General features: G+C 41.5%; 1 protein-coding gene across 1 annotated transcript; it reads left to right on the forward strand.

The window, feature by feature from the left end:
- The first annotated feature begins 30,438 nt into the window (after positions 1-30,438).
- On the forward strand, positions 30,439-59,709 carry LOC106546870 (semaphorin-3D). Its single transcript, XM_087709221.1, has 17 exons — positions 30,439-30,652; positions 34,400-34,560; positions 38,058-38,120; positions 39,008-39,127; positions 40,664-40,766; positions 42,801-42,929; positions 44,781-44,926; positions 46,182-46,296; positions 46,418-46,487; positions 47,167-47,311; positions 48,138-48,360; positions 51,681-51,769; positions 53,497-53,538; positions 53,983-54,140; positions 55,220-55,284; positions 57,393-57,526; positions 57,758-59,709. Exons 1-17 carry the CDS (start codon positions 30,517-30,519, stop codon positions 58,190-58,192), a joined length of 2,334 nt encoding a protein of 777 aa, XP_087565347.1. The 5' UTR covers positions 30,439-30,516; the 3' UTR covers positions 58,193-59,709.
- Positions 59,710-61,761: the final 2,052 nt, after the last annotated feature.

Consider the following 61,761-nt stretch of genomic DNA (forward strand, 5'->3'; position numbering starts at 1 on the left):
ATATTTTCTTTTGTGTAATGAAGCAACATGTTCTGTCTATGCATATGCATTTCTGCTCTCCCCTTGTGTTGCATCTTTGTATATTTCTGTAAATTGCAAATTCATGCATTTTGGATCACTTGACTAGAAAACAAGGCTTAAAAAGGAACCATCGCAACTACAACTCAGTTACCTCTCCTTCAGGGATGTGATTGATTTTTTTCTGAAAGAAGTATATTTCCTGGTTTGATCCAAGCAGTTTTATATCCTGATTTTTCTTTTATTGGTTTCTTCGTATGTCTTTCTTTCTTTCTTTCCTCTCTTTCTCTCTCTCTCTTTCTTCCTTGTCTTTATTATTTTTTTAGAAAACGTTTTTTATTGTTTTAATTGAACAAAAGTTTAAAAAAGAATCATCTTTCATTGCATCTTGTAGAAAGCATGTTGATTGCTTACAAATAGTTTTTGTGCATTTCTACCACAATCATTACATATACTTCCTTCATATATACTTGTACAATTTACATCTGAAAATCTTCATATATTTTACTACTATCAATGTAGCACAATTCTCATTCAACTAAAGTTATTTAAACGTGCTTTTTATCTGAGACCCTTTGTATTTAAAAAACATTTTATAATATGAACTTTATTGTTGTTTTTTTAATTGCTCAAGGCACAAACATATTCCAGAAAGGCCCAACAGAGACTCCACTTCCTCAGGGTCTTGCAAAAAAATAAAATGGAACAACAACTGATGACCTCCTTTTACACAATAGAAAGTGTCCTCACTCATTGCATTTCGGTGTGGTATGCTGGTTTGACAGTCTCAGATAGAAGAACATTACAGAGAGTGGTAAGCACAGCACAAAACATTGTGGGCTGTCCCCTGACACCACTAGATGACATTGCTAGGGCTCGCTGCTTTAGGAGAGTGAGGAAAATACTCAGGGACGACTCACACCCTGGTCAGCTCTTCTTTATTCTCCTCCCATCTGGAAGAAGATATAGAAGCATAGGCAGCCGCACAAACAGGCTGATGAATAGTTTTTATCCGTGCGCTGTTAGACTCCTGAATGAAAAATAACCTTACAACAACATAGTACGATTGACATGCGGGGCCAGCACAACATGCAATAAGTTCACATGGTGCAATAGGACTGGGTGTTTGTTAGTAGGATTCACTGGGCTAGGGATTTTTTGTTTTTCACTGTGAGTTGTATTGTGTTGGGAGAGGGGGTGCACGAAGGGAGGCTCAGCCAATCTCATTGTACACATGTTGTACTCTGACAATAAAGGTTTGAATTGAATTGAATTTGAATTGAGTACAAGATACCTCCCTCCTCCTATTTTCCCCACAACAACTGTGAGGAGAGAGGGAGAGAGGGAGGGAGGGAGGGAGAGGGGGGGGGGCTCTGGCCCAAGGTTACCTGGCTGGCTTTCATGAATAGGGAATGGCCGGGGAACTCACGGTTTTCTGCTTTCTAGCCTTTGGCACAGTAGTGTTCTATTTTCAGAGTTATCTTCTCGGAACCCTGAGCTAATAATAATATATTTAAGGTGCACTTCAGTTTATTTGTCAGTAGATGAACACATGCAAATCACACTATTCATTTTGCACCAGTGTTCTAAAAGCATCATTTTCAAAGCACTGTTGGGCTATCTGGAATCCCAGTGTTACGCAATTCAGTTTTGGCTTAACATATATGAACATTTAAGGTTTATTCAACAATCCACAGTTAAATCATAATATATCAAATTTATTCCACACTTAGGAAACATAATTAAGATCTCTGATTTCCCATCAGTAAAATGAAATAGCCCAGATGTCAAAGTCCCTTAAATGCCACTAGGGCATTTTCTCAATTTAGCTGAAAAGCTGGTCATCTTTCCAAAGCCATGTAGCAAAGGACAGCTGAAGTAGGCGCTGTCTGGTCTTGAACCATATGCAGACAACCATCAGATTTATTTAATGTTCAGAATTAGTTCTTGGATTTGTTTGTTTGTTCCTCCACCTGATTTCCTTTTGGGTCATGTCTTTTAAGTGGCAGACTGGAGATAGGAACTTCTTTTTTTCATTGATTATATGTAAGTAGCTTAGATGGCATATTTTTAATTATTCATCATGAACTACATTATGTATAATTGATTATCATGAGCAAAGGTCCAAGTTTTCTTTTCTTTTCTCTCTGGAAAAGTTGGAGTAACAGACAGTTCACCACAAGAGGGCCTCATATCTCACTCCTCTTTATATTATCGAAGAAGAGGGCTGACCCTGAGACAGATGATTTGCAAACTAGCAGCTTCTACTCCTTTTTATGAATGGATGCTGTCTCAAATGACATCATAGCCTCTCCACTCCACCCCCCACTTTGGAGTCTCTGCAGTTCACAGGTGTTTGGGTACTCTTACAGTAAACGCCGCTGGTTTGAGACAGAATAGCGGGTATTGTGAAGACAGCCACACATTCTTGAACAGCAAGCACTGAATATAGGAATCATCAGGACAGGTGAGTTCTGCTGCATTTCTTTGAATGGGATTCTATTAGAAAGAATGCTGGATTAGTTCTCTGTGTTAAGCATTTCTCTTTATCACTATATGAACTGGTTTGAGGAAATGATAGATTTGTTTAGACACTATATCAATGTATATGGACATTCACTACTGGAATGCATAATCTTTCCATTTCAAGGAGATTGAGGTGCACTTTTACACTTCATGGCAACACTTTCTTACCCTAAAGAGAGCAAGCAGTGTAAAACAATTATAGAAGTATGGAAGATCGTGGACTCCCTGTTAGAATTTGAAAGTATTTCGTGTCAGGAAGCATTTTTTAAACTAGCAATTGGGTTAAAATGTGTTTTACGCTTCTCAAATTAGTATTCATAGAACTGGGAGATGAGTAATGCAATCTTATGCAGGTTAATTCACATGAAAACGCTTAGTGAGATTTTGTAGCCAATGCATTTAGGAAGAGAGCTTAAAACTTCAGTCCCATGCGGGTTTGCTCAGAGGAAAGTTCTGCTGTGATGTGTGTAAGAATTCACTAACAGTCACAAATTATCACTTTTGTCTTAGTTATCAGAGGTCAAGCATTCTGTCCTTCAAATTCCAAAAATTCAATCTTTCAACCTAGCTACACCTAATCTCAGCATGGAAGCTGAATAGCAAATAACAAATGCTTTGATATGATACAGTATTAAACAGAAATGTGGGACATGCACATAACCTGCTCATAATTAACAGACAGATTGCATATTAAATAGGCATATTTAAAGGAAATGTAACATTAATTATTGTATCCAAATTTGCCTTAAGCATGCCACTAAGAAATATTCTGATTCTGTGGCAGTTAACATTTAATATCTCTTTCCCACACATACAACACATCACACAACAGGGCAAACATAATCACTTACAGACTGACTACTTAAGATAGCCCAGGTATCGACAAATATTGTAAGTCAGCAGATATATAAAAAGGAATGACTTAGAAATTCAGTGGTTCTTTGTTTTTATTTTTTTGTAATTCTTATTAAATTTGCTCTGTTTATCTTTGCCTTTTAATAAATATTTTAATAGACATTTTCCTTTTAATAGGTATTGTACACACACACACACATACACAATATTTTCTCTCTTTTCTATTCTCAATAGTCTAAGATATTTAAATAATATAATTTTAGTGTTTTCGAAGATGTGTTATAAACATCAATGTATGGAAACCAGACAATGTACTAAGATTTATAACAACTAATTAAGGGGAAAAAAATGTAATCGTTCTTTTTTCCCTGCCCAAGTTACAAGCCCCTTGGTGGTATGCATCTATGTTTACATAGCTAAGCTGTATAATTAGGAAAAGGGAGGTGTGGGCATCTCCAAAGCAGTCAAGGGCCCAGACCACTTTGGCTCTATTGGAGTTCTCCAATTGCACTCTTGAACAGAGAGAGACATGGGTGTGGAAGCTAGAAACATTCACTATTTGCAGTTTCCAAATTTAGCCTTGGAAGCACTCGCTAATAGACATAGGACAAATACACAGCAGCTCTCAGTAAGAGAAAGTGACACATTTCCACGGATGTTCACACATCGACCTAATCGTGGCTTATTTTAATTGTGCTTTGTAGAATAAACCACAGTGGGAAGATTGAAGCCATGAATTGTGACTTATAAATCATACTGACTTGATAACACATATTATGCAAAACAAAAACTAACCAAACAGCACCATATCTTAGTGTAATGGGTGAACGCAACCAGGAATTCTTTTTTTCTATATAAAGTTTTTTTATTATTTTTTCATTTCATAACGTATAATCACATGTATACTATTATGTAGCCAACATTGTATTGTATTATTAAATGTTTACATCAATTCATCTTACCATCAACTCCCAAAAACAATTATTGGCTCTTCTGCTCTCCATACACCATATTTGTACCTTATCCATCATTTTCTTCTCCCTCTCTCCTCCCCCTCCCTCCCTCCTTTCCCCCCCCCCCCGTCATCCTTCTCTTCTCTACCTCCCCTTCCGCTCTCCTTCTCCTCTCTCCCCTTTCTATTCCTCCTTTCTCTCCTCCTCTTCCCCCTCTCTCCTATCCCACTCTTCTTCCCTCATCTCTCCCCTCTACTTCTCACTCTTCATCTCATTTACTTACTGTATTTCAGCTTCTGAGCGAGCTCCACATTATGTTGATTGTATTTATAATTCCTTTTCAGTATACTGTACATATTTAATTTTAACATATATCTTCCTCCTCCTTTAAAAAAAAATAGAACAAAAAATATACATATATAGTCATTGTGCTTTTAAATCCCACCCCCCAGCCTAATTTTGGCCGAGATGTAGACCTGGCTACAATTCCCAACTATTCTCATCATTATATTTATATAATTATACAACCAGGGGTTCTAAGTGTAAAACTGGCCTGTGTGGCTCAGTATTAACAGAAGCAAGAAAGATCAGGAGTGCAGGGGACAGCACTAAGTGAATGCGAGAAAGTAATGTTAGGAAGCAGTGAAAAGGCTGGTGCAGTCCTGAACTGCATTAACAAAATAGCAATAGCAATAGCAGTTAGACTTATATACCGCTTCATAGGGCTTTCAGCCCTCTCTAAGCGGTTTACAGAGTCAGCATATCGCCCCCACAGTCTGGGTCCTCATTTCACCCACCTCGGAAGGATGGAAGGCTGAGTCAACCTTGAGCCGGTGAGATTAGAACCGCTGAACTGCAGATAACAGTCAGCTGAAGTGGCCTGCAGTACTGCACCCTAACCACTGCGCCACCTCGGCTCTTGAAGAGAGCCAACAAAAGCATTACAGGTAGTCCTTGAGTTACGACTAGTCACTTAGTGACTATGCAAAGTTACAACAGACACTCCGAAAAGGAGCTTATGGCCCCCAGATTATCTGACCCCCCCAGATAAACATGGATTTATGTCTGTTTGCAGCATTCCACAGCCACGTGACCACAATTTACAACATTTTTGCCAGAAGCTGGAGTTGACTTCTGGTTTACAGCAAAACACACCCCATAGAGCACAATGGGTTCACTTAACTATAGTGTTATGCTTAATGACTATGGCATTTGCTTTATGACTGCTGTGTTTGCCATAGCAAACAAGGTTGTGAAAACGGGCATGGTCACATGGCGGCCCGTTTTGCAACCGTCACAATTGAAATTGCAGGTTTGATTATGGTCGTAAGTCAAAGATTAACTGTACTTCCAAGGAAGTGTTTCCTTTATATTCTGCAATGGTACTAAGGCTTCATTAAAGGACTCCGTCCAGTTTAGGGCACACACTTCAAACAGGACACAGAAAAGCTGGAGCAGGTTCAGAAGAGTTACCATGGAAATAAGAGATCCGGAAGCTAAGTACTATGCAGAATCGTTAAGGAAAGGGACATGTTTTTACTCGCAAAAGAGAAGACAAAGCAGAGATATGGCAGGAGTCTGCAAATATCTAAAAAGCTTTCACATGAAAGGGGAAGGAAGCCTGTTCTCTGTTTCAAAATGAAAGCAAACCCTATGCGGTTATGTCTGACAATTAGGAAGACTTTTCTCTTCTTTAGCGGTGCTTAGAACCATGGTAGCCCCCTCTTTATTAAAGGTTTTCCAAGGGATTTAGATGGTCGTGTTGGGAATGATTAATTGGGGGTTGGAGTAGATGACTAATGAGATCCACTCCCACCCCAGGCATTCTATGACACCTCCTGTATATTTGGAAATAGTTTGTACCTTTCTCTACCCAATTTGACTGTCTCCCAAAGTCCTTGTGAAACAAAAGATTATTTTTAGCTTAAGAAACTGTACTTATTTTCATTTAGAAGAAGGAAAAAAAAATACAAAGTCAAAACACTAAACCCACCTCCTTCTGCAGCCAGTTTCTTCCAAGACATTCTAATAAAAGAAGAAGCCAAAATTACGATATACTCTCTGATCAGTTTGTCATATGATACAATGGGAAATGCCTGGCTAAGTCTATTTTTATTGCTGTCCCCACTAATGCCTTTCTTTAGAGTCCTGCTTTTAATGATGAGGTTAAGAATGTCTATAAAGAGGCTTAGGAATCCTGTCACTCATACCAATCCCAATTTTATTAATAAGTAAAGTAATTTTTGTCAGAGTGCATAACTTTTTTTAAAATGTTTTGGTTATTCCGCTGGCTAAAGACTGTTCCTTCTGACATCAAAAAATAAGTTAATTGATAAGCAATGTCTCATCAACATTTATTAAGTTCCTTTTGGATTAAGTAGATTGCAGTAAAGATTTAAACAGCAAAGCAAACCTGCTCATTTATACAATGAAGCCCTGCAGGTTTGGGTTCTGGCCAGCTTTACTGCCAATTCGCTGCCTGCTCATGCACCATTCAATTAAAATTGTTCTGTGCATGCGCAGAATTCAAAAACAAGATGGTGGTGACCAGGGAACCGGTTCAAGGGCATGGTAGACCTGGGTCGCTGCCAGTTCCAGAGACTCAGGCCACCATACCACTACTGGTTCGGCCAAACCGGGCCGAACCGGCAGGAACCCACCTCTAAAGCCGTGCTGCTATCAGTGCAATTATCTGTGCTATAGCCTGCCACATCATGCCCCGAGTTTGGAAATCTGAATAGAGGAAACACCTATCATTTCACTAAATGGCTGGGTTTACACATTGCACTAAAGCATACCTATACTTTGTGGAATAAGCCAAAACTGACTGAGTTCACATGAAACTGTAACCCGGGGGTGTCAAACTGGCGGCCCACAGGCTGGATGCATCATGCGCTGGCCACGCCCACCCCAGGTTTAGCGAAGAGGGAAAGTCTCGATACATCACATGACAACAACGTGACACCGCAAGTTTTAGTCAAATTAGTCAAATCAGCACCAGGGGTGTTCTCTAAATTAGGCAATAACAGGTTCTAGCTACAATTTATTATCTTTCCCCTTTAGCGTGTATTAATTGGTTGTGTTGCCCTTTCAGAAAGTATTAATGTATTATTTCAACCCTTCAGAGCCATTAATAATCCAGATGTAATAAAGTGTTTTTTTTTTGTTTTTTTTTAAAGCTGCATTTTAATGAAGGTAAAAATCGGGGATACAATGGGTCAGCAATTAAATCAGGCACGATGGCTCAGCAATTAAAGACACTGAGCTTGTCAGCTGGAAAGCTGCCAGCCCGGGTTTGAGACCCGAGCACCACACAAAGGGGTGATCTCCCATTTCTGTCTCAGCTCCTACCCACTTAGCAGTTCAAAAGCATGCAAATGCTACTAGATGGTAATCATTTTGGTGGGAAAGCTATAGCATTCTGTGCACCTTTGGCATATAGCCATGCTGGCCACATGACCACGGAAAATAACAATAACATTTAGACTTATATACGCCGCTTCACAGTGCTTTACAGCTTTCTCTAAGCGGTTTACAAAGTCAGCATATTGCCCTAGACAATCTGGGTCCTCATTTTACTGGCTTCAGAAGGATGGAAAGCTGAGTCAACCTTCATCCAGTGAGAACTGCTGGCAGCCAGCAGTCAGCAGAGTTAGCGTGCAATACTGCATTGTAACCACTGTGCCACCACGGCTCTTCAAACAATGCTGACTCCCTTGGCCAAGAAGTGGAGATGAGCACAGTGTCCTAGATTTGGACATGACTGGACAGGGAAACCTTTCCCCACAAGTAGTATTCAGCCAGTTCTCTCCAGTTCAGGCAAACCGGTAGCAGCAGCTACAGGAGGCTCCACCCACCCGCCCCGACATAATGTGCGACCTTCTGCACATGTGCACACTCACATTTGCGAACCAGTAGGGAAGGTAAGTGAATCCCACCGCTGTCTTTCCCTTTCCCTTTCTAAAAATCCAACACCAAGAAAACCAGGATTCTCAAACTTTGCATTGTCATAATGACTCTCTAAGCTTTCCATTAGGACTGGCCTTTCTCATCACCCTGATAGCACAAATCCCAGAACCTGCTCGAGATTATTCAGTTGAGATTAAGTTAGACAGAAACCCGTGAGAAATGCAAGAGTTTGGGAATGTAGGAGACATAAAAATATCCCCACCACCACCTAAAGAAATCCCCTTAAATTGGATAGCACTTCCTGATAATAAAAGGTTAGAAAATTTGATCCTGGTTGTCATCTGGAGACCTCAAGAGAAATATCCTGATACCCCTTTTGAGTTGGAATAGTGAGAACTCTGTTCTCTGCTACTTCTTATTGTAGACAGGCATCTTTCGGGCTTTTGAAAGAAGAGGTGCTGTTGATTTTAAAAGTGTATTAACTTTAATGATTGGGTCCCTTTCAGAAGCAGCATCTGTTTTTTCAGGCTCACTCAAATTACTGATGCTGTAGGACCGTGATGGTGAACCTATAACATGCGTGCTGAAAGTAGCACGCAAAGCCATGTCATCCCGCATGCACGGCCTTGCCTGTTTGTCTTCCAAGCTTCTGGTGTGCATGCGCATGCAACAATCAGTTGTCCTTCGCACGTGTGGCAGTGCCAAAAACTGGTGTGCACATGTGCACCAGCCAGCTGATTGTCGGGTGCACATGTGCGCCAGAACCTGGACATTTGGCTTTTCCAGAGCATGATCCCTTTGTGCGCACAGCAGTGCTTGAAAACCAGCCTGCACATGTGCGCTGGCCAGCTGATCATCGGGCACGTGTGCATGCTAGAACCCGTAGCGTGGCTGTGATGAGCACACACAATGTTTCTGTGTGACCTTATTGGCACTCGGTGCCAAAATTGTTCGCCATCACTGCCGTAGGATCTGAAATATGCCTCTTTTTTCACTGACATTGGACTTAGTTCTTTAAGGAGTAAGCATTACAGAAGGAAATTGGCCTTGGGACAAATTGTACTGATACTCAGGTAAGTGGAGCTCCATTTGAATTCAATCACAGATGAAGGGCTTGGTCTGAAAGCAAGTTTTGTCTCCTTCCGTTCTCTGGGTCAAATTCTTTGCCCACTGACCACATAGTAACCGTTTCAGCATTGCTGCCTAGGAACTCTAGTTGCACAGAAAGGCAGCATAATCTGTAGCTCCGTAGTATTTCTCTGGTTTGCCAAGTACTTGCAGAAGCCTGGCCTTTTGGGGGGAATCCTGTGACCAGAAATCTTGTGGCCATCATTAATTCTACACAACACAATCCTACATATCTACCAAATTTTGATCAAAAGATAATATGTGTTCATTTATCCTAACCACAATTCAAGTGTTCAGCAGACAATAGAATCCTCTCTTAATGTTTTCCCCCAAGCACCTGGCTTTCTCTCTCCCCCCCCCCTCCTGATGACATCATCTTGGTGATGTTTTACAGAAAAAGGAGAATTTATTGATAAACTTGGCACCTGGATTCTCTCTGCTGTCTCTTTCTTTCTAAATACAGACCTCTGGGGGATTATAGGGAGGAGGAACCTTTGAGGTAAGCAGTCTGTGGGAAAGGGAAGGGAAGGAAAGGTGTCAGGCACATCTTTAAATCTCAATGGACTTCTGGAGGTAGAATGGCAATGGAAAAAACTCAGATATATAAAATAGGCATATAAAAAACACAAGAGCAGTGCAAAGTGATACCTGTACACAAGCTGTATTCACAAGATGCGGTAGTTTAAAATGAAGCTTGTGGCTTACTCTATTGTGAGAACAGAGCCAGTAAGTTTACAGGTTGTGCACACTTAGAAAATTGAGTTCATTAACAGAATCCAGGTTAGAGCCATACTGTAAATAAAAATGTTGCATGAACACAGAGCGCTATGTTAACTGGGGACTTCCCAGAATAAATTAATTCTATCTTAATTTTTGTTCTTGATATAGTTATTTCTGATTTTTTCCCCCTTTTTATTATTAAAGAATATAAAGAATGTTTTACTAACTGCCAAAAAAAGGAATCTATTCAACGAACAGCAAGGCTGAGTTGGTGCTCTGTAGAGAGTGAATATTTCAGAAAATAAGCATCAAGGGTCAACGGGAGCTTGTACAAAGCAGCCTCCCTGACCCAGTTCCACATTTCCACCTTTTGTTTCAGAAGTCAAGGAAGCAAACAAAATTTCAGCTGGCACTTCGGGGCTTTGTAAGCGCTCGAGACTGGTAGAAGAATTTAGCTACCAGGTTTGCAGGTCTCAGATCCATTTTGGGCCTTGACCTTTTTCTTGAGAAGTCTTTGTGCATCAAATGATGCTCAGTTACAATTTGTTCAATAAATCATTTTTAGTAGTCTGAATTCATAGCACACTCAAAGCCCAAGGCCTGATGTCTTTTTCTATCTCTGTCCATTATTTCATTCTCAACAAAGTGTCTGATGCATTAATATCAAACCAAAAGAGTTTGATGTTGCTCTGGGCCTTCTTCTTACATTGATTTTTTCCACAATCTGGCTTCATGGGAAGCCTTGAGATCCCATAGTTTTAATCTTGTTTTGCGGCATAGGAGATAGCTGATTGTCCCACATATTATGTTGTTGGGGGAAATGTCCTTCTGGGTTCGGCTCCAAGTGGGGAAAAAGACACTGTAGACATGGAGGCTGTTTGGAAAGATGGCTTAATGATGGACAGAACCACATGGCTTGAGTCCTGAACAGAAAAGGGGGAATCACATGCTTCCAGATGTTGGGTGGAGAAGAAGAGGGTGGGCTGAAGGTTCCTACCTATATACTCTCTGTTCGGCCCCACCTCTCTGTTTCCTGTTCCTGTTTAAGAAATGTATTCTGATTGGTTGTCAGACTCCCATGGGGCCATGCAGGGGCAACTCTCTGGGCTTTGTTTTGAACCCAGGTTTGAGTTTCCAGATGCCATGTGGTGAGATGGGTAAAAATAATACTATCATGCCTTAATCCCATCACTCTGGAGCTGAAGGGGAGAACTCTTTATTATGTAGAATAGACTGGCTTGGGCATTTTAACGGCCTATTAAGGAAAGTGGAGGCTATTAAGAATGAGTCTGTTTCCTGTCTAAAAACATGTTTCTCCATTTCTGATCCAGGGAAATACAATATTCTGCCTTTTCAATATTTCCCAGGATATTTCATTTTTCTAGCAGATGGGTGGGTATTAACTTCCTACAATGTTGAGCCATAAAATTTCATTCATAAACAACAATGGCCAGTCAGAACTAAAAAAAAAAACCCAACATATTTTCTCAGTTTACCATAACTTACAAATGGCAGTGGCTACACTGGAGCCAAACAACCAACTAAGCTAAGTCTTAGCTTCTGTTGTGTATCTAGCATTCACAGTAAAACATAAGGTTTTCTTTGACTTAGCATGCTGTGAGAATGTCATTAGTTAACCAACCACAATTTAGTTAACCTCTTGTGCAAAGATAGCCATTATGGATTTCAGGAATATGTGAACCAATTACAGTATTTACTGAAAGGAAACAAAAAGTGGTGGACGACCCATGAAAATTTATTGACTCCTAGTAGGGCCCTCTAACTTTCTAATAAACATAATATAACATAACATTCTAACATAAGGAAGAATAGAAACCTGCACTCAACCCTCGGTCAAATTTTGCATGAAAGTGTTTTTATTTTTTACCTGGCCTTAAGATGGCAAGAACCGAGTGGCTATTGATGCTCCTCCCAAAGATAGTCCAGCTATTCCATCTCTCAGCCTGGGGGGTGAAATTATATGCCCCTCAGAGAGGGCCCACAATTTGGGAGTCCTCCTGGATCCGCAGCTGACTTTAGAACACCATCTGTCGGCTGTGACCAGGGGGACCTTTGCCCAGGTTCGCCTGGTGCACCAATTGTGGCCCTACCTGGACCGGGAGGCACTTCAGATAGTCACTCATGCCCTCATCACCTCAAGACTGGACTACTGTAACGCTCTCTACATGGGGCTGCCCTTGAAGAGTGTTCGAAGACTTCCGCTTGTCCAGAACGCAGCCGCGCGAGCGATTGTGGGTGCACCTCGGTACACCCACGTTACACCTATCCTCCGCGAGCTGCACTGGCTGCCCATTGGTCTCCGGACACGCTTCAAGGTGCTAGTCGTTACTTTTAAAGCCCTATATGGTATCGGACCTGGGTACTTGAGAGACCGTCTCCTGCCAGTCACCTCCCAAAGACCTATTAGATCCCACAGACTAGGCCTCCTCCGAATTCCATCTGCCGGCCAATGTTGGCTGGCAACTCCTCGGGAGAGGGCCTTCTCTGTGGCTGCTCCGGCCCTCTGGAACGATCTCCCCGTGGAGATCCGGATCCTTACTACCCTTCCGGCCTTCCGCAAAGCAGTTAAGACCTGGCTGTTCCGGCAGGCCTGGGGCTGTTGAACTATCCAGCCCCATTCAAGGTTACGGCTGTTGTAGAATTTTAAATTGTTGTTTTTTATTTTATTCTTTGTATCCCCTCCCTTTTTATTGTTAGCCGCCCTGAGTCTCTTGGGAATAGGGCGGCATACAAACTTAATAAAATGATAAAATGAATGATAATGAACTCCTGAATCAAAAGCAAGCAATGGGAATTCAGCTCTTGCACTACCAGTGAGCTCTGGTCCAATTAAGGAGTTTGTAACAACTGAGAAAATGCCTCTTGTACAGCAAGAAGTTGCAAAACACTCTTGCACAATGGCTAGACTCAAACAAGGTTTTCTCCGTGATGTGGACAAGAGTCTATCCCAGGGGGCTTTCTGACATCTGACTTCAGCCAGCTTTCCTCCCACGGTCTCCACAGGAGGCAAGTCTAAGAACCTTATCCCCAAAATGTAACTCAAAACTTTGACCACAGATTTTGAGATCTTTCAGAGACAGTCAAGAGGGGCACTGAGGTATGATGCCTCCCTGGGGAGGGCAAAGGGCAGACAGGAGAAGCCTAGGCCCAGTAACAGGACACTGCTTCTAAGAGTATGGAGCAGAGCAGACTGGCTCAGAAAGGGCACCTCCAAACCCAGGCCATTGTTTAGAGCAGTTCCAGATGAAAATATTTGACAAGAAACAGATAACAGAAAGATACCCTCCCTTCCTCCCTCCATCGCTCATTAAAATGCTTTCCCTAGACCTTGACAAGCCCTCCCACACCCACTTCTGCTATGCCAATTACTAGCCCAGCAGGAAGAAAGGGGGAGAACAGATAAGGGGAGGTCTTCTGATTAAAAGAAAATAAAGTCCAGCTTTCATGTTTCCAACCCTGGAATGAGTGGGCTCAGAACGGGTCGGAAAAGAAATGGCAATGCCTCTGCAGATTGGCCACTTGGATCAAAGACACTAATCATCTCCATACCATAAAAGGCTGGGGATTAGATCTCCCCAGACGTTACCTTATGTTTGTTTGATTTTCAGAGTTCCTCCAAAATGCCTTTGGAGGGTACTGGCTCTGTCTCCACTCAGGATTAACTAAGCCAGTGGCAGGATTCCTAAAAGAAAGGCAGGAGTGCAAGGAGCTTTCCCTTCCCCACCACCTGCTCCATTTTTTCTCTCTCTCAGCTTCTTTTGTCCCAGACAGGCATCTCTCACAGCGGACATGATCTCCAGACCACCTCAGCCTCTGTAGCCAAATGGGGGAGAGGGCGGATGGTGGATGGTGACCTGGCTTTCCTAGACAGGAGGCTGAGACCACCCAGGTTCTCTACAAAGGGCATTGTGCAGCCAGCAGACACCATCATGAGTTGACCTGATCCAGCTTTGAACAGATGACCCAGAGGTGGGGAAAGCTGCTGCATTTAAAAGCTGTGCTCTCTACTGCCTGCCCTTTCGATGAATAGATCACCCGTGACAGTGATGAGCAGATAATCTGATTTGGAAGCAGACTCACCTTCTTTCCATGGCCACACACAGCGTCATTGATTTGCTGAGCTTGTAATTCTTCCAATCTTGACCAAAATTATATTTTTCTTAAACCTCAAACAGTTATCACGTCCACTATTAACAGGGTGATTGTTCTATTAATATGAATTTTTGGCTTCTGTCACAGGCTCGCTTCCTTAAAATAAAAAGCTACATGCTGTGATATTTGAAACTCGCTATATTTAATGTGCACTCTAATCCCGAATTCACCTCTGTTGAAAAGCCAGCAAAACTCATTGAATTAGAAATGACAATGCAGCAAGAGAAAAGTATCCCTTTACCCTACCATTTTCAGCTTTTGGAAGAAAGCAATATTTTCTATTTACCACATACAGCCATAAAGGGAATGGTTGACAAATAGTAAAAGATAGTCAGAAACACAACCCAGCAAAGCCAATAATAGGTTTAGGTTCAGGTTTACATTATTCTTTTGTTTCAACCCTAATTCTTCAAATCTGGCCCTCATATTACTTCCATCCACTAAATCAACAACAACCAGAGGCCTGGCACACAACTCTTTCTGTCCCTGTGAGGCTGTAAGATTTGGACAACTGAGCCATTTTACTACTGGCTCAGTTTTAAAGCTTTCTCTGCAGTATTTCCTCTGGAGTTGAAGAGTAGGCAGTTTGTGTTATTCCCCAGCTCCTGGGTTTTATTCTCTGCCTGCTGAAGGTACCCCTCAAACCTAGCCATCTTTTATTTCTTTAGGTGAGTGGCTTTTTCACTCCTCTGGCACAATTAGCAAAGATCGTGGGAGGTATTGCCCATTTTTCTGTTCTTCCGTTGACCAGTAAAATGGCCTTTGTATTCTTCCACTTCCTGATTCTCCCAGGTCCGGGGGATGGCAAAGAGGACACTTTTGCAGCTGCACAAAACTACTGCAAAGGGCCAAATTGATGACCTCAGTGGTTGTGTGAGAGTGCCCAGAGGCACCTCGGAGCAAGATCTGCACTGATGTCAATGTCACTTGTTGCGGAGTAGTTGCGCCTAAGACTGCACTGCAGAACTGACAATGCAAACAGCAATCGGACACATCAGATGCCATGAGGAATTTGAATTGTTTGACTAAATGTCAAGCCATGTGTTAGACAGGTGATAGGTGTCAGTTTCATCCTACATGATGACATCCCTATGTAAAAGGGCAGAAGAATGTAGACCTCTCAAGGATTATGTTACTTTTGATATCCTACTCAATTTTAGATGTACATATTTGCCTTTTATACATTCCCTATAGTATTATTGATGCATGTATTAATAATTTAACTCTCTTAGTGCTATTTTCAGCTGAGTCAGTACATACACACATACACACACAGACACAAACACACACACACATATGCGCCACTGCTTTTTAGGCAAGACTACAAGCTGTTTATTACCAAAGGGAACTGTCAAGACTATGATGTCTTTAAGAAATTCATCTAGTCTTGTGCGATGCCAATTTAACTTTTTGGGTTGCGTCATTCTCAAGATGTTCCAACACTGATAGTTTCTAATCCACTATGGGACGCTGCTATTAATATAATTGGAGAGACTCTGTCTGTTGCCATTTTGGCAGGCTACAGCTGCCGTTCTTTGAACAACAATGGACTAAATTTGTAAGTGCAAGGTGTATTGATAGGGCATGGAGGAATGCCAATGAAAAAAGTTGTTATGATCCGGCTTGCCATTGCACCTTCCCTTCCAGCCCACTTGCTTCCTATTCACTAACATTTCCTTTTATGTCTGTTATTTTATAAAAATAGATGATCTTCCTTAATAATAGTATTGTTACTTGGGTATAGTGAGATTTCCCTAGATATAATAGCTACTTCCTACTATGGCATTGGCTTGGAAGTGTGGTTACTTAAATATTCTGCTGCCTTTGATATAAATCAGCATGCATACATTTCAGGATAGTGGGCTTCTTATATCCAAGTATTGTCTGATGGTTATCGTTTACCATTAATGAACTGTACCATTATACATGCCAACTTTCAACAGCAGGTGTTGTTCAGCAGCAGTTGTAGCCGCAAACATGCTTACTCCCATTAAATTAATGAAATGAAGATGATGCTAACAAGTCCCTGGCACACTAGGAAAAGCAATTCGCTTCCGAGGAAGTGAATAAGTCAAGGAAAATGGACTACAGCAGGAGGGGTGTCAAACTCACGTCGTCACATCAGCATCATGTGATGTATTGGCACTCCCTCCCTTCACTAAATGGGTGTGGGTGTGGCCAGCACATGACACATCTGGTCCATAGACCGGGAGTTTGACAGGTCTACAGAAAGAAGGAATTAATTTCCTTCCAACAACCCAGTTCAAATGGGGAAAGAGGCAGTTGGTACATTCTGATAATGAAGACTGAAGTATCCTCCTTTATGTGAGGGGTGTGGTCAAGGGAGAACTGTAAACTCAGCTTTTTGTCCAATTGTTAGATGACTCGGCAGTAAAGATTGCTGTGCCTTCCAGAGCATCACTTTAAGAAGGAAATTATATGAAAACAGCTGTTCATTTGTCAATTCTGTCAATGGATCTATTTTGTCAATTGGATCATCCATTGAAGTGATAGGATAGGATATGACTGTGGTCACACATTTAACTATGGTTATTATCACCGTGGTTTATTCAAAGAGTGGGTTTGCATAACGTTAGGAAGATCAGATGCATGGAAGGTTATGCTAAAATGGGGCTGGCTAATTTATGGTTTGGAATCTCATGCAATTGTTGAAATGCACTCTGCAGATAACCATATAATCCAAAGACAACTGTTCTGGGTGACTGAGAAGCAGAAATTCCCAAACAAATAGGGCAGTGTTTCTCAACCTTAGCAACTTGAAGATGTCCGGACTTCAACTCCCAGAATTCCCCAGCCAGCATTCGCTGGCTGGGGAATTCTGGGAGTTGAAGTCCAGACATCTTCAAGTTGCTAAGGTTGAGAAACACTAAAATAGGGATAGGACTGTTGCAGGGGTGGGTTTCTGCCAGTTCTAACCTCTTCTATAGAAGAGGTTCCACAAATCTACAGTGCCGTTTAGAACCGGTTCCAGCTCCCTCCCACCCTGTCCGTCCTCACTTCATCAAGATGAAGAGCGAGAGGAGGAATTCTGGGAGTTGGAGTCCACAAGTCTTAAAGCTGTCAAGTTTGAACACCCCTGGGCTTTTTCCCTAAAGGGTTAGGGGTACAAGGGTCTTGTAACTTGACAGGTTTAAGACTTGCGTGCTTCAAATGCCAGAGTTTCTGAGCCAACTTTTTGGTTACTAAGCAAGAGCATTATTAAGTGAGTTTCACCACATTTTACAAGTTGGCCATGCCCACCCAGTCACATGGCCAGCAAGCCACTCCCACAAAGCATCTACAGAAGAGTGTTCTGGCCCCCCTCCGTCCGGTAATGAACGCAGACACAAGCTTAGCTGTTTGCCACTCATTATTCACAGCAATTATAATCCTGCTGGCTGAAAGCCCAGACACGACTCACTGGCAAGATGTTGGCAGCAACCCAGACTCCAGCAGACATGGGAACACAAGGCAGACCAGACAAGGAGTTCTCCAGATTACTACGAACGGTTGTGTCCTGCAAAAGAACTCCTACTAAAGTCTCATATACTCTCTTGGGAGGGGCCAAGCCACAACCACCTGGGCTTGATTATCTTGTATGATTCTGTCTCCGTAACTGCTGCCTCCGTTTCTCCACCCTCCATTTGTCCCTGGTGTCAGGGACAAACTCCCTTTGATCTTCCCCACTGCGCCATGCCTCAGGCGCCACCTGGTGTCCAACCAGCCTCTCTGTTCCCTGCTCTGAATCTGAACCCAGGGTCCCCCACATCTTCCATAGCAGACTCATAGGGGTTCTCGCTATTGGAGTCCATCGGCAGCTCCAATGGCTCCTGCTGGGCCACAACAGAAGAGGTTCTAAAAAAATTGAAACCCACCACTGGACTGTTGTCACTCAGACAAGTGTCAGTTCTTCAGTTTTGTGTTTCCTTTCGGTTAAGCTCTTTTGCATCTCACATATATCAATGACTTACTAATGCAACTGTTGCTAGACATATTCTGTCTCCTGTAGGGTTTGATTTTGACAAACAGTAGTTTGCTGTGAGGCTAATCATATGGGAGACTCCATTGTAGTTTCTAGAATTTTAAGATAAGAAATCAGTGGTTAAACAGGAATCCAGGGAATGATGAACAGTGGTGACAATTCTGAAATAGGGGCAATATCAGCTGCAGCACTCTTGGAAGAAATTTGTTGTACGTCTTGCCAAAAGCAACACATTGCCTGACTCAATGCAAGGGAGCACAACAGAGCCACCAGTTTCTTCTCATTAGAGCAAGCCCAGGCATCAGTAAGTTAATCCCTATTGAAAAATAAGGCTAATATTAAGTTGTTTACTGTAGAACAGGTAGAAGTGAGATACTGTTATTTGAAAAGCTCAATGTTGGCAACTTTTCCATGTTTGTCAATTCTGTTTTCATTTCTAGAAGGCTACAGTAGAAAGTACTTTACCTTATCCTGAGGAGCCGAGGTGGCGCAGTGGTTAGGGTGCAGTATTGCAGGCCACTTCAGCTGACTGTTATCTGCAGTTCAGCGGTTCTAATCTCACCGGCTCAAGGTTGACTCAGCCTTCCATCCTTCCGAGGTGGGTAAAATGAGGACCCAGACTGTGGGGGCGATATGCTGACTCTGTAAACCGCTTAGAGAGGATTGAAAGCCCTATGAAGCGGTATATAAGTCTAACTGCTATTGCTATCCTTCTGAAAAGTTCCTCAAGGAATAGGATTGTATTTGTTGATCCATCTTATATTTTCTTGTATGTGCGCTGTCTGGGCTTCAGATCTCTCCACAATTGAAAGTCCTAGCTTTGATCGGGACACGGTGGCTCAGTGGCTAAGACACTGAGCTTGTCAATTAGAAAGGTCAGCAGTTTGGCGGTTCAAATCCCTAGTGTCGCGTAACGGAGTGAGCTCCCGTTACTTGTCCCAGCTTCTGCCAACCGAAAGCATATAAAAATGCAAATAGAAAAATAGGAACCGCCTTTTGTGGGAAGGTAACAGCATTCTGTGAGCTTTTGGTTTTTAATCATGCCAGCCACATGACCACGGAGACGTCTTCGGAAAGCACTAGCTCTTCGGCTTTCAAACAGAGATGAGCACTGCCCCCTAGAATCAGGAACAACTAGCACATATGTGCGAGGGGAACCTTTACCTTTACCTTAGATTTGATAGAGAAATATGCTGTTAATATGTTTTTTATGATCATACTTTACTGAATAGCTTTTGAAAAAAGAGTCTTTCCATAGGTTCTACATCTGTATGTATGTACAAAGAGTGCATGTGTGTGTGTGTGTGTGTGTGTGTGTGTGTGTGTGTGAGAGAGAGAGAGAGAGAGAGAGAGAGAGAGAGAGAGAGAGAGAGGCAGAGAGAGAGGCAGAGAGAGAGGCAGAGACAGAGACAGATGCAAGTATACATGCATATATTAGTCTTTGCTATTTCCATCGGCTCTTTCCTGAACTACAGTCTGGAGTTATTGATATAATGTTTGAATTTCAGAACATGGTGTTATTCCTACAAGCTTGCAAACATTTAGGAAAGAATCAAGAAGTTTAAAGGATGCTTTGAACACAGACAAAATTCCACTAGGAGCACATGTTCTTTCCCTTAACTGTAAGTTTTTCATCTGCAGTAAACTGAACAATGTGGTTTAAATGCCTGAATATTACAGGCATTAGTCTAGGCAGTGTATAAAGTCAAAATACAAGTCAGGATTAAAAACTGCAAACATTGACAAATGCTACTGTAATGGCACAGATTTTCCGCTTGTTGCTTAATCACAAAAGGCATTTCCCTCCCCCCCCCAAAAAAATAGTTTTTAATTATTTTTCAAAAGGCCATAAGAATGGGGCCATTGATCCCTCCGGGTACAGGCTGTTCCAAAGGACCGGAGCTGCCACTAAGAACTTTTACTCCATGGCTCCTCTTATTGTACCCTGACCCTTTGGCAGGCCAGGTAAGAAAATGTACTTGGTGCTAGACAATGTATTCTTGAGTTAGCATCATATATGAACAGTACTTTGACCCCAAAGCTGGGGGCTAATGATGAGAATCTGTGGGATATTGTGCTTGCCTGGAATGAAAAGCTAAATGAAATCTGTCTCCTAGGAGCATTTATATCTCTGTTTTATTGATATTACTATGAAAATGCCAGTTTGATCAGCACTTCAAAAGAGAAAACAGGAAAGAGCAAAGTCTTCTTTTGTTAAGAAAGATGTTCTTCAATAGATCTATAGAGAAACACCTCATAAAGTAATATTCTCAACTTGGAACCTTTCCCAGTGGGTGAGAATTAAAACTCTCTGAATACACCCAGGCAGCAGACAAGCACAGAATACAATAAGCCATTGGGCTGGGGTTATGTTATCATGATTCTGATTAACAAAGGAGTTTTGTCAAAGTCTGATAGCTAATCAGGTTGAATTGGCCATGCGTTGATGCTTTCAGGAAGAAAAGTGATTTGTCAAGGCAGAATAACTTAATATGTTTTGGAAGGGACACGGTGGCTCAGTGGCTAAGACACAGAGCTTGTCGATCAGAAGGTTGACAGTTCAGTGGTTTGAATCCCTAGTGCCGCATAACAAAGTGAGCTCCCATTACTTGTCCCAACTTCTGCCAACCTAGCAGTTCGAAAGCACGTAAAAATGCAAGCAGAAAAAAGAGGAACCACATTTGGTGGGAAGGTAACATGTGCTCCATGCGCCTTCAGCATTGAGTCATGCAAGCCACATGACTACAGAGATGTCTTTGAACAGTGCTGGCTCTTTGGCTTTGAAACAAAGATGAGTACTGCCCCTAGAGTCGGAAATGACTAGCACGCATGTGCGGGAGGACCTTTACCTTTATTATGTTTTGTACTTAACAAAACTAAAATTAATATTGTTCTTAAATTAGAACTTAGTATGATATACTGTATGAGCCCAATCAATCTTTCATTTTTCAATATCTGATTGGCAACTAATCATATGCAGCATTCATTTCAAATTTAAGAAAATAAATAAGAGCATTTTTGGCTGTCTTCTCACAACATACTTATCTATATACGTATAGCGCATGTTGTGTGAAGCCAACCTATCATGGGTTGGTTCCTACCGGTCCTTGCCGGTCCTTGTAATTAACTTCCGGGAATGCTGGCAATGTTCCCTCTAATGTGCGGTTAGAACTGGCCACCTGCAAAGGACCTCCCCAGACTTGTTTTGTTGAGCACTGGGCGACTGACGGTAGTTTGCGCCGGCTGCAGCCGCTCAAACTAGCGCCAGTCGCCCCGTTTTCAGCAAAGCAAGCCCGGGGAGGTCCTTTGTGGGCAGCCAGTCCTAGCTGCTTGCTCCCAGTGCTGTGGCTGAAGTGAACCCCCAAAGCCCCCGCCACCACCGGAATATCTGCTGCTGCCTCCTCCTCCTCCAACAGCACGCCCAACACTGCAGCTGAGGTGAAGCCGCCAAAGCTCCCTCCAGCAACCCCGCCCATGGCAGCAATGCCTCCCCCTCCACTCGGAGCACCTTATCTGGGCCCCATGTTATCCCTCCCCCCACCTCCGCCACCATGCTTTTGAGGAGCCATGAGGCCGCGGGAGCCAGTAGGAAGATGGCGGAGGGGGCAGGAGCAGGAAAAAAAGGCCTCATGGCTTTCAAAAGCACAACGGAGGAGGAGGAGGCAATGGCAGGGGTAATGTGGGACCCAGCTCAGGTGCTCCGAGCGAAGGGGGAGGCGCCACCACTGGTGCCACGGGCGGGGGCGCCAGTGGGAGCTTTGGTGGCTTCACCTCAGCCGCAGCACTGGGCAGCAAATGCGGTGGTGCTGTTGGAGGAGGAGGAGGAGGCAGCAGCAGTTTTATTCTGGTGGCAGCGGGGGCTCGTCGGCATCTTCAGCGGCAGCCCTTCCCCCCTGTGAAAAAACTGAAGATGGAGCAGATCCACGCAAATGATGTCACCGCAACATGACTGAAGGAGGAATTCTGGGAGTTGAAGTCCAGAAGTCTTAAAGCTGTCAGGTTTGAAGATTCCTGGGTTTTTTTCCTAAAGGGTTAGGGGTGCAAGGGTCTTGTAACTTGACAGCTTTAAGACCTGCATGCTTCAATGCCAGAGTTTCTGAATAGCTACTTGGACCGACCTAAGTACTAATTCATAATTTCAAATCCGGTCACATGGGCGGCAAGCCACTCCCACAAAGGAGGCCACACCCACAGAGTAGGTTCCAACAATTTTTGAAACCCACCACTGCAACCTATGCATTTTCTTTAATGGGTCACTAAGACATTGATTTCATTAAATAGAAGTAATTGATTTCATTAAAAACTGTTCAGGTAGTGCTCAACATGATCACAAAATTGAGGCAAGAATTTCCATTGCTAAACAAGGCAATTAAGTGAGTCATACCTGATTTTACAACCTTTTTTGCCACAGTGTTTAAGCAAATTGCTGCACTTGTTAAATGAATCATTCAATTGTTAAGTGAATCCGGTTTCCCCATTGACTTTGCCCATCAGAATTAGGTGGGAAGGTCGCAAATGCCAATCACGTGACCCAGGGAAGCTGCAACCATCATAAATACAGTATATAAACACATGATGGTTGGCAAGTGCCCAAATTTTGATCATATGACTGCAGGGATGCTGCAACTGTTATAAGTGCAAGGACTTATTCAGGCCGTTTATAACTTCAAACAGTAGTTAAATGAATGGTTGTAAGTCGAGGATTATCTATAAACTGAGTTTGAATTAGCCTTGCATTTGTCACTTACCTTCTGCATTACTGCTGGGGAGTAACACAGCTGAGGCGCTGCAATCCGCTCTTCTGTGTTAATCAGCTGAGAAGATATAGGTCAGGAAAGCGCAGGGGCGTGTGGGCCCGCCTGATCATCGGAACTACCAGTTTCCCTGAACCAATCCAAACCGGTAGAATCCCATCCCTGGCTTTAAGCCCATTCATTCATACAGACAGACAGAAAAAAATACAGACAGAGAGAAATACAATTCAAAGCCCTTTTTCCCAGTGTGTCGATGAAGATTCTCAGCCATCAAGGTAGAGTTGCCTGGAAGTTGAGTCAACTTCCAGACTTTTGACCAATCAGTTTTACTTTTCAAATAAAGTCATCAGCACAAATCATCTGAATAAATTCAACAAAGACTCATTAACTATTCATAGAGCTCCAGTAATCTGGATGAGTACTTAAGAGTAATAATTTATTGCATCTCCTTGAATGGTTGACCGGAGTTTTGCAGCTCAGATCTGGAAACCCTAATCACATTTATTTACTCAGCATATCATACATGGATTAGCAATATATATTCACATTTCATCTAGATTAGTTAACACAATAAAATATAAATATTAAAAGGATCTGCTCTACTCACAGATTGTCATTGCTATACTAAATTTTGAAATCAAGAGTATGTCAATCTAGTTTTTATCCCAAGCATATTCCCATTATTTTAGGATCCAAGACTATCTTGGAAGACGGCATACTAGTGACATGAAATATAAGCCATGTATTGACAGACTCGGGGCTTTTAAAATGTAATTCTGGATTACTGTGGTACTGAATAATATATTATCTGTTTATAAGTTGCCCAGAGTCGCCTTATCAGTGAACTGGGCGGCATCTAAATTTAATGAATAAATAAATGATCATCAATAATATTTTTTAATAATTCTTCTGTTCATTTTTACAAAGAACATCTAAGTAAAAAAAAAAAATAAGTTGTCTTACATCCAGGTCTTGAATATGCAGCATAGAAAAGTGTGGATAGAAAAAGGGATAATAAACCTATTACTATAAAATATCTGAACAAGGGGAAATATAAAGACCTTAAGGGTAAAGAAAGGCAGGGATATTCCATGAGAATTCTCTTATATCAGTGGTGGGTTTCAAAAATTGTTCGAACCTACTCTGTGGGTGTGGCCTCCTTTGTGGGAGTGGCTTGCCGCCCATGTGACCGGATATGAAGATGCCGACGACACTTGTCAGAACCACCTTAAATTACCTCACACAGAGCACTGGCATGCATAAGAATATGATGTAAACTTGTTTTTTAAAAGGCATCTTTGGTTTGCGTTAAAACAACTTCAACACATGCAATGTTCTAATTGCACCACAAACACAGTAGTCATCCTTACCTTTCACAGAGGCACTGAGTTTTATAAATATGAGCATGATAGTGTAGAATAATCATATCCAAGGACCAGTGGTGTGTTTCAAAAAATTTTGGAACCTCTTCTGTAGGTGTGGCCTGCTTTCCAGGTCCACTGGTGGAACCTCTTCTAACCGGTTCGGTAGATTTCACGAACCGGTTCTACCAAATAGGTGCGAACTGGTAGGAACCCACCTCTGTCTTATATCCTTCGTATAACTAGAGAAATGTTAGGCTCCCTGAAATATGGATAATCACGCACAGTGCATTTACACTTGATTTTTAGCATTAAAATCTGACACTTCTCCACTAAAATCATGGTCTCCCCACCCCCGAAATAAGACAGTGATACTCAGAAAGTTAGTGAAATTGAAGAGTGGATTAGCAAAGGTAGAAAGTCATAGCATGGGAGAAAAAGTACAGGGCGGGGCATAACCTTTTCCTAGGGGGTCACAGCAAGATCGACAGCAGTTTACAACTTCCGCGACACCTCATTTTAAAGCCCATAAAAAACTGAATTGAATGAGCTATTAAATGTTAAATTTGCTTTAAGAATGGCTGGAAAATTGATGATCTTCATGACAAAGCTCCTTGCATGCGTGCAAATGCGACTCAGCAATTGTTAAAGGAAAACAATGTCGAATTTTGGGGCAATGACGTCTGGCCGGGAAATTCGCCAGATCTCAATCCGGCAGAGAACATTGGGGCCATAATTAAGGATGAAGTGGAAGCTCTGATGATTCAGGAGCAAGGTCAAAATCGATATTCGGTTGAAACTTTGAGAATGAATTTGGAAACTGTGTTGAAAAATCTGGAAAATCGAACGGAACTGTTTGAAGATTTGTTGTGTTCTTATCCACCTCGTTTAAATGCTGTTCGAAGGGCTAATGGTGGTCATACTGACTATTAAATCGTGTCAATAAACTCAGTTTTTGATGGGCTTTCGAATGGTGTATGAATTATTTGTGTTGTTATTACAAGTGTTGCTGTGACCCCCTAGGAAAAGGTTATGCCCCGCCCTGTACATAATCCCCTTCTACATCACTGTGGTCCACACCTGACTCCATCCTCCATCTTCTCTTTGAAAAAGGAAAATGTTTTCATGTAATTCCAGAATTAATTGCATCCATAAAATGCACTTCTCAATAGTTTGGTTAAGCAGACCTTATTCAAGAAACTTCAATTTTCTGGGTTTACAGTACACACTGATCCATAAACTGACCCCATTTTACAGGCTACTAATTTAAAACAGGAATGGTTAGTTTAAAGTGATTTAAGGAGTCACTGTAGGTGAGTTGAGCAGCTGCATACATTTGTTTAATAAATAAATAAAATGTTTATTATAAAATAACATGGAGGGTTTTAAGATGAGATTGGACAACCGTTTGTGTGAAATGTAAGGTTTCCTGCTAGAACAGTGGGTTTGGGCTAGAAAGCTTCCAAGATCCCTTCCAACTCGGTTATTCTATTATGTAGTTCAGTGTGTCATACGAACATAGGCCAGAGGTGGTATTAGGCAGGTTCTGACAAGTTCTGAAGAACCGGTAAATACCACCTCTGACTGGCTCTACCCCATCTATTCTCTGCCTCCCGAGTCCAAGCTGATTGGGAGGAAATGGGGATTTTACAATATCCTTCCCCTGGAGTGGGGAGGGAATGGAGATTTTACAGTATCCTTCCCCTGCCATGCCCACCAAGCCACGCCCACAGAACTGGTAGTAAAAAAAATTGAATCCACCACTGACATAGGCCATGTCTTACTTAACCCATTTCAGATCTGAAGGGAAATGTAGAGCATTTTTTTAGATGAATTATGTCAAATAACTTAAAATAACTGCAGAAAATATTTATTTCCTTACTTTAAACATTTTCTGTCCTATAGAAAATACCCGGTTATTAATGTTGTCTTCTACAATTCTTTTATATAGGATCTTCCTGAGCTTGGCAGAGACCCAATTCTTTTTTTTAAAAACCCACAAATCAAAGACTTACCATATTTTTCAGAGTATAAGACGCACCTTTTTCCCTCAAAAAAGGGTGAAAATCTGGGTTCATCTTATACCCTGAATACAGCATTTTTGGCCTCCTGAAACGCTACCCCTTTGCAAAAATGGCCATGCATAGCCTTTAGGAGGCTTCCAGAGTGTTCCTGGGGGCTGGGGAGGGCAGAAATGAGCAAAAAAGCAGGCCATTTTTTGCTCGTTTTTGCCCCCCACCAGTCCCCAGAAGCACTCTATAAGCCTCCTAAAGGCTATGCATGCCCTTTTTTGACAAAAAAACAGGCCCATTTTCACAAAAAACGGGCCATTTTTGGGAGGTCTGCAGAGTGCAAAAACTTTTTTTTTAATTTGCCTCTTCAAAATTTTGGTGCGTCTTATATTCCAGTGCATCTTATACTCCGGTATTTTCAGCATTTGCTGAAATAGCTTTTATGGCAAAGCTATTATTACAGAATGTTGTTCTAATGCCATGGTCAGATGTGTCATTACAATACTTTCTAAATCAGACAGATTAGTTTTCGTTTACTTTTAAATTCCTAAATTCATGAATAGTTTCTAGTATTTTCAGTTCTATGAGCAAGGATGTTGGAGATAGAAAGGAAGAAAGAAAGAAAGAAAGAAAGAAAGAAAGAAAGAAAGAAAGAAAGAAAGAAAGAAAGAAAGAAAGAAAGAAAGAAAGAAAGAAAAGTGACAGGATAATTGATAATATTTCTTACTAATTCTCTGTTCATTTGTTTTTCAATCATGTAATATTTTGATTATTGATATCTGTCAGTCAGTGGTGGGTTGCAATTCATTTTACTACCGGTTTGCCCGATCCGGGCTGAACCAGTAGCAACCCACCTCTGCTGTAAGTGTTTGGTTTTTCAAATCCATAAAAAAAGATAACTTTCTAAGAATTTTATTTTCCTTTTCATTTCTGAATATCACATAAGTACTGAAAATCATGCCAGGTTTGATGGTGCTATTCCACTCATTCTTGGGTCCTGGAGAAAGCTACTGTATGAATAATATGGAAAAGCTAATTGGCATATTTTATTAAGAACTATCCTCTGTCCTAACAGCTTGCCTTCAAACACGATCTCACGTGTTGTGTTTATATTAAATGATGAACTGATGATAACATCAATCAGTAATGCAAAAGATCAGAAGCACTCTGCTCTTCCTGTTTCCTGTCTCCTTTTGTGTTAAGATCTGAACTTCTTTTCTTGCAGATTGAGAGCCAGAATTTACTCTCAGTCAGAAGTCATCCCCAATACAAACTTAGGGGACAAATGTCAAAACAAACCTCATCCTTTCTATTTGGATGACCATTTTGTTTAAAACACACACGCATACACATTGGTAAAACTTTAAACATTGATGCATGGCATGCAGGAGTGACCTTGGAAGAAGAGTGGGTGGGTGACTGTGGGGAAGAGATGCTGCCTAGAGAACAATAAGATTAAGGTGGGGGGAGTTTGCAGCTGCATAACAAGCAGAGAAAGAAACTCAGAAAGGATCCACCCTAACTTATCAGGCTATAAAAAGAGGTGGGAAGATGGAAGATTTCAGTCTTAACAAATTTCTGTTAGTTTAGCCTTGCAATGAAATAGAATTAGCTCAACTAGTCATGTTTCCTGTTTGATCAGCCTGGGAGGCTGACAATTAGCAAATAGCTAATAGCTGAGATAGCTTTAATATTCATTACCCTATATAAAGGAATAAGAGGAATAGAGAGGAGAGAAGGAAATTACTTGAGCAGAATGAGAGGCAGGATTTCCCTATGAAATGTCTTGCTCCTTCAACGGATGTCAAAGAATTTTGCCGCTATGGGAGTAGATTTGTAGAGAGATGCTCCCTGTAAATCCGGGTTGGTTTTTAAAAGGCAGCTAAAATTATTTTTCACTGCCCTTAAATTAATAGCAAGACATGATTTAACAAAAAGTGAAAGAAACACAAGGAGAAAACAAAAAAAAAACTTATGATAAATTATTTTAACAGTAAACAGTTACAATATTGCATATACTTACCTAATGTTGTTATTGGAATACATATGTATTTCTATTATATTTATATAACTGTCATATTTTGAACCCACTGTATTTTATGTAAATGAGTCCCATATTTCAGTATTCTTGTTGATACAACCTCTGTCTCTATAGGCAATCTGCTCAAAGGTAGCAAGTGTAATTTGATCCTCAATACAGGGCGGGGCATAACCTTTTCCTAGGGGGTCACAGCAAGATCGACAGCAGTTTACAACTTCCGCGACACCTCATTTTAAAGCCCATAAAAAACTGAATTGAATGAGCTATTAAATGTTAAATTTGCTTTAAGAATGGCTGGAAAATTCGATTCGGAAATGCAAATGCGACTCAGCAATTGTTAAAGGAAAACAATGTCGAATTTTGGGGCAATGATGTCTGGCCGGGAAATTCGCCAGATCTCAATCCGGCAGAGAACATTGGGGCCATAATTAAGGATTAAGGATGAAGTGGAAGCTCTGATGATTCAGGAGCAAGGTCAAAATCGATATTCGGTTGAAACTTTGAGAATGAATTTGGAAACTGTGTTGAAAAATCTGGAAAATCGAACGGAACTGTTTGAAGATTTGTTGTGTTCTTATCCACCTCATTTGAATGCTGTTCGAAGGGCTAATGGTGGTCATACTGACTATTAAATCGTGTCAATAAACTCAGTTTTTGATGGGCTTTCGAATGGTGTATGAATTATTTGTGTTGTTATTACAAGTGTTGCTGTGACCCCCTAGGAAAAGGTTATGCCCCGCCCTGTACATTGAGTAAATGGGGCCATACACTTTCCAGGGCTGCAATATAAGTCCTTTGGCCATAGTTAACTGTTTAAAATGGGAAAAGGGCACAGGGAATCCATTTATGCTGTATGTTGTCAAATTCTAGTACTAGGTATGTAGTTCAAGCAAATACTATCCTCTGAAAATTAGTTTTTCTTACACAATCATAACTATATAATCTTTTTCCAAAAATTTAGCAAGTATTAGACGTGTTTTAAAGAAGCATTATCCTTATTGCATCTTCAACAAAATGCTGCTTTTGACAGTACTTTTCTATACAAATATATTGGGCTCTATTATAAGCATTAATTTTGTTGGTTGCAAATTGTAACTTGAGTGACACTCTTGTTATAGAAGTTAAGACTTTCCCATGGTCTAGGCAATATAGGAATTTCTAATTGATTTATTAATTACAAATATCTATAAAAATAATATGATTTTTTGTTTTGTTTTAAAGGATCTAATAGCTCAAGTACCTCAGAAGCTGAAAATACTGCTGGGCCAAACAATGTTGTTAACAAATATTGTAGCTGTAAATATTGACATTGGACTACATCTGATAAAATATATCTTGACACAGCATACTGCATACTAAAAATTCATCTTCAGTTGGTCTAAAGTCATTATCCCCACTTACATCACATTTTTCCATAACATCTTTTCCCCCAATTTTTAATGCAGGGTTGATTTTTCAATTTTGAAATATACATATGTAGCACCTTTAGTTGGATGGATATTATTAGAGTTAAATATTCTAAAATTCTAGTATCTCTATCAATCCAGGTGGGTTAAGTAGAAGTACGAATGCCATAATCGTAATTAAAGATATGTTTGCTTTTGAATATACTTGCATTGGGTTGCAAGACTAATAAAGACACATGGATCCTTGGCTAACCTTGTACATTCTATAGGAAATTCTGTATTGCTACGGTTGATCAGCAGTTTTTCAAGGTTGAGCAAGGACTTGAGAAATAAAATGGTCCACAGAGGGAGAAGAAATATATAGTGATCATCTCCATTTTTTAAAAAAAATCAAGTTTTCATTTAATGAAGAAAGTATGAAATTCAGGCTCAAAATAGTTGAGATATTTGCTAACTGTCAGCATAATTCTAGTTCAGAAGCCAGCAAACCCAGTGATGTTCCAGTAAGACTGACCAGAAGCATCGGCACCACTGAATGCTCTTCTTTGGGATATGTCTTTTGTAAGGATTCTTTTCTATTTCCCTTGCAGGTACTTAGCAGACATCTTTCCTTGAGTAGAGAATGCCTCTGTGAATAAGACTTTCTGACTGGTCTAGGTGTTTTTGGCTGCAGAAGGGATGGTCAGATTGACTTTTGGCATGTGCTATTGCTTCATCACCAAGCTAGTCCTGGTGGCTTGGCATATTCTGCTAACAATTGAGAACACCTGTTCCTGGAGGGAAGGGGTCCCCCGCCTTCGCCTCTCATACCAAGGTATGTTTCATGTTACTCTTACTGTGTGCTAAGGATTGTGGTCTAATTAATGCAGATTGCTTCCCCTCTCCTCGGTCTTACCTTTGTATGCTGTTCCTTCTCTTTTTCTGGTATTTGCTAATCCATACCTTCATTTTCTGACCTCTGCTGAAACTGAAGCTTTCGGAAAAGAAAGTCACAGAAAGCGGATTCTCTCTTTTTCCTTACATTCTAATTTCAGTTGGCTAGCTAGCAAACAAACCAAGTGGGCCATTCTAGGTAAGTACAACATAAATGCCCCAATTATCAATGTCATCCAGGTGCTTTCCAAATAATTGGACTGTTGCTAATTCCCACTCTTCCATAGTATTGTTATGTTCCCTGAGAGGAAATCTTAAATTCTTCCTAAAAGAAATACTAGTATAACAGCTACAGGTAATCCTCATTTAGGGATTGCCTCACTTAGTGAACATTTGCAGTTATGATTAAAAAGTAACTTTATGATCATTCCTCAATTCCTCAATTCAAGGCCTTCATAAAGGAAATGAAAGCTAAAGTAAAATATAAGCACAGTTGTAGTTTCACTTAGCAACTGCTTCACAATGACTGAGCTACCAATCCTAATTGTGGTTGTTAATTGAGGACTACCTATACTTACATATGCAGATTGTTTTCTGACATACAGATACACATGCAAGCCAGCTCCTATCTTAAAATAAATCCAAGTTACACAACTTCATTATGGTACAACTGATTGATAAAAGATCAGGCTTGATTTAAAAACAGAGAAATTCAAGAGAATGTTGATTCTTCTGCTAAAGTAAATATCAATCAATTGGATGGAACAATGATACTCCTGAATGGCAGTCCTCTCTATAATTTGGGTCTGTGTAATAACTGATATGGGACTCAGCAAACTATTATTGGAGAGCTGAAAGCAGCTTGAGGATTGAATCATGTTTTGGACTGGAGAGGAAGATGGCAACCTGGAACTCAACATAGACAAACCTGGAACAACAACCTGGAATTCAGCTAGACACCCCAGATATTGTTGCAGGCCATTGACATTTGCAAAACATTTGCTTTGAGATATATTGCTAAGAGTTATTTTGGCAGCCCACAGAAGAAACCAATAGATCTGGATTTCTTTGAAAAGCACGAAGCTGAGGAGCAACTTTCTCCCAGTTCATGGTGCCCTAAGGTCTAGCAGATCATGTTAAAGATGCTTTCTTTTGGTCTTTACTGAAGGAAGTTCCCAGCCTTAGGAGGATCACGGGGGCAGCCCAGACAATGGCAGGAGGTGTGACTCAGAGATATCAAGCCAAGTTCAAGGGTGAAGAGGATGACAGGGTTTACATTATGAAAGCTTCCAGTGACGCCCTCTGTCCTGGAGCAGAAGAGGAAGGGGAGAGAGAAAGAAACAGATGGGCCTGCCAAGAGGAAATGAGACAACCCAAGGCAAGGGCTGCAAAGGAAAGATGTGCTTGAGAGAAGGAGGCCAAGAACAATAGCACACCGGGGCAGTGAAACAAATCCTTCCCAAGTGGCAATCAGGGAGACCACCAAAGCTGTAGCATGCAGATACAGAGATTCTCATCTAGCAGCAGGCTGGCTGAGCAGAGGATGCTCTTTCTTTCTCCTAAACAGCAGAGATGGGCTAGGAATATTTCCCCATTTGGTTTCTTGTTACAAGGTCCAACTTTATGGCCTTGGAAAGGATTTGACACAGTTCAAAAGCTTGCTTCCCGAACTTTGGATCCAAACTGATAAAAATAATAATGAGGAGTGCCTAGCAGTAGCCATCTCCAAGGTATTTGTTCATGAGCCATGATGACAAAGTGGTTAGAATGCAGCATTGCAGGCTAATTCTACCAACTGCCATCAGTTCAATCCTGACTGGCTCAAGGTTGACTCAGCCTTCCATCCTTCCAGGGTTGGTAAAATGAGGACCCAGATTGTTGGAGCAATATGCTGACTCTGTGGACCACTTACAGAGGGTTGAAAAAGCACTATGAAGTGGTATATAATTCTAACTACTATTGCTATCCTCTATGCCCCCCTCCGTAACTGCTTCCTTTAGCAGAGCATCAAATCTGGGCTGCAAAGATTCAGACAAGCCAGTAAATAGGATAGTTTTGTTCCACGACAACAAATGCTGACTCTGGGTTGCCATACAACTTAGGATGATGTATATCAACTGCAGTGCTGGATTCATATGTCTATAATAATAGCTTTTAATGAGTAAGCGCATTCTCAAGTGGTACCCACTTCCACTAACAATTCCATATGGAGCTTGCAACATTACTCTCTAATAGCAATAATAGCAATAGCAGTAGACTTATATACCGCTTCATAGGCCTTTCAGGCCTCTCTAAGCGGTTTACAGAGAGTCAGCATATTGCCCCCAACAATCTGGGTCCTCATTTTACCCACCTCGGAAGGATGGAAGGCTGAGTCAACCCTAATGGCTCATGGCTCCTATTTATTGTTCTTATGCTATCCACTACAGCTCATAAAGATGTTACTTTTAATATCAGCTTTCCTGCAGTTGCCGCTCTGGTGAAACAAGGCCAGTCTTCACCTTTCCGAGCTACTAAAGGGATAAAAACTTCAGGAATCTGTCATACTCAATGCTAGTGTATTTACAGAACTCTCTATTGTTGCTTTCCAACAATGGCATGCAATCAAGCCTCCATCGCTATTTTTAAATATTGTCTTTAGGCCCCTGGTAGGCTCCATGCTCTTTGTAGAAATAAAAATAAACAGATGCAGCTAAGGGCTTTTTTTTTTTTTTTTGAAAAGATGCCAAGTTTGCTCTCCTTTCTGAAAATACGATGGCATGGAATGTCCTGCAGAAACGGGCTAGAGAGTAAGTCAGGTAGCAAAGCATGAATTGGTTTCCTCTTTGACCCCTGAATTGCTACACCCCCTGACCAAGTAGCATGTTTTCAGCGATTGGTATTGAATTCTTGATAGAAAGATTGGGAGCCAGGGGAGAGGAGTGGGAAGGAAAACAGGCCATTCCGAAGTCGTGATTTCAGTGTGTATCTGAAACCTAATTACACTTCTGACTTTATTTAGGCTATAATGTGGCAGCTAATGTCACTAGGCCATTAAGAAATTTCTCTATGGAAAGGAAGAAAAAGCCTCCCCTTTAGTAGGAGGGTGGGATGAAATGTCTTCAAATGTTGAATTCTGCTTTATCAGCTTGGCCAAAATGGAAAAGAATAAAAAAGGCTGAATTGATAATATCTTAAGAGATGAACCTCAAAAAGTTCTAATAAAAAGCACTCCCTTCAAACTTTGTGAAGACAACATTTCATATTAAGGCTGGCAAAGCATACGAAGATGTTGGAGCCCCACTTCAGAGCTGAGGTTTCTATGTCTTCTTCAAAGGTCAACTTGGAAGCCATTTGGTAATTCCAGGAATTACCACAAGAGTTCCTTGGACTTGGGGTGACTGGCTTCTATTTGGAAGGAAGTTCATGTTACTGCCTTCCAGAATATTTATAAGACTGCAGCCTAAATCCAATGAGAATATATCGGAGGTATAAAATTGCAACCAAAAGGTTTGCTTTCCTTTGCATAAGCAGCCTGCTGGCTTAAAAAAAAATCAGAGCAGAGTCATTGATCCATATGTTGATATTTTTACAATTAATCTCTTTGGCCGGTTTTCAAAGATAAAGAAAAGTTAGATAAATGCTTATCCCTTTTGAGGGACTACAAAGATAAAAATCACCATTTCTTTGTCTACACTCTACCTTCTAGACCTGCTGAGATCAAACAGCTCCCGCCTGCTGTTGAACTCAGAGGCTGACCTTGCATTCCAGTCCCTCCTCCTGGATGAGAAGAGGGCTTGGCTGATGGTGGGAGCAAAGGACCGTGTAATTCTTCTGCACCTTGACAGTCCTCACAGGGAGCCTCAGGAGGTAAACAAAAAACAAAAACAAAATAGGAAAGTTTGCTGTTTGGCCATGGCTTGTCTTGTCTTGTCTTGTCTTGTCTTGTCTTGGCTTGTCTTGTCTTGTCTTGTCTTGGCTCGGCTCGGCTCGGCTCGGCTCGGCTTTGCTCCTTAAATACTAAAGGACAGCTAATGTGATCCTTGAGGTTGAATTAGGGGTGGGTTCCTGCCAGCTCTAACCTCTTCTATAGAAGAGGTTCCACAAATCTACAGTGCCATTTAGAACTGTCCAGCTGTCTCCCCACCGCCTGTCTGCACATCATCAAGATGAAGAGCAAGATGAGGAATTCTGGGAGTTGAAGTCCACAAGTCTTAAAGCTGTCAAGTTTGAACACCCCTGGGGTTTTTTTCCTAAAGGGTTAGGGGTGCAAGGGTCTTGTAACCTGACAGCTTTAAGACTTGCGTGCTTCAAATGCCAGAGTTCCTGAGCCAACATTTTGGTTGCTAAGCAAGAGCGTTGTTAAGTGAGTTTCATGACATTTAAGTGAGTTTTTATAAGTTGGCCACACCCACCCAGTCATATGGCTGGCAAGCCACTCCTACCCAGTCGTATGGCCAGCAAGCCACTCCCACAAAGCAGGTCACACCTATAGAAGAGGTTCTAAAAAAATTTGAAACCCACCACTGGGTTGAACGCTGTGAGATGGATAAGGAGAATGAAGTAGAAAAAAGGGCTGTGCTCAATCCCGATAAGACTGAGTGGCTATTGATGCTCCCTCCCAAAGATGATCCAGCTATTCCATCTCTCAGCCTGGGGGGTGAAATTATACGCCCCTCAGACAGGGTTTGCAATTTGGGAGTCCTCCTGGATCCGCAGCTGACTCTAGAACATCATCTGTCGGCTGTGACCAGGGGGGCCTTTGCGACCCTATCTGGACCGGGAGGCCCTTCGGATAGTCACTCACGCCCTCGTCAGCTCAATTCGTTGCCTCCTGCCAATTACCTCCCTACAACCAATTAGATTCCACAGATTAGGCCTCCTCCGAATACCATCTGCTAGCCAATGTCAACTGTCGACCCCTCGGGGGGGGGGCTTCTCTGTGGCTGCTCCGGCTCTCTGAAACGATCTCCCCGTTGAGATCCGGACCCTTACCACCCTTCCAGCCTTCCGCAAAGCAACTAAGACCTGGCTGTTCCAGCAGACCTGGGGCTGTTAAACTATCCAGCCCCCTCCGAGGTTATGACTGTTGTATTTTAAATTTCTGTTTTCTATTTTTATTTTTGTACCTTCCTCCCCTTCTGATTGTTAGCCGCCCTGAGTCTTCCGGGAATAGGGCGGCATACAAGCCAAATCAATCAATCAATCAATCAAAGGTCCTCGCAAACATCTCAGTTCTCAGCCATTTATGAAATGGCGAATACAAGAAGTAGGAATTACCTCAGATTATTCTGCATCATGTTTTTCCCCATTTTAACTTGTGTCCCTAAGAATTATGAAAAAAAGGAAAAGAGAGAACAATTAAGGAGGAAATAGAATTTCCAGTAAAGGTGTTTGGTATTCCAAAGGCAGGGCAGGCAGAACTTAGGTTTTTCTGAGAGGAAGATGCAAGAAAGATTTTTTTTTAAATGACTTTCTGAATTTCTCTAGTCCTCACTGAATGTCCATTCATTCCACAACCATTCAAAGTTACAATAGTGCCGGATGAAGGGATTTAAGAATGACCCGCAAAATTCTAATAGTTGCAATGCCCAACATTTGGGCCTGCCTACATTTATAATTGCCCCTCGCCCCCTGTGCTGACCTTCATTATCCTCTTCACTTGGCTCACCTCTGGCTCAGCATCCTGGCCACTCAGGGGGAAATGTTGCAAAAATGTCCACAGGCTGTTGGGTGAGAACTATGAGTGGGTGGGTGCCATACAGTATGCCTCACGCCACCACTGAAGAAATCCTTCTTTTGTGTACTGGCCAGGTCCTTTCTTTTTTCTTTTTTGCATGCCTGCCAGAACGTCCTTTGTGTACCTGCCAGAGCCTCCTTTTGCATGCTGGCTGGGTCCTCCTTTGGCATGACAACCGGGTCCTTCTTTTGCATGCCAGTCGTAACCTCTTTTTGTTTTTTTGCAAAAGAGGGGCCCGGTCAGCACACAAAAGGCCAGTGCAAAAAAAAAAGGAACCTGGCTAGCGCATGAAAAAAGGCTGACCCAAATGAAGGCCTCAGCTGAACTAGCACGAAAGAAGGCCCAGGCCTGTTGTGACACATGGTGTGGAAGATCTGTGGCAGTGGGCAGGGCTGGACGGTGAGGGCAGGTGGTGCCGGTGGATGGACGGGAAATCAAAAGGGCAGAGAAGGGGGAGATAAGTGGGTTGGGGGAGTTAAAGCAATCCATTGCCTTCTTCCAAGAATGGCTGGGATTCACCCAACCATCATGTGGGATTTCCCCCATGAAAGCAATTGGGAGTGCAAGAACTAAGTGGAGCAGTCACATGACATTTCACTTAACAATACTGTAAAATTGCCAGTCCCAATTAGAGTTATTAGGTGAAGATTAATCCTTTATTTACATGAGAGGAAAAATAAAAACACGGGGAACCTTTTGTTTAAACAAAAATGGAAACCATGTGCCCTACATAAGTTTTGGTTTGACTTTTTTCTTTCCTTATCTCTCCTGTCGCTCCATTATACCTAGTGAATATATGAATAAATACGGTATTGGCTGTTCTCCAAACTAGGTCACAGATAAAGTATTGGGCCAATCTCATCCCACTTCCAGCATAGTCCAAATTAGCTTTAGAGTTAGACTGAAGATTGTGCCAAGCAATCCAAAAAGTTGCCTCATGGTACACGGGAACGAAGTAGCTGTCCTACATTTATGCAGCAACCCCTGGAACCAGGGGTGGGTTTCTCGCCCCGTTCCAACCGGTTTGGTTGGAACGAGGCTGGCGGCATCCTTGCGCATGTGCGCAGCACGTGTGTGCACGCGCGTGCCGCGCGCATGCGTACTAGCATCTGTGCGATGCTCCAGCTGCTCCTGGAGGATCGCGCAGGCGCTGTATGCGTCCTGCGCATGCGTGGAAGCGCAGAATTCGGCAAAACCAGGTAAGGAGCGGGCGCGGGCGCGCGGGGGGGGGCCTTCGCCGTTCCCGGAAGTTACTTACTTCCGGGTTCGGCGACCAACCGGATCGCGGGGACCGCCGCGAACCGGTTGAAACCCACCCCTGCCTGGAACTAACTTTTGAAGCAACTGCGTGAGCTTCTTGAATGCATTAGCTATTCAAAACAAGGAGCTTGGTAGATGCTTTCACACCCTGTAGAGCATCCATTTCTTAAGCATTTGTACTGCCCCACTAGACATGGTTCAAAATGGCATATACAGAGGGAATCCTGAAGAAGAAGAAAATCCTCTTCTAAAGCGCTTTGCACTGGAACAAAATAACTCTGATAGTATTATTTGCATTGGGGGGGTATGTTTATTCATTTGTTTAATAAACATATATTTATTATCTTCCTTTTGTTTTTATTTCCAGGTTTTCTGGCCAGCTCCTAAGGAGCAGGTGAAGCATTGCAAGCTTGCTGGGAAGAATCCTGAGGTAATGAAGGTTTTCAGGCCCATGATTTGAGCTATCAATCGGCAATCTGAAGTCTTTGGTCCTGCAAAGCCCTCTTTTGCAAACTCTGAAGAACTGCAGTACATTCAGCTGCAACAGGCCAATTTTCAGTAGCACATTTCCCCCCCACTCTAATTATTCCTTAGGATTGGTGTGATAGGCATCTGTTCATCCTCCTTTTGCATCAGCCCAACATCATCTGCTTGCCACACAATTTAGACAGTGGCCAAACCAATGGAACTCTATGTTGTGTTATGGCCTTCAGTGTAACATTAGTAAGATCCATCCTGTGCTTTGCAGCCGCACAGTGCAAATGAAGAATGCCAGGCAGTTAACACAAAGGGTTGTCCCCCTGGGCATGGGAGAGTTGATGGATTATCTGGGCAGCATCTGAAGTGCTGAAGTGCGAACAATTCAAACGGACATGCTGTAAACCCAGTGTTTCTCAACCTTGGCAACTTTAAACTGTATGTATGCTGGCTGGGGAATTCTGGAAGTTGAACTCCATGCAGCTTAAAGTTGCCAAAGTTGAGAAACACTACTGTAGGATGATTAGATATATTTAACATTAGGCAATGTTAAGTCTTCCGCTCAAATGGCATTTGCCTTTTTTACCTTTGACTGCACTCTAAATCTACTCTAGGCAATGTCTCCATCTTCTGGAGCAGCTCTGGGAGGTCAGTGGGATGCCTAACTAAAGGTACATCCCATTTGCTGTTCTCTTAGCAAATAATAAACCTAATCAGGTGATATCTGTTAGGTTCGGAACTGACCAGATATATGGGTTTGTTTTTTTCTTCCATGGAAGAGTGCTCAGGCGAAGCAGAGTTTGTCTAAGTGTAACCTACCCATCTTTCTGTGCTTTCCAGACAGAATGTGCCAATTTCATTCGCTTTCTGCAGCGTTTCAACCACACTCATGTGTTTGCCTGTGGAACTGGCTCCTATCAACCTGTGTGTGCCTTCATCCAACTCAAAGCTGGAGCAAAGGTGAGTCTCACTCACCAGGCTGGAACTATAAACAACTAGCTTGAAGCAAAAGCTTTTGGCAATAAATTCTAAATGCCCTACTATTGCTGTACTATCCACCCATCTATTTTCTCTCTTGCTCTCAAACTTGGGAATTGTAGGTTATTGTTTGCAACTGTCATTTTAAACTTTGTGCATTCATGTATGTAAATAAACCAGAGGTAAAATGTTTATCCACCCACCAGGCCCAGTCCTTTCCCTGAAAATTAGATGAGCCCTTACTACAGTGGTGGGTTTCAAAAATTGTTTGAACCTACTCTGTGGGTGTGGCCTCCTTTGTGGGAGTGGCTTGCTGCCCATGTGACCGGATGGGAGTGGCTTGCCGCCCATATGAAGATGCCGACGATACTTGTCAGAACCACCTTAAATTACCTCACACACAGCACTGACATGCATAAGCATATGATGTAAACTTGTTTTTTAAAAGGCATCTTTGGTTTGCGTTAAAACAACTTCAACACACGCAATGTTCTGATTGCACCACAAACGCAGTAGTCATCCTTACCTTTCACAGAGGCACTGAGTTTTATAAATATGAGCATGATAGTGTAGAATAATCATATCCAAGGACCAGTGGTGGGTTTCAAAAATTTTTGGAACCTCTTCTGTAGGTGTGGCCTGCTTTCCGGGTCCACTGGTAGAAACTCTTCTAATCGGTTCAGTAGATTTGATGAACCGGTTCTACCAAATAGGTGCGAACTGGTAGGAACCCACCTCGCCTTACTACCTACTTGTCAATCTTGGCTCAGAGAATGACCTGAGCATCTGCCCATGCCCCCTTTTCAGACCAGTGAAGAAATTCTAACATTTACAGACAAAACTAGTCTTTCTTGGTAATCAGTCTCCTCGGCATTGATTCTGCCCTCTCTCCTCTTCCCTCACTGAATAAAGTAAAGAAATAAATCTTCTTGCCTGGATATGCTCCATAGATGTCCATCCAACCCCATCCTATTTTAAGGGTCACCTTTGTATTTCTTTTTTATTGTTGTAAGTCACCTAGAGGGAGCCCATAGTGGATGGGTGGCAAATAAATTTAACAAATAAATAAATAAAAGGAAAGGAAAAATAATGGATAGCATATGCTCATATTCCCTAATCTGCTTTGCTACATGATAGAGCATAATTAAATCCTATTTTTTTAAAAACAAAACAAAACACAAATCTGGGTAGAATAGGTAAGAATAGGCAAATGCCAGCTGTCACATACATACTAATGGAGTAGGATGAAAAAAATCAGTAAGTCAAAAATACCATATTATAGCCTGGATGATTTATCATTCAAACTCCTAAAACTTAATCCTTTCTATGTTCAAAGAAAAAGGATATTTCACTGGAAGAAAAAGACGGTTACAATTATGGGATAACACCTTCCTGTCTCCTGTTCAGGAAGTCTAAAGGTGCCCCTTTTGGACTACTGAGCCTTTTCTTTTGAGGGTCTCCAATTCCTTAATGCTTCTCTTACTCTTTAAACCAAACTGAAGTGCTTTCTTATTGCAGGAATCAGGAATATTAGCTATGCAGCTGATGACCCACTCCACGGGATCTGGGAGAGGCAAATGTCCGTATAGCCCCCATGAGCATTTTGCAGGACGGCTAATAGGTAAGAGCACCTGTGAACTGAAAGCTACAACAGAAACCTAGACAATGTAGGCATAGGAAGAGCCCACACAGCATCTCTGCATGTGTGTGTGTATACCCATGAAATAGCTTTTCCTAACTTGGTAATGTCTAGATATGTTGGATCGCCTCTCCTAAAACAGCATGGCTATTGACTTTGTTGACTGAGAAATACAGGACATGTGCTCCTATCCACACAAGGATCATGGATCAGATTGGGGCAGTTATTAAAGGTAGCTTTTACAATATATATTCTCCTCCTTTATCAGCTGAGCCAGGGAAATAGGTATGTATTTAGTGTCACAACCTCTGGTATGCCCAAATATGGGAGGAAGCATACTGCTTCCTTTTTCTCTCTATCGGCTCATCACAAGAGACCATCACGACAGAAAGCCATTATTTTTACTGCTGCCTTTGTTACATTTGGGTTGCATTTGTGCTGATAAATAAATAAAGGGAGACTAGTATAGATCTATGATAAAGGAGGAGAACCTTGTGGCTTAGTGGTTAACACAACTGCTTAATATGTAATACAGCACAGGTTCAAATCCCAGAAAGGGTATGGCTAGCTGATGAGAGCTAAATAGCTTGAAATAGATCTATACTAGTCTCCCTTTATTTATTTATCAGCATAAATATAACAAATATATATATTTATATATATATATAAATATAACAAATATATATACACACACACACACACACCCCACAATATATATATATATATATATATATATATATATATATATATATATATATATATATATATATATATATATATATATATATATATATATATATATATATATATATTTCGATTCCCAGTAAGGATGTGGCTAGCTGATGATGAGAGCTAAATAGCTTGAAATAGATCTATATACTAGTCTCCCTTTATTTATTTATCAGCATAAATATAACATATATATATATATATATACACACACACACACACACACACACACACATACATACATACATATACACATACATACATACATACATACATACACACACACACATCCATTCAACAGAGATATCTGTTGTATTTTTCCCATGATACTGTGTCTTATCTCAGGAAGCACTTTATCTGTTGAAAGCCAGGAGAAAGGCACCAGCTGTATGCTAGCTCACTTTACATTCCTCGCTCAAAATGTACACAATAAAATTATGAGAGGCATCCTTTTGTGTGGTGTGTGTGCAAGGCAGATATTCATATGCATATACCAGGGCTGGGTTTCAACCGGTTCGCACCGGTCCCTGCGATCCGGTTGGTCGCCGAACCCGGAAGTAAGTAACTTCCGGGAACGGCGAAGCCCCCCCCCCCCCGCGCCCGCGCGCGCCCGCACACCCACGCCTGCTCCTTACCCGTTTTTTTTTAATTTCGCGCTTTCCACGCATGCGCAGAACGCCTGCGCGATCCTCCAGGAGCAGCTGGAGCATCGCGCAGACGCTAATACGCATGCGCATGCCGCATGCGTGCACACGCGCGCCGTGTGCATGCGTGAGGATGCCGCGTGTGTGCACGCGCGCGCCGCATGCGTGCCCGAGGACGCTGCCAGCCTCGTTCCAACCGATCCGGTTGGAACGGGGCGAGAAACCCACCCCTGGCATATACAGTTGTAGGTTGGGACTCAACTGCTTTGAAACTCATTGAATTTGGTACTCAACACATTTTTATGGGAAAATTTAGTTCCGGTACTCATCATTTGTTTTGTATTCAATGCACAGGCTAGAATTTGACAATGTCGATTGCCTTGTGACTCACTACATTATTCCTTATGGGAAAAATTTGTTTGGTACTCGTCATTTTTTGTACTCATCGTGCTTCCCAGAACCAATTAACGATGAGTACTGTGGTACCAGTCTACATAAAACATAGTCTATTCATTAGCATACACTATACATCGATTTAATGATTTATGAATGATACCGATAAATGCTCATATATAAAATAAAGTGTACAAGAGAAAGAAGATGCAAGTGTTTTATCCATGGATTTCTCTCCTGGGTTTCCTAGATGGGGAACTTTATTCAGGCACCTCCACTGACTTCATGGGAAGCAATGCTGCTTTCTTCCGAACTCATCTTGACAATCCTGAACAAAACTACATCAGGACGGAGCAGAACCAAGATGATTGGTTAAATGGTACGTAAGGAAGGTTACATTTTTAGAAAACTCTAAAAAAATTAAAACACAGTTATTTGGTGAATGTGCATACCCCCAACTATTCTTATGGATTCCAACAGTTTGCATAGTAGTCATAAAACATAAACATTGAAAAATACAGAAAGAAAAAATCCTAGAAAATATATAAATAACCATTATAATTATACAAGAATACTAACAGAGAAACAGCCAGTCCTCAGATCTCCTACAGAAAAAAATGGATACTCACAATGTTCTGGAAGGCTATCACTAAAGAGATCATCCTAGCATTGGGAATTACAGAGGGCTATTCTATAATCTTTTTAAATACCCTGGATGAAGAATATTTTCTGGCATCATAAAAATGGGACACCATCACTAGTGGCTTCCCCAGAGAAGATCATCTCAGATGGAACAACTCAGTTTAGAGCAGGGGTGGCTCAGTGGTTAGAGTACAGTACTGCAGGCTGCTTCTGCTAACTGCTGGCTGCCAGCAGTTTGGCAGATCAAATCTCACCAGGCTCAGTCTTCTATCCTTCTGAGGTGGGTAAAATGTGAACCCAAATTGTTGAGGGCAATATGCTGACTCTGTAAACTACTTAGAGAGGGCTGTAAAGCACTATGAAGCAGTATATAAGTCTAGGTGCTACTGCTATTAGAGCAGAACAGCGATTCTATTGGCACTTTGGCAGCAAGCCAAGCTATATAGGGTTTTATCAGTCAAAACTGGTATTTGGAATTGCATCCAGAAATCTATTGCAATATTCACTCTTTTAATAGAAGAAACGGGCACTTTAGATCTGAATATGCCTCCTTGCAGAGCCGGTGTTTATTTTATTTATTTTATTATTTTATACATATGTGTGTGTGTGTGTTTGTGTGTGTGTGTGTTTTAAAACAAGCAAACATAAACACACACAAAGTATAAAAACCTTTCTCCAATTACTTACAGTGTGTCAATTGGTTACAAAACTTTTGTGCTTTCTCACAATAGTCTTCACTTGCAATTTACATAAAGTCTCATATCATCAATCTAATATATATGTATACAATTATTATGATTATTAAAAATTCATTTGATTATAGCTGATTATTACAGTTATTATTTATGTAAAGTATTCTAAATTTGAAATAAATTTATATTATGACATTTCATTACATCATCCTGAAATCATCTGATAGTATTACATCTTTATATTCTATTCTATATAGAGTTATTTATCTTTTTATAACAAAGCTTTTCAGCATCCTCTTCATAGTCCTCACTTACAATTTGTGTAAAAATTCATATTATCAATCTAGTGTGTGTATATATATATATATATATATATATATATATATATATATATATATATATATATATATATATATACATACATACATACATACATACATACATACATACATACATACACATTATTATCATTATTAATCATTTAACTATAACTATTATTACCTTTTTAAATACATAATACTCTAAATTTAACTAAGTTTAACTTAATTTTTATTATAACATTGCATTTCATCATCCTGTGTCCTTCCAGTAGCAGTGCAATCCTATATCTCTTGCCATTTGTAGTATTTGTATTCTAATTGTTTTCTTGATAAATCTTATTTGGACTTCTCTTGGTACCTTGTTGTTCATATCTTGTAAAGATGCAAAACCCTCCAATTGTTCCTTCCATCACCTTGCCTTTAGTTATCACCGATGCTTCTGCCAGAATTTATCTCATTGTTTCTGCCAGATTTTCTCCCTTTCCTTCTTCCATGTTTTGAAGTTTGAGATAGAGTTCCAGTTCGTTAATCTCTCCTTTCAACACTCCACTCCTGTCATTTCCAACCACGCTCCAGAGCCGGTGTTTATTGAGGCCCATGCCATTCCTGATACTTACAGCCATGAGGATGATAAAGTCTACATCTTTTTCCGGGAAACTGCAGTGGAAGCTGGACAATGGGAAAAAAGGCGTATCCATGCTCGTGTGGCCCGCGTCTGCAAGGTAAGCAGTGAGTGCTTCTTGTGTAGCTATTTAACTGATGTGCTATCTGAATATTTCCTGGGAAGCAAGCTCTGAACAATGGCATTTTATCCCCTAGCAAAAGGTTTTTAGCACTATAGATAAATTAAGCATCTCTGTAGATACTATGGTACACAGTACTGCTTCTGGAAGATGGATGTCAGCCACCAGCAGTCAATGTTAGAACAGGGCTAAAATATGATTATTTCCTGCATTGGAGGCATCCAGTCTGAATTTTGCTCCAGCTTGAAACAATTTTGAAACACAGCTGGGAATTTTGCCAGAGCAGGGGTCTTTCATAATGCAGAAATAGTAGTCTAATTCAAAATAGCTACATGTTGACAGGGTGTCTGAGATTGTTCAGGCATTCTGAAATCTAGAGTGCATAAGTCATGACATCACTTAAATGATGACTGCCTTTAGAGGGCAGTTGAGTGCGACTGTCAGTCAGGAAAAAGCTTTTTTTTTGCATACACTTGCATTTCTGTTGGTTTCCCTGTAAGTCAAATGCTTACATGAGCAAGCTCCTGAGTCTTGTGGCTTCCTTCTTGCAAATATCTGTGTTCAACTTACAAGTATCTGCCAGAAGCTTACATAATATAAGGGACGTCAGCAGAGGATGGATCACATCAGAGGTGAAATCCAGCAGGTTCTGACAGGTTCTGGAGAACCGGTAGCGGAAATTTTGAGTAATTTGGAGAACCGGCCAATGCCACCTCTGGCTGGCTCCAGAGTGGGGTGGGAATGGAGATTTTGCAATATCTTTCCCCTGCCACGCCCACCAAGCCACGGCCACAGATCCAGTAGTTAAAAAATTTGAATTTCACCACTGGATCATATCCACATGACTCAGGGTGAATGTTTACAGACCCAGGCAGGCTTTCTTAAAACACAAGAAGGTGAATGCTGTCCGACCATTAATAGAGAGGCAGAGGTGAATGGTGCACATTTAAGAACATCCCTGGATAAAACATGCACAGGAAAGATGTTCAAATTCCTTTAATTTAACTCAGCACCATTTCTCTAGGAAAAACAGGAAAAGTACAGTAGCTCTAAGTATCTGCCTCTCTATTAATGGTTGGACAGCGTTCATCACCTTGGGTTTTAAAGAAAGCCCACGTGGGACTGTAAACATGATGCAATGGATGCATTCAAAGCAATCACTTAAGAGTACTGGAAAGCAGTTGTGGATGGACTTGAAAATTATGCTTGACCTATCCCTGCTTCTGTTTGGCAGAACGATATTGGTGGGAAGCATAGCCTTATCAATCGCTGGACCACTTTTCTTAAAGCACGGCTGATCTGCTCTATCCCAGGTCCCCAGGGCACCGAAACACATTTTGATCAGCTGGGTAAGGTTACTTGCGTATTGAGAGCTGCCCTTTCTAGAATAGAGTCTGCGATCCTAGCTGAGGGGGGGGGGATGTTATTCAAAAGTGTTCCCTAAATTGGGTGTGTCCTGCTGTATTCTAGAAGACGTCTTCCTCCTTCAAACCCGTAATATACAGAACCCTCTGGTTTATGGCCTCTTCACAGTTTCCAGGTAAGCGGAAACATTTACAATGAATATGACAAAAGAAAAGAATTGTTTGTAGCCATGGATCAGCAGGAATGAAAATAGTGCTTATTATACTAATAGTATAAGGTTTCCTGCTTTAGCAGGGGGTTGGGACTAGAAGGCTTCCAAGGTCCCTTCCAACTCTGTTATTCTGTTATTTCAGTTATAGAAGGCATGCACATTAATCCATCTGAATGGATTGATACACGGAAACAAGATTCTGCTGTAGCTCTTTCAAATTCCTGCAGAAATGGTGCCTGTCACTGTCTCCTACCTGACTGGATGAAGGAGGAGGCTGCTGGGAAGAACTAAGGCAGTGATCCCCATGTGTTGAATCTCAGTGCTCCCATAATCTTCAGCTTTAACTGAGTTAAGGAATGTCCTGGAAGAAAATTGATGAGAGCAAAGCCCCCCCTGTTAAAGATGAGAAGAGCAGTGAGAATGCTTTTGAAACAAAATGGCTTTCTGACGGTCATCTTCTCTAAGGTCACTTCAGGCATTCCGCCTTCCCATTTCATGACCTTTAAATGAGTTAGAAAGTCTTTTCTAAGGCAGAAATCTTTCAAAGGCATGTTTGGGCAGAATGGTACAAAGAAATATCTCTTGGACTGATTTATGTATCAATACTCTCCATCTCCCTACATTATTCTTTTTCTTTCCCCAGTGGCATTTTTAGTGGTTCTGCAGTGTGTGTTTATTCCCTGGCAGCCATTCGAGCTGCCTTCAATGGACCTTTTGCACACAAGGAAGGCTTTGATTATCAGTGGGCTGAATATAAAGGACGGATCCCTTACCCTCGTCCTGGAACAGTATGTACATAAAACTCTCCTTAGTCACTTTTTCTCTAACTTGTTCATATAAAGACTGACTAGGGAAAATATTTGCTGCTACTGAGAGTTAAACTACTGTAGGTTGTGAAAGAGACGCGGTGGCTCAGTGGCTAAGACGCTGAGCTTGTCGATCAGAAAGATCAGCAGTTCGGCAGTTCAAATCCCTAGCACCATGTAACGGAGTGAGCTCCCGTTACTTGTCCCAGCTTCTGCCAACCTAGCAGTTCGAAAGCATGTAAAAATGCAAGAAAAATAGGAACCACCTTTGGTGGGAAGGTAACAGCGTTCTGTGCACCTTCGGCATTTAGTCATGCCGGCCACATGACCACAGAGACGTCTTTGGACAGCGCTGGCTCTTTGGCAGAGATGAGCACCGCCCCCTAGAGGTGGGAACCACTAGCACATATGTGTGAGGGGAACTTTACCTTTACCTTTAGGTTATTTCTGGGAGTTGTCTAATCCCACCTGGGTAACAAGGGCTCTTCAAGGCCTCTTTTCCCTGCATGATTCATTTCTGAGATGACTAATCGGGGTCCTGGATCCACTCACGGGTTCCATAAACGGTCCTGAAGCAGTTTGTCCCAGGAAATTTCACCAATCTGTAAGTAGAGAGGTTTCAGAAAATGCAGAACATTATCACAGCCCAGGAAAGCGATCATGCCATATGCAGTCATACATGACAATTGATGAAAAATTGCCTGAATTGTGATATTAATAGATTTAGCTGCCTTAAAACACAAGACTATATTTTGTGGAGTTAATACTTTTGCATCATTCTTTTTTCAATGTCCGTTCTTCCTGCCAGTGCCCCAGTGAAACATATGACCCATTCCTGCAGTCAACCAAGGACTTCCCCGACGAAGTGATTAGCTTCATGCGCAGTCATCATCTGATGTGGGACCCCATCTATCCACTCCACAGGAAGCCCGTTCTGATTAGAGTCAATGTGCCTTTCAATATCCGGCATCTGTTGGTGGACAGAATGGAGACAGAAGCTGGACACGTTGATGTTCTCTTCCTTGGAACAGGTAGAGGAGTTCAAGCAAAGATGTTCTGATCTTAGTGTAAGTCACAGTTTGAAATGATGCTTGACATATTCGACGGGCAAAGGAAAGTGAAGAAAGAACTACTAGATGGCAACACTAGGTGTACAATTTTCCCTGTTTAAAGTGCTTTCATGTGATCAGCAACACTATGGTTTTTCTAGGATTGCTCACTTTTAACAGCAAATATTGCTTGAGACAGGTGAGTAGAACCTGAGCCTATGTGTTGAGCTGTAGAAGCATTATCTAAATTGGTTGATGATAATTTGAGGGAGACTAATGGTGGAAGCAACTCTCCCCCCCTTTCATTTGTACAGTGGAAGGAAAATCATCATCATCATCATCATATTTGATTCTTTTGTCACTGCCATTGCCATCATCATGGTTGGTCACATAGACAGCCAGATGTTTAGACTGGATTTGGCATTTTTATGCACCGATCGAACCCTTCTCAGAAATTTGGCATAGGCAGTTGTCTGATGGTGTTAAAGGTATTGTTGCGTGATGTAAGCTATTGTAAATAATGCTGCCTCCTGCAATTGACTGATGGAGATTTTGTCAACACCAATGGAATTGAAAAGGTGCTCCAGATGTTTTGGGATTGCACACACCTATTTTTGCTGGTACTATGTTTCCTTTTTTGTCACAGTCATTCCACTTCTATTGTCAGGTCTTTGAAGCGTATTTTTCGGTGTATAAGGCGCACCTTTTTCCCTGAAAAAAGAGGCTGAAAATCTGGGTGTGTCTTATACACTGAATACAGCATTTTTTGCCTCCCCAAACCCCACCCCCTTCACCAAAATGGCCAAGTATAGCCTTTAGGAGGCTTCCAAAGTGCTCCTGGGGGCTGGAGAGAACAGAAATGAGCGAAAAACGGGCTGTTTTTTGCTCAATTTTGTTCCCTCAGTTCTCAGAAGCCTCCTAAAGCCTCCTAAAGGCTATGCGTGCCTGTTTTTGACAAACAGGCCTGTTTTCACAAAAAATGGACTGTTTTTTTGCTTGTTTTTGCCCCCCTCCAGTCCCCTCTACAAGCCTCCTAAAGGCTATTCATGCTCTTTTTTTGAAAACAAAACCAGGCCATTTTGGGAGGTCTGCAGAGTGCAAAAACTTTTTTTTTAATTTGCCTCTTTAAAACCTTGGTGCGTCTTATAGTCTGAAAAATACAGGTATTTTGTCATTTTCTTCATTTCTTTTTCTTCTATTCTCCTGTCTCCAGATACTGCCAGGTCCACTAATTCAAAAAATTAAAAATAAAAAAGAAGTCTGATTTTTAGTTTATTTCTTTTTTCTTTGGAATTATCTTTTCTCCACTCCTTTTCCTTCCAATGGATTGTAGAAGAATTCCAGTGATGAGCACACAGTATCTTCCACCCTGCCATCATTGCTTCAGAAAAACAATACAGTTCTGCTGTAGATTGCTGCTTTTCCTTCTCCTTTACTGACAAGCTTAGCACATATCTATTTTGGCCCAGAGTATCAGTTGGGATTGTTTCTGCTCTTCAGTACTACTTAATTGCTTCAGAGGCCTGGTTACAATTCCCTCGTTAAGTAATTGGAATTAAATGCTACCCCTTTGAGCCAGACTATTGAAGTATTCACAGAGCCTCTAAAACATCAAATTCATTGTAAGCAATTAATAGCTGCCACTTTAAAATATATTAAAAACATAAAACAGTGCTAAAATGATAGAATTTCCATTTCAACCAAAAAATATGAAAGCATCAATTCATTGCATTATGCCTAACAAAATATTAGAAATATTTCACAAAGACATAAAACAAAGCAAAGAAAATAACATAATGATTTTGTCCAGACATGATCGATCTTGAACCCAGACCTTTTTCTCTAGAAAAGCTATGATAGGAATAGAAAAATGTATAAAACAGGTAACAAAATACATTCATTATCTCATGGTCCCTGTAGAATTACATAGCATAAGGAGGCATATTAGATGAAATTAATGATGTTGCTTTTTTTTTTTCCTATTAAAATATTCTGGAAAATAACCCATTGCCTACTTGAAATTTTTTGATGAATGAAAATATGTTCAGTTTGCCCCTAAATTGTTCTAAAATTGGCATTTAAAAAAAAACCTCTCATGCAAAGTTGCTGCATGTTAGAAATGGACCTCTCCCTGGGATAACTATACATATAATCCACAAGGAGTGGCCTCATCCTTCACAGCCTCAGCTGCATATCTAGAGAGAGCTATCTGAGAGAAGGCATCCTCAGAGGTCAGGAAAATTCCAGCATCTTGGTGAATAAGATTATCCATAGATGTAGTCTTGCAGCTACAATCTTTTGAGCTTCTTCAATGTGCTAGGCCAGTGGTGAAAAACCTATGGCATGAGTGCCAGAGGTGACATGCAGACCCCTCTCTGCGGGCACACACACACCATCACTGCAGCTCTGTTTCGAGTCTCTGCTGCTCATGCACCGGAACCTCCTGTCGGCCAATTGGTCTTTGGGTCTCTGCTACGCATGCGCAGGGCATGGGGTGCATGCGCTCCACGCCCTGCAATTTGGGTGAGGCGTCCCGCATGTATGGGATGCGCACACGCATGCCCCCACACCTTGCAGTTTGGGCCCGGGTCAGGGGTGGGTTCCTGCCAGTTCTAACCTCTTCTATAGAAGAGGTTCCACAAATCTACAGTGTTGTTTAGAACCAGTTCCCGTTCCCTCCCCCCACCCGTCCGCACATCATCAAGATGAAGAGCAAGAGGAGGAATTCTGGGAGTTGAAGTCCACAAGTCTTAAAGCTATCAAAAGAGCTAGGGGTGCAAAGGTCTTGTAACTTGACAGCTTTAAGACTTGCATGCTTCAAATGCCAGAGTTTCTGAGGTAACATTTTGGTTGCTAAGCAAGAGCGTTTTTAAGTGAGTTTCACCACATTTTACAAGTTGGCCACGCCCACCCATCTCATGACTACCAAGTCACTCCCATCCGGTCACATGACTGCCAAGCCACTCCCACCCGGCCACATGGTCAGCAAGTCACTCCCACAAAGCAGGCCACATCTACAGAAGAGGTTCTAAAAATTTTTGAAATCCACCACTGGCCCGGGTGCACACTTTGGCCACACAGGTCAGCCACCACTGTGCTAGGTGATCCTGAAGCCATGCAAAAGAATATGGAAAATCTATTTTGGCCCATCTCTTTCTACCTCTGTGAGTGTTCTCTTCCAGGGATGGCTTTGCTGTCATATTGAATCTCCTGCCTGGTAATGAGCTTAATGAAACAAGAATCCAAGGAGGTACTCCCACCCATAGTCCTCTTCATATACTCTTCTGTTTGACTTCTCACAGATGAAGGCAAAGTGCTTAAGGTGGGCATCTCCAACCTAGAAGGCCGAGGCTCTCAGGAGATCAGCTTGGAAGAGATCCAAGTTTCAAAGGTAATCAGAATACTTCTGTTTCTTTTAAAACTTTCATGGGCTGGAGTTGTCTACAAAGGTCCAATTTCCTGTAATACAGTGCATTGTTTTGTGCAATTAATTTAATCCATGAGCCAGGAGTCAAAGTAATTATTTGTCAAGACAAGATATAAAGAAGTCAAGCATGATGTTGATGAGTACAATCAAGTATCATGTCCACATACACAGAGAGTGAAAATGAAAGTCATGAATCCAGCTAATCTTTCCTGTAATATCAGTTATTTGTTTCTTGATAAATAATCCACCCCCATTACGGGCTGTGGGGCTAAAACTCAAAGGGAGAGGATGTAACAGGTTGTAAACCAAGAATCAACAAAATTTTAAGGACAAGAACTACGGAAAATGGATAGGGACAATATCAACCAATTAGAATTTACTATGCTGTAAAAAAAATTATCACAAAACTCCTGTCCCAGTTTTTTTTTTTTTACTTATAAAACAGTGTCCCTATAGTATTAGATAGACCAGTGGTGGGGCACCTGTGGCACATAGAACCCTCTCTGTGGGCACACCCACCATCACCCCAGCTCTGTTTCGGGTCTTTGTTTCTCATGCATGTGCACCAGGGTGGGTTTCTGAACCGGTTAGTACCGGTTCACTGCATGCGCATCAGCCGTGCATTGCTTGCAAATGCGCGTTTGTCTAAAAATTGTTCTGCACATGCGCAGAAACATGCCGGCAACGACAGAAGACACCAGAGAACCGGTTCGGGGATATGGCCAGCCTGGGTTGCTGCCGGTTCTGCAACCCAGGCAAAAATACTACTACTGGTTCGGCTGAACCGGGCTGAACCGGGAGCAACCCAACTCTGGTGTGTGCCTCCTGCTGGCCAACTGGTCTTCAGGTCTCTGCCGTGTATGAATGGGGCATGGGGGCATGTGTGCGCAGTGAGCAGGCGCCTACACTTTGCAGTTTGGGTGGGGTGCATTTACAGGTACAGGATGCACGTGATCATGCGCCCATGCCTTGAAGTTTGGGCATGCGCACACATGCACGTACACACACACTTTGGGCACTCGGTGCGTAAAAGGTTCGCCATCGCTGAGATAGACTGACCCATTCTGCAAGGCCTGAGTAAGAATCAGTTTTGGCCTTCCATAAATGCCTCTTATGTAACCCTCTATGAATCCTCAATACCTCTGCGAAAGAATAACAAATGAAAAGTAGACTATATCTAATTTCCATTCCCTTTTAGGTTTGGAGAAACTAAATAAGATCTTATTTGTTAGCTGGACCCAGGATATCTGTGATGGAGATTTTTCTTGAGTGTTGCTAGCAATAATCCGTCTCCCCGTAGAGGCTGCTTTTCATCTGCCATTCTTCTCATCTGTTGCTGCATCCAAATGGGCATAGTTGCAGTGCTGGCCTAGTGTGTGAAAGCAACCTCAGATCAGGAAAGGATGTTGCCCGATTAACACCCAGGCTGTCCCAGACTGTTGCAAAAAGTTTCTAGGAGGAGAAAAAAATAATTTATAGCCCTACAAAAATTTAGATAACCACTAAATGGCTGCAGAGAAGTCTAGAAAACCTTAACTCTTTGCCACTCTCTGGTTGTCAGCATGATTGTGAAGCATGTGTGAAGCAGGTACCAGTCTAAAGTTTGCACAGAACTCAGGGATGTTGGCATCCAATACAACATGGAAGTTAGAATATCATTTCAAACTGCTGCTGTTTTCTATTTCTTGTAGGTGCCTTCAGCTATCTTAGACATGAGATTTTCTCTAAAGCGGGTAAGGCAGCATTTGTTATACTAATTGCATGTTATTTTCTCCAGGGCAAAGGGGCACAGCTGAGTCCCTAAGGGTATCTTCCCATAACCCCAAACCTTGAGAGCAGCCTCCAGAGTCCTGCCAGAGAGTTACTTCTAAGTAACCATTTTTAACATGTCAGAAAGAGAAATGATTGTATGCACCACCAAAGAGTAATCCATGTAACTATATTTGCATGAGGTATAGACTAAATATAACTTTATCTCCATTCAATGAAGGCCAATATTAAAAGATCATTTTAATATGTACAAAAAGAAACTTAGGTAAAGCATCTTCTCTCTCTCCCTTTCCTGCTGCCCCACTGCTCCTATTTTTATGCAGAATCTGTGGGGAAGGGAGGCTGCAGACTCCAGGGTGTCACAAAAAAGTTGCATGGCAGTATTTCTCCTCTGTCCTTTTGAGTAGCAGGAACTGCTTGTGAGCACTACCAAAGGGCTGGTGCAGCTCTCCATGTATCGCTGTGAACTCTATGGCAAAACGTGTGCCGACTGCTGCCTTGCCAGAGATCCTTACTGTACCTGGGATGGCAAGTCCTGCAGGGCTCTTCTGCTCACTAAGAAAAGGTGAGTAGCTTCCCCCTTCTGCCCCTCCAGCTTTGCAAAGGTGGCCCTTTCCCCCTTTATAACTGGGCCATTCTCTTGCAACCAAGAATTGCATTTTTAATTTGGGGGGTCTCCAAGGACCATAAATGTGATGTACCTTGGTTGGGGTAGACAGGTGCAAATTTCCAGATTTCTAAACATGGTGTTTTTTTTGGGGGGGGGGTTGTTTTCAAAAGCTAATGGGAACTTTTAAGTTAGGCCATTCTGCTCCATCATCATTATGTAGGAAGATTCAACCCAATTATTCAAAAGCTTTCAGGGATATGTGGGTTAAGACATTCACTTTGCTGCTTAAATCACCCAAGCTCTTTCCCCAAATTAAAAAAAAAAGCTTGAACCTGGCAATATTTGGTGTGGTACTCTACAGATTAAGCTTCCCAAAGTCTATTGACTGTAGAGCAAAAATTAACAATGAATATATTTAAAGATGCATTTATTATTGCCATTCAGAATTCTTCTTGGCCCACATAACCAATGAATGATGTAGTTAATCCTGCTAAGGATATCAGTCCCAGCCTCTTTTTTTCCACCTACCAGGTACCTTTTCTTTTCTAAAGGTGCAATGATCTACCTGGCATTTATCTTTCATAGTAATCATCAGGCTTCACAACCAATTGGTCAGATAGGAATGTTTCTTGTCCCATCTTGCTGACAGAAGATGTAGGGAGGCCGTTTGTGTGTTATAAAAGTCTCGAAAACAGGTTGAAAAAAGCCTCAAAATGAGCTGAAAAAAGCCTCAAAAACAGGCCAAAAAAGCCCCCAAAATGGGCCAAAAAGCATCGAAAAAGGGCTGAAAAAAGCCTCAAAAATGAGTAGAAAAAAGACTGGAAAAGGGCAGAAAAAAGTCCTCAAAAAAGGCCCCAAAATGAGTCATACGGAGGCCAAAAACCTTTTTTTATTGTTGTTTCCCTCTTCTAAATTTAAGGTGCATCTGATAGTCAGGTGCGTTTTATAATCCGAAAAATACAGTCATTCACAAGTCCCATTGAGAACTCAAGATACGTGAGCATACTGGCATGCATTAACTGTCTCTTTTGCAGGAGAGCGCAGTGCCCAAATGTGCTGAAAACCAATCCAATCAATCAATGCCTGGATGCGGCAAAAGGTGAGTTGAGGAGCCCCCCTTGGAAGCAGCAGGAAGTTACAATCAGAAGGTACAAAGAGCGCTGGATAAAAATTGGAAGCAGATTCCTGCTACAGCTCCTCTTCACACTTTTTATTAACATTTGTTTTTATAAGCTTCAAAAGACTGGGCCCGGTGAGGCTGCCTCTGGTTGTCAGCCCATCTTTGAAAACACCAGGATGTGGCTCAATTAGCCAGCAGCTGGAACACCAAGCTTGGATGACTGTGAGTGCAGTTCTGAGGGAATGGAGGAAAGTTTGAGTGAACGTGGAAGTTTATTTGCATGACTGCAGCTGCTTTTAAAAGGAGAGAGCAACCACAACCTCATTCCCTCCTATCTTCCTTTTATATCACCTGCAATCATTTCGTGCCAGTAAGTTTCTGTTGGACGTGAGTGGAGGGAGGGGTCCACCAGCCAACAGCAAGAAAACACCTGTAATGCTTATTTACAGTTCAATCTGCAGAGTTGAGAAAATAATATAATGGATAACAACAGCCTTGAATACTCTCTTGCTCTCCTTAACCTCTTTACAGCTATTGAGCCTAGTACTATCTACATAACACTCCAGACTTCATCTGAGGACAGGCTGAATCCTAGGATGCTGAATTGGTCAGCAGGATGCAAGGTGTATCCATAAGGACAGGGACCCCTGCTAGGACAGGTTCACAAAAATCAAGATGGTGCACGCACTAAAAGGGAAGGTTTAATGGCACAGTCACCGCCACCATCTTTTGCCTTGCAAAAATGTCTAAAAATCTGCCCTGGTCTTTTCCAGTCATTGGGAAAAGGCATTTGGTTTAGAAATTTGCTCTTTCAGGATTAATTAATTCAAGCTCAATGTTAAATATCACCTGAAAGGGTTTAAACACTGACTGGATTCACCCATCATATTAAACCAAACAATTTACTGTTTAAGAGTACAGTTAAATGCGTAAACTACACATTTTGGGTTAGCATTATATGCAAAATAGAGCATCTGGCTGGTTAAAAATACATAGTTCAAAAAGACTCAACGAAGCACTTATTATAAACTTGCCACTCTTACCTTCCTTACATTGTTTTTGTAAGACAGGCATTCTGTCCCTTATATATTAAATTCAGAATAGACTTAGTAAAGAATACAGTTTGTAAATATAGTAAAGCTATATAAATACTATATATACTCGCAGTTAAGCCAAGAATTTTACCACCCCAAAATGGGTTTGACTTGTCTGCTGAAAAGCTTATCTGCAAGGAGGTACATGCATACTTTGTAAAGTATCTGCATATAATTGCAGATAAGGTGAATCAGTGGTTAAGACGCTGAGCTTGTCGATCAGAAAGGTCGGCAGTTTGGCGGTTCGAATCCCTAGCACAGCGTAACAGAGTGAGCTCCCGCTACTTGTTCCAGCTTCTGCCAGCCTAGCAGTTATAAAGCATGTAAAAATGTAAAAATGCAAGTAGAAAAATAGGAAACATCTTTGGTGGAAAGGTAACAGACTAAATGCCAAAGGTAAATGCCTTTGGCATTTAGTCATGCCAGCCACATGATCATGGAGACATTTTCGGACAGCGCTGGCTCTTCGGCTTTGAAACGGAGATGAGCACCGCCCCTTAGAGTTGGGAACGACTAGCACATATGTGCGAAGGGAACCTTTACCTTTACCTTTAAGCTGGGGGAAAAACCCATATACTGGTAAATCCTGCCACCCAGGGATAAGCAAATTGTGAATATGTTAAATGGAATATGTTTGGGAAAACATTCTTGTTACAAAATATGAAAATAAATGAAATCCTTCAGAAAAGAATTTCAGAATTCAGAAAAAAACCATGCATTTTTAAAGGATCAGCTGATCTTTGGATGGGCTTATCCATGAAGATCATAGAGTCATAGGGATGGAGGGGACCATAGAGGTCTTCTAGCCCAATCACCTGCTCATTACAATTTTAGATGCAATTGGGAGGGGTGTGCTCTCTATGGGGATGGCAAGATAACTCTACCAACAGAGGCAAGTGCAAAGCAAATGTTGTGTCCTGGGTGAGTTAAAATGTTTGCTTGCTTATTAAAAACTTCTAGTCGAATATTTTTGTTCCTGCCGTTTCCCTGCAGGCACCCCCATGGCAGAAGAAAAGGTGATATTTGGTGTGCAAAACAACTCGACATTCCTTGAGTGCCATCCACTTTCTCCCCAAACCAAGATTCGTTGGCTAGTACAGCGCAGCAACACAATATCTCTGGAGGAGGTAATGGGGAAAAGCAAACTTAATGGAGTAGTTGGGTGGTCTCTTTGGAGCCTGGGATGCAAAGGGGACCCAGAGTTGCCTTGATGTGCTGCAAAAGGAAGCTGGGCTGGATGGATGCTTTAGATGCAAGCAGAAACCCCTTGATATCAGACTAATGCTGCAGGTTCTTCTGTCTCTCTCTCTGTGGCTGTAACTGGCAAGCAGATTGACTATTGTCTGGTTTCCTTGCAGGTTGGGGACACAGGTCGCTTTTCAATCTTAGAGCGAGGGCTGTTGATTAATCAGCTGACCCAACAGGATGCTGGACTCTATCAGTGCCAAGGAATGGATAGCTCTTTTTCTCAAACTCTTACCTACTACAAGCTGCGCATCATAGGGCAACAGGCCATGGAGGCCGTAACTTCTAGGCTTAGCAAGAATGCAGAAACCAAAGGGAACCACCACAGTGTCACTCCGGTGTCAGGCCTTCAGCTTCCTTACAAAGGCTACTCCTGGGCACCCAGTACTAATTTAGTTGAATTCTGCAATGCTCTGCAACAAAGGAAAAGACTGAGACAAAAGGTCTGGACCTCAAGGTGGCAGCAGCAGCAGCAGCCTCCTTCAGAAAGCAAGAAAGGCCGAGTACGTCGACAGCCTGGCTCCCGGAGAGAGGAAGGACCAGTTTGACACAAGAGAGCCAAACGGGCTCTCCAACTAGATTCTATTGGTCTCTTAAGCTATCCAGGCACACTTGTAGATACTTACTGGGATGTTCTGTCCTTTCCCTGCTTCCAAAATCAAGAAAGCCAATCTCTTCTTCCCTCATCTGAAATGCTAGGTGTTACTTTTATCCTCCTCTTGGGTAGCAAAGGAAACTTGTACCATAGCAAGGAAGGTGGTAGTCTCAGATCATACTGACTGATTGGTGGCTGGAATTGTGATGGCAAGTGTGAAATGAGCAAGGGGGCTTTTCACATTTGTAGCACATATGTGGCACAGTCCTCTTCATCTTCTTTTTTCTAATAAACAATAACCATTACAGCATGTGGTATCTGCTTTTCATAGAAGGTCTTCCCCTTGTATAAGGGAATTCGCCTGAATAAAAGTAATCTAAATCTAAGTTAAACAACCTTGAAAAATCCGGTAAAACAAGCCTTCTCCAAAAATAGAAAATTGAGTATGACTATGAACATATTCCAGGAGTCACTGCGGGCATTTCGACTTCTTTCTCAGAGTACCAAGCACAGCTCAGGATCAACGTACCATGAGAGACTGCAGAGGAGCAATCTGGTGCAAGGAAACCTCATCAAATGCTCATTCCAGGCAGTGACCAAGGCCTCAGGTGATGACTCAGATACTCAGAGGGGAAAAACCCAAGCTCTTTCTGGAAGCCAGTAGGATCCAATAGTCCTCTCGGACAGATCGATCTAATGGAATCTACTTCCCTGTTTGGGTGTGGGCAAAAACAACCAGAGGATTATCTGACAGTGGCAAAAAGACCAATGCTACATCCTCTACTACCAGTTCACATCACAAACGCCCCAGGATAAAAACTAGCACGCAACACCATGTACTGAATGTCTTGGGCTCGCAATGACTTGGGTCTAATCCATGGTTGCCATGAATATGGATTGTCCCAGATTCCATAAATCTGGGTAGGTTGAAGTCCTCCACTGCCAACCCAGCAACAGGATCTCAGCAGCGCAGGCAGAATATGGGGCATGAAATGTCAGCTTCTGATGTTGTTGCCGATTAGCAATTGAACTGAATGAAATAGGTATTGGATGACCAGATATTTAGCTCAGTGCAGAGTTCTGGATTGGGTACTGATAAGCCTGTGGTCCCATTTTATCCAATGGGTCACATAAAAGGACAGTGATACACACCACCGCAACATGAGGCAGAGGGAGGTAATTTAAGTTTATTCTTTCCTATTCAAGAATCAATTTGGAAAAAACCCTTAACAGAAAACATCTTCCAACTACCCTTTTGTAACACTGAAACCCAAGTTCTATGATGTGTACTGATTTCTGAGAATTTGTTGACAAAATAATCGAAGGGAAGAGATCCTTTCTTATCCTTCAGAAAGAGGGGGAGGGGAAGAATCTCTTTGGGCACAGACATTGTATACCTGCCTGGTTCATCTTCGCAGAAGGGGGAGCCTTGTGCCTGCAAATATTAAAATTCTATTAATTTGAAAAAAAGTTTAGTAGAAGTTTTTCATTACAAAGCCATCTAAAATCCTTTACTAGCACTTTACTTCACATAAATATCAATGTAACTACTTACAGATGACACGATAGACCATGAATACTAGAAGCTTTGGGTTTCCAAATTCCACTTCAAATCTGGTTTAGTCAGTTTGTTCCATTTCCAATCAGTGCAACTCAAAATTAGGCTCTGAACCAAATCTTCATAATTGATGGAAATTGATATATAAAAAGAATAATGGAACTTCAGTCTCTTAATAGTGTAGGGTTGGTTGGTTATAAGGTCTGATTATAATACACATTTGTGTCTTAAATGTTGCATTGTCTAGAAATTGAGGCTTTAATTAGTTTTAATAAAGCTCATTAATTAGTTGATTAGCTAGTTAATTGTGCCTGAATATCATTGAAACTAATGCAAGACGTTGTTTGTAAAACATACAAATTCATGTTGTCAGGCTATTTTTCCTTTCGGTGAAAGAAACCATCAGGAGGGAAAATTCAAACTAATTCCAGACCAAAAATTACCAAATTCTTCATAACATTTGAAGTTTATTTTTTTAAAAAGGAGAGACAGTTGATAGGCATTATATCAACTTACAATTTATTTATTTTTTTTAAAAAAATGACATGAAACACAAGTAAAAATAAATACATCATATAAACAACAAAATTGTTCAATGTCTCTGTTCTGGGAGATTGGGTGAGCACATCCCATTGGACAGAGAGATGAGGGAAGCACATATCCCATGCGTGCAACCAGCCAACCAACTGACCCTGCTACAGAAATGTCTTTTTATTTCAACCACAAAGCACAGGCCACAAACTAAAGGCAGAACAAAAAAACAAACCAAGAAAACCATTCAATTCATTTAGCTCCCCTGTACAAATAGATTTAATGGAGGGACAGAGAACATAAAGAGGGAAACTAATAATATAGGACCCGAAAAGCAATGCAGCTGTGGGCAGCTGTTAGTGGTCTTGTTTCAATAAAGAGCACACACACAAAAAAGACTTGCCCTCCTTCTCTGCCGGCTCTCAATTTCTATTTCTGTTGATCCTCCCTCAACTTGCAAATATCTTCCCTACTGTTTTCCTGATTGAGTGACAAGGAGCAAGCATTCCCAAAACTGTCCTTATAAATCCCCAGACTTGATATAATATGGTTTTGGTATTAAATAAGACACGATTTTTTTTTAATCTACTGGTGTATATTTCCCTTGGTTTAATGGAGCTAAGATCAACCATTCTCCAGTTTAATAATTATATTTACAATGCCTAAATCAGGATTTCAGTGCAAATATATGTAATTATAGTAAATTTTCATTTGACTTGAGATCTTGCAAGAAATATTTGCACTGTTGCCATCAGTTACATAATTCAGATAGAACAATCAATAGGATCTTTATTTTAAAAGCAGAAGATTGCATATTCCTGGGATTTCTTGACAGAGATTGTAATCAGATTTTTTTTCTCATTAAACTGCCCCCTATATGTCCATAAAACCGTGTCCCACAGAATGCAATACTGTAGGAGCACTTTAATATCAAACTTGCCCTCTCCAGACAGCATTTCTCCCCATTTCCATATCTTGGTCATATGGAGATAGAGTAATAATTAGCATGCAGACATGTGGACAATTCTTAACATGGTTGGGGAGAAGTCCTCCAGTGTTATTCTCACCAAAAAATAATTCATCATAGGAAATCTATGTCTAAGATGATCTTTTGTCAGTTTTAAATTGTATACTGCCAGAATTGGAGTGAAACTGAACGTAGTAGCAAGGTCTGTAAAATATCACAGTTTAAGGTCACCTCTTTACCCTAAGCATTTATTAAGGGGATCAAGTGTTGTTGTATACCATACCAATCTAGTACAGTACTGTTCCTCTAAAGCGCAGAGAAATATTGCAATGCATGGTTTATCAAGGAAGATCCAAAGATTACATGCAGATCCAAAACACCCGGGGAATGCAAGAACCTTCCTCAGTATCCCAAGACCTTAGCCAAGCACATCTAACGGTATCTCAGCTCCACCTGTAAATTCAGA

Source organism: Thamnophis sirtalis, unplaced genomic scaffold (assembly GCF_051295495.1).
Source record: "Thamnophis sirtalis isolate CommonGarterSnake01/CBP01778 unplaced genomic scaffold, rThaSir2_p1.2 scaffold_3, whole genome shotgun sequence".
Lineage (NCBI taxonomy): Eukaryota > Metazoa > Chordata > Lepidosauria > Squamata > Natricidae > Thamnophis > Thamnophis sirtalis.

Coding starts and splice junctions, on each gene's coding strand:
- LOC106546870 (XM_087709221.1), top strand. CDS start 30,517: ATGGTCAGATTGACTTTTGGCATGTGCTATTGCTTCATCACCAAGCTA. Junction 38,121..39,007: donor TTGCTGGGAAGAATCCTGAG/GTAATGAAGGTT, acceptor TGTGCTTTCCAG/ACAGAATGTGCCAATTTCAT. Junction 46,297..46,417: donor AACACATTTTGATCAGCTGG/GTAAGGTTACTT, acceptor GCTGTATTCTAG/AAGACGTCTTCCTCCTTCAA.